General features: G+C 32.7%; 1 long non-coding RNA gene across 1 annotated transcript; it reads left to right on the plus strand.

Moving 5' to 3' along the window:
• The first annotated feature begins 1,246 nt into the window (after window positions 1-1,246).
• Window positions 1,247-33,639, plus strand: LOC116419966. The gene is made up of 3 exons (XR_004230292.1): window positions 1,247-1,836; window positions 27,928-28,006; window positions 31,964-33,639. It is a non-coding gene; the product is annotated as an uncharacterized LOC116419966 (long non-coding RNA).
• Window positions 33,640-72,089: the final 38,450 nt, after the last annotated feature.

A 72,089-nucleotide genomic window follows, 5' to 3' on the forward strand; every position in this document is an offset into this window, starting at 1 on the left:
AAGAGAGTGATATTAATTGACTAGGCTTTTGCCAATACCAAGTAACAGGTTTTCCAATTTACTTCATTTTGGTTTATTGAAGAACATAATCAACTTAGTCAACTGGAAAAAAAAATTCAATATGTCCTTTTGCTTTGATTCCTCTGTGATGTTTTCAGAAAAGTTAACAATTTTCCAATAAAACTGAAATCTCTTCATGACTTTGATCCATATGGCTGGCAAAACTGCTATGCTTATGTCTAAGAGTGCATTCAATTATGCCCATACTTAATGCAACTCTTAGAGGGTTTATTTTATGATTTGAGAGAGCTATGGCTTTGGGATTTCATTCACTGAGGTTTATCATAAAAGAAACTTGACTGTCATTCCATGCAGATGCATTCCAGGATAAACTAGAATCTACTGACAAAATTTCATAGAACATATTAAAAAACAATTTTCCATTAAGTAGTAGAATCATTTTCTAGGCTAAGTGACTATAAAAATCATCATCAAAGTTCTTGAGAATTGCTGGTTTTTTCTGACTTTGAAAGACTTCCAATGAGAAAATGTGTAGTCATTTTGATTTTGACTTTTAATAACATCCTAAAATGAATCTCTCAGAAGCTTTTCTAGACCATAATTGCTTTACCATGACTGCCATTGCTCTTAGAGTTCTGCTTGAACAACTAGAAAAGTGATTATGTTTATATGTACTGAAATATAGATTATGGAGTATAAAATATAGATTGTAGATCAATGTAATGGAATTTAATTTATTTGGATTCACTAATTCAAAATTCATAATCTTTGAGAAATAAGCTGCTTGGCAGAAGCATGTATTTTTGTAAATTATCATAGGATTTATTTAGAGAGTGTAGCTTTAGGTTTAGAGTAGAAAAGCCCTTGTTATTTATTGAAATGGAAGAAGATGAATCAACAGGGCAAAGGTTTTTTTTAAGAGTTTTGCTTCAGAAAACAAAAAGCTGAGGGAATTCAGTTTTATCTGTATGACATACTTTATAAAGTATGACAACTTAAGGAAGTTAAGAAAAAAACAAGTCTAACAATCTCAATCAAAAAGTAGAGCAAGAAGAATATACCCATGTCTTGTGGTTATTTGTATTTTTGCCACAGCTAAGTGGCTCCTATCTATGTTCCAAATATAAATTGGTTTCTTCTCAGGAAGATAAAGTGGAGGGCTTTGAAACATACCTCTGTATATTCAAAGTGATCTAGATAATTAAATATTCCTTAAAAAAAAAACAGAAGCAAAGATGCAATGGGGTTAGTATAGACAAAAGGAACTAAAATAGCAGAGAGGAAAATTGACCATACCACCAGATCTGCTTTCAGACTAGTTGCCACAGTGATCAAACAAGGGGAAAAATTACATGGTTTCTCCCTTCAACAAGCATAGGTAAGTAGAATTCCACCTTTCTCATCATCACAAGTGAAATTTGTTGACTGATTGCCACCAAAGGACAAATAAATAAAGGAGCCCAGGAAATGACAACAGCCTCCAGACCATCTGTCCTGCTTCCAGATCAACCCTCAAAATCATCTGCCAGAGAAACAGCTCTTGTGGAGAAGCAACCAGCATTTCTTGCCAACTGCCAACCAACTGCCACTCACAAGGAAGTCAAGCCAGCCTACTGAAGCAGCTTGGCTCCCCGAGGGGGAGAGAAAGGAGGCAGTATGGGTCACACCATCACCACTACTTCCATCTTGACCACCACGTCTCCTCAAACTCTAATGGAGACTGACAACCTAGGAGCCTGAATCCAAGAGCCCAGTGCCCACAAGCATCTTCCTGGGAAGCAATCCACATGGAAGTACAACCTGGAAACTGCTTCTGTGAGTACTATAGCTACAACTACTTTTACTGAGGATTTGGAAAAGAAAGTTCTCACCATTAAAGCCCTTGAGACTCCAAAACTGTTCAACACCAGAAACCAATATGAATTTATTAATGAAAACAATGTTCAAGAAAGGGCAATGCCGTTTCCTCTGCTGCTGTATTTGAAGCACCATAAGTCCTTTCCATGACTTGTAGCTGAAAATTTTTCATATATGTGTCTCCTCTATGAGATTTTTGCATCTGTATTCCCACGCTTGTGTCTCTTAACCAATATTTTTTAATCCTAACCTTCACCCCAAACTCAAGACTGGGGATGGTTTTACTTGGAGTAGGCAAGAACTGGGATGTTTTGATAGGAATTCTTGAAAAGGTAAAGTCTGTACATATTTCTAAAATTTGAGGACTTGTTATATTCACCTATATGTATATTTGTGCATATACATATACATATATGCATAATTATGTACATATATGCCATAAAAGTATTATGAACAATTTTTTCATAGAATCAGTTGGTGTTGTAGTAAAAGGTAGTGCTGGGGCTGAAGTAAAAAATAATTGGATTCAAATCTGACCTTAGACTTCTGCTGTGTGACACTGGGCAAATCACAAGCCTCAGTTTCCTTGATTATAAAATGGGAATAATAATAGCTCCTACCTTGAAGGATTGTTGCTAGGATTAAATGACCTAATATTTGTAAAATCACAATGTCTAGCACATATCAGGAACTATAGTTTTTTTTATTTCTTTCTTCCATATATGTTTATTTCTTCCATATGAAATAATACTATGTACTGTATAATTCATTTAACAACACATTATGTCAAAATAGATATAAAGACTAGCTATTTTTTAAAATGCCTTGGATACTTGTCTCTCAATACTCTAGAACTCATTCAAAAAGTGGTACAAAGGTATATTCGGGCCTTCATGCAAAATACTAATCAGTACTCCTGAGAGGAAGTTTCTTTTCATGGACCCCCAATCAAAGTCTGGGGAAACAGTAAATCAATCCCTACTTCACCTTTAAAATTAGACATACACCATTGAAGACTAGTAAAAATGTGATGAAAGGCACAGGTTTTAGTAAAAGAATTTAGTGAAAATAGAGGAATTGCCTCTGAGGGCAGGGCTAAAGCAGACAAAAAGGAAAATTTAATATTAAAAAAAGTTGGATGAATCATGCAGCAAAGAGTTATTTGAGAAAAACAAGAGAGAAAAATACAGATCTCAAAGTAGTTGGTCAAAACTAGAGGGTAGATGAATGGGGGTATAGAAAGTTAGGTTGCGGTTAAGACTAACAATGTTCAACATGTCTTGCTGCACAATCTTTTTTGAGTTAAGCCATCTTGGCAGCAATACCCCACATAATATAGCAATGATTTCTGCTTTGGACAGAATCCCTGAGGGCATTTTTCCTTCCAGATTCATTCATTCATTTATTCATTTATCTATTAATTTGAGATTTTTTTTTTACTAGATGAAAGAGAAAATTCTTTGCCTCAATTGATATCTTGCCATTAATCAATGAATGAGTGTGGCTTCAATCAAACTGAGATTTGTTGAAGACCTTACCTTAAGAAGGTCAAGTTTTCTCATTGTATCCTGATCTATATCTGACCCCTGGAGCCAGATGGCTGTGGACGGGAGCCCAGAGCTCCCTCACTTAAATACAATTCACTTGCATGTCATTGCCTCATCTCCCTGATATCATGGGACTCTTCAAGGACACAGGACAAGCAACAAGACCCCACTTATCCAAATCTTAAGGCAGAGAATGAGGGCCAAATGTATTTAAATTTTTTTGTACATCTACTGCCTGATTTAAACTTTTCCCAAATGTTATATTTCAAAAGAGAAACTTTGCCTAAAGTTTATAGAGTGCAAATTCACTAGAAATATACTAGAAAGCACTGAATACTATCTATAACTTAGAATTTTACAGTCAAATTCACATGTGGAGCACTGATTGAAATGTTTACAATTACAAATAAAATGGAAAACTAAAAACCCCTAGCTTAGCCACAACTTTGAAAAGAGAGGATAGATGTGTTTGGCATTTAATTACAAACATTCCCATACCAAATTCAAACCAATTCAACAAACATTTATTAAGTCCTGACTATGTGTCTAGATTCTAACATTAGAAAGACAAATATTAGTAAGTTTATATATATATATATATATATATATATATATATATATATATATATATATACAAACTTGTAAACTCATACTGATTTACTTCAGTTCTATCCCTACTGATGTTAGGCAAAAACATTAGGGATCATAATGAAACGTAATACTTATTAAAAACTACTTTAATTAAAGAATGTACTATATGAATAGGAGAATGATATGGTACAGTGTTTACTGTACTGGGCCTGGAGTCAGGAAGACTCCTCTACTTGAATTCAAATCTGGCCTCAGACACTAACAATATGATCCTGAGCAAGTCACTTAACCCCACTTGCATCAATTTTTTCAACTGTAAAATGAACTAAAGGAAGGAATGGCAAATAACTCCAGTATTGTTGCCAAGAACACTCCAAGTGGGGTCACAAAGAGTCAAACAAGATTGAAATGACTCAACAACAAAAACACTACTACATAACAATATGTTGAAAACAGAAAGCAAAAAAAAGCATTTCTTCAATACATTAATCTCTTTATGTTCATAATAAATCAGAGTCAAACTCTCTACATTCCTTGTTATCATTAGAGCAAAAGAAATACCAAAAATTTTATTAAGTAGTTTAATATCATATAATAGAGCTCAACAAAACCAAGCCTAACAAAATCCCATCTCCTGGATCCAAGTCCAGCACTCTTAACATCCAAGATCTCTTTTAAGTCTGAATCTACAAAGATTTTTCTGGGGTCTTTCCCCTTAAGTCTGCCACTCCTAATTTATTTTCTTGGTTCACAATGACTTGATCAAAATGACGTTAGCATTGTCCCATTTTATTCCATGGAATAGAACGTTCATGTTCAAGCATGAAAACTGAATACATTGAATATTGTTCATAGGCCTGATAATGTGCTTCAAGCTTAGGACAACAGAGATACTAAAAGATCACAAAACAGAAATGTAAAACAAACAACTGTTTCTGTTTACATAAGGGCTTGGTTCTTTAGGCAACACCACAGTTTCAGAAATGACATTCTGAAGCAATCACTTACTAATTGGAAAATTAATTAGCATCTGTCATTTTCAAGAGTATTTTTAAGTTTTGATGTGACTAAATTTAGTTAACTGCCTTAAAAAAAGATTGTTAATCCAAAAAAAATTTTAGCACAAATTTTTCCATAAGATATGTTTCCCTAATCTTGAATTACCATAATGTAATAAATAAAGCCATCAAAACTAATGTCCATCAATGATCTTGAAATTAGTCAATAGTTCTATTCTTTATATTTATCTATCTGTTCCTTATATTTATCTTTTCCTTATATATTTACTTATCAATTCTTTATATTTAGATTCTTGTATACCCCTTTAATTTAGGTGATGACATCTGTCTTCATCAGGAGATGTTAGCAAACTGAAATAAAACTTACAATGTCTGGGCAAAGTGATAAACTGTGCTAGTTTCCTTCTTTCCCCCTAAGGTTAACTTGATTATTTTAACATCTTATGTTAAACAAAAAGTCCATGGAAGACAATTAACTAAACAAAACACTAGATCAGGAATAGAAGTGCTAACATAGCCAAAAGTCTACAAACTCAATAACCATTACAGAAAAGATATACTCTTTTCCATTCTTCAGACTGGAAACAATTTAAGAGGTCATCTAAATCAGTGATGTCAAACTCAAACAGAAATAGGGACCATTAATTCATCCATAAGAATCCCTGAAGGCTCGCATTGATTTAGTCTTTAAAAACCAATATTATTTATGTTCTATAATATTTTAATTTATTTTTCTAATTATTGTTATATCATATTTTGAACCCATTCATTCAGATCACATGCATCTTGTGATTTAGATTATCCCTTCTATCTATTATCACTTCTAATTTAGATTATCCCTCTATCTACAGGTATACTATTAGTATCCTACAATAATTTCCCAATTATTCCCCTAATCTGAGATGAAAAAATAAAAGTAAAATAGATCAGAGTTAAAGATAAACATCTGTCATCAATTTCATTATCTTTTCTGTATTAAGAAAAAAGGCCAGAAATAATGAGATGAAATAGCAGGGGGAAATCCACTGACTTTCAGGAAGAGTTCATATTTTTAAAAGCAGCACATTTTTTATTAAATAGACAAAATTATATTGAATATATAAAGACCTCTTGAACTAAGATAACCTTCTGATTTATTGAACATACTGGATTTAAAACAGAAAGTTTATTTTTCCAGATTTTATGGTATACTCATTTCAAGTGTACAGTTAAAATCATCCTGAATAATGAAATACTAATTTTGTCATGAGGTATTTTTTTTAATCCAACTGTTAGGAAATTATTTTTCATATAATCAAGGAACATATGTCCTTTCTAATTCTTGCCTTTTTCATAATTAAGAACACTGGGGAAAATAAAATAATAGTAAAGGAAAGATTCAAAGTTTGCATAGATGTCTGCCATCATTAGTTATTTCAAAGTTTATAATAGAGCACTGAAATGTTGTCTTGACTCTAGTGATAAAATATTTTATTTTATTTTTACATTGTAGTTCAAGATACTAGCTTTCAAATAAATTTGTGAAAAGAATGGTAATTGATCATGTTAAATAGAATAAATGTTTGATGGTGAAAATATGAAAAACATCCAAATGATATGAACAAATGACAGAGGACTAGATATTTTCCCTTATTCCCACAATATCTCAAACTTTTTTCAAAAAAAAGAAATTGTGCATCAAAGGTAAAGCAATTTATGCTTGTCCACAGTTTAGGAAACCCCAAACCCAAATGAAGGTTTAAAAAAGAGAAAGAAACAAAAAATAAAAAATGAACTGACACTTACTGACCCTGAAATTACTCTCCCTACTTTTCTAACACTACTAGAAATAAAGTTGCAATAGGAGATCCAAGGATATGCCACAAATTTACAATAAAACTTATTCTTCTTTACTGCTATCCCTTTACTCTTTCTCCTGCTATGGAGACCCCAGCTGTAAGCTCTGGAACTTCACTTGGACATATCCTTTCAGTAGCAAAGTCTACCAAGGTGGAACTTTGGAGCACCAGCACTGCACTAAATACCAATGCCAGGCCAGAAAACTAAGGACAGCAGTAGTGAAATAGACCACAGGACAAAACATCATGTTTAACTGTAGCACTCCACCAAGTTGGAACCAGCCAAAAATACCTGGTTAGAGCTGGGCTACAGAACCATGACATGCTAAACTTGGGTAGAGGCTGATATGCGGTGAGATCTACACCCCAAAAGAAACCAAAATCTGAGGAGAAAGAGTTAGAAAGTGAGTGACATGAAAAATAAGTTGGAGGGCAGAAACTAATAAGACTTAAATAATCAAATATTTCAAAAATTATAATTATAATAGCAACACCAATTTTTTTTCAAATAAAATAAAATTAAGGCAGATCTTCCCCATCTTGTAATTAGGTAATTTTTTTTTAATAAAAGCAAAATTCCATATTTAGGTTTATTCTATTTTGTTATGCTACTCTAATTTTTAACCTTAAATCTATTACACTTTATAGTATATATTCCTCTAGCTTTCCTGCATTTGACAAATATGTAAAAGAGAAGCAATTTGGCATAGTGAAAAGGAAGAACTGATTTTACATTTAAGCTCCAATACCTACTTTGTATGCACATAGGCTGTTATAACTTTTCTAAGCCTCAGTTCCTTATCTATAAAATGGGAATAAGAATTCTTGCCCCTTTTATGCATACATGAGGAAAGTGAGCTCTAAATCTTATGTTCCTATATGTAATTATTCATCTAATCATTAGTAAAAATATAGACTATGATTATAGATATGGATATAGAGTATAGATATATGAGTATCTATCTAGATCTATAGATTATAGATATAAGATATATAGATAGATTATAGAGATATAGAGATACATAGCTATAGAAGGATTATATAGATAATCCTTCATATGACACTAGAAACTCTCAAAGCTGACATTGGAGTATAAATCAGATCTCTTGCTATGGTTGCAATAAGTGCTTCTTGACTGGTTGGCTGAACCAAAATGTGATTTTCATTGTTAGAGCCATAGAATTTCTTAATAAAAAGAAACTATGTCCTGAGAACATGAAAAAAAGCTAGCATTTATATACTGCTTATTATGGACCAGACATTGTGTTAAATACTTTATATATATTATCATATTTTATCCTTACAACAACAATGGCAAGTAGGTTATGATTATCTCCATTGTTACAGATGAGGAAATTGTGGTAAACAGAGGTCAAATGATTTGCCCTGGATCATATAGATTGTAAATATCTAAAGATAAATTTGAACTCAGAAAGATATGTCATGCTGTCAACAATTTGCTGTCAAGTCAATAACATGCTGTCCCTGAATGGTTTGAAAGATAAATAGAAATTATGAAAATAAAATTTATGTCCTACCCAGAAAAAATAATGGGCAGAAGAGAGAAATTGGGCTTTTCGATAGCAAGTGTCACCAAAGAGGCAAAAAAGAAAACAACATATTGAGAATGCAAATACACAGAAATAAGGATGAGGAAAAAGACAATAACACTGAAATTAAATATGCTTACTTTGGAAGCAAAACATAGTGATCTTTAAGACTAGGTGTGTAGAGACAATCTAAAGATCACACTTCTTTCAGAGGAATATGAAATGCAAAAAACCCTGAAAAGCTTTGCAACATAATAAACAAAATAATAGAAAAGAACTGCTCAGAAATTTGAGACAGAGAACATGAAGTTCCAATTGAAAGAATTTGCAGATCACTTTCAAAAAATAATGCAAGATCGAAAATTCCAAAACAGCAGTTAAATATAACAGTTCAACAATGACATTTATATAGCATTGACTATGTGCCAGGCAATACCTTAAGTGCTTTTTGTGAATATCTAATTTCTTCATCACAACACTATGAGATAGGTCCTGTTATTAAGAATTCCTATGTGTGAAGAGAAATGGGTGATGAAGAGATGAGGATTTTACACTGGATGAGGCATGAGGGGGATTTGGTAACTGAAAAAGTTTAATTATTAATGCACTGTTGGTAGAGTTGTGAACTGGTCCAACTATTCTAGAGACCAATTTAGAACTGTGCCTAAAGGGCTATCAAAAATAGAACATTCCCTTTGACTAAACAATCTCACTAATGGATCTGTATCTCAAAAAGATGTTTTTTTAAAAAGGAAAAAAAGATTAAAATGTACAAAAATATTTATAGCAGCTCTTTTGTGGGGACAAATATTTGGAATTTGAAGGGATACCCATCAATCAGGGAATTACTAAATAAGTTATGATATATGATTGTGATGGAATCATGTTATAGGAAATAATAAACATACTTTTGCTTTAAGACTAGAAAGAATGTAAAATGAAGAATGTTGAACACAGCAATAATATAGAATAATCAACTGTGAATGATTTAAGTATTCTCAGCAATACAAAGAACTAAGATAATTCCAAAGTACTTATTATGAAAAATGCTATCTATTTCTAGAAAAAGAACTGATGGAGTCTGAAAATAGAGACTGAAGTATGCTATTTTTATTTTTTTATGATTTTTCATTTGCGATTTTTTTCACAACGACTAATATATAATGTATTTTGCATGATTACGTATGCATAACCTATATCAAATTATATGTCTTCTCAATCATAGAGATGGGGAGAATTTTGAACTCAAAAAAATTGTTAAAAATTCTTTTTATATGTAATTTTAAAAAATTAATTATCAATTTTGGGGAAAAAATTAAAAGTAAAATATCTGGTAGAGATGTTGTTGGAACTTCTGATGCCTATCATGGGATGGTGTCTTCTCTGATACATCCAATAATGGTCATAGTTCCAGGATTGTGGAACAATGGGAAAAGGAAATCCATGGGACATGTCCCACAAGGTAGCATCACAAAGCATCGACTGGAGAGAAACTAGAATGGATTCTTTGGAAGCTTTGATTGTATAAAGAATACAGATAAAAGAAAAAAGTTAGATAATTATACAGATCATGAATCAGAGAAGAGGGGATCTAGAACAGAAAGAAATAAAGGACAGATATTGAAGAAAGAATGAGAAATTCTTTTTTGGAAATGAGAACAAAAAAATGAAATAAAAAAATTAATCAGTAGGACCAATTGAAGGAGAGAAGAGGAAGAGGACATCTACTTTAAAAACTGAGAGGAAAAGAAAAAAAAAGAGAAAATTATAAATGTAGATATAAAGAGATAAAAAGCAGGAGAAAGAAAATATAAAGAACAGCTTAGTTATTTGGGAAAAGAAAATGTGTAGAAATAAAATTCTAGGGATGGGATATTGGAAAAGAAGGCTAAACAAACAGATTTTCACAGCTAATCTATGCTCTGAGTAAATCCTGAGTTGCAGGTACGTGAGGTAGCATTCTAAGGTCAGGCAAAGAAAAGCCAGCACTTCCCTATGTATTGGGTTAGAAAAGTTGTCCACTTCCTTGGATATTATGATATTGTCTGGAAATAGTGATGACAGAACAAACAGATGAATGCCTCATGGAAGACCAAGACTTCAAATCCCCTTCAGACATTTGCTACCTGTGAGATCCTGAGCAAATTGGTTAAACTCCCTTGGTCTGTTTCCTCATCTGTAAAAGGAGAAGGTTGGACTCTTAAGTACTTGTGGATGTATGTAAATGAATCTGTGTCAATTCCAAACACCTTTCTTGTCCTCCTGAAGAATGTACCTCTATTCTTCAACTTGGAAAAAGAAAACAAAGTTAGCTCAACCATATTTTATAGTAACTCTAGTTCTGAAATTACAAAAGACTAATAAATTTGTCAGGGATACTGGAAATATTAGGGTCTACATATATGAAAAGAAACTTTGAGATCTTCCCTCATTTTTAGATAATGGGGGGGGGGGGGGAAAGATTAATTGGTTTGATCAGGTTTACAAAGCTATTTAGCCATGATGTATGTACAATCAAGTGAAGAAGAGACTAGAATCCAGGTAACCTGATTCCCAGTCCAATGCAATTTTGATGACACTGTCCTAGGTCCTACTGAATTTGACTGGACAAATATAAAAAGAAAGTGCAGGTTAATCATTGCAACAAATATTACATTGTATGGTTCAGAATAGCATAATATTAAATCAAATGCTTTGAAACAAAATGTTATCTAAAGTTTTAAAATTATTATATTAACCTTCAGGGAACTAAAACAACTGCACAAAATTACATAATTTCAAAGATTTGGGTAGAAGTGGATTGAAACACTTATAAATTAACCCATCTTGCTACTTCTGTTCTTTGACTTCAATTTTCTGTGATGTTTCCTCCCCCAGATCCACTTAATTTCTTCTGTCAAGTTAATTCCCTCTTTTCAAACTAAAATCTATGTAAAAGCTTCTCAGTTTCCCCTATTTGGATGCTTTTTTGGTTTGGTAAAGAGAAATTAGAATGCTAAATAGACTTTAGAGAATCAAAATAGGCTTTTACAAGTGAATGTTCAGCAACAAGGCAAGTGGTAGTTTTATTTGGCAGATGTGGACTTGGAAGCTGTTCTAAGTCTTGAGAACAGTAAGGATGGTGGCAGCATATCAAGAATGAGAAAAGAAATAAAAAGCCCAGTAAAGACAGAGGGGTATGACCGCGCCCCCCCCCCCCCCGACAGTTCCTTCAGCAATTCTGGGCCTTTTTGTGTTATATACTTATACACTTTCCTACTGGTAAATGATTGGATTGTTTTTAGATGTTTACTAAGGCATGATAGAATTCACCTCCAACTCAGAATACCATATCACTGAGAATTCTATAAGAATATACTGTCTTAATGAGATTCAGTTACCACTGGTGCCTAATAATCATGGAGTAGGTTGAGGCCAAGGTACATTATTAGAAAAGCAATTTAGGAAAAGTAGCAATTATTTCTAACACATGTATTTTAAGCAAATACTAAATAACAAGAATGAGAATGAAATCTATGTTTGGTCTACCTAAATAATATAAATACCACACCAATAAATCTTTATCATGGAATTACAAAACTTGAGAACTGCAAGGGACCCATCTGATTCAAATCATACATAAAAGAAATCATTCTTACATACTTGACAAATGTCAATCCAGCCTGTGCTTGATGAATCCAAGTAAGGGGAACTAAAAACCTTTTGTAGTACCCCAATTTTGAATATCTCTGATAATTAGAAAGTTGGTGGAGAGTTTTTTGACATTGAACCTGGATTTGCTTGTTTATTATTCCAGGTTTTTTATGTGACCAAAATAAAAGAAATCTAATCAGTCCTCCACAGGAAGGCCCTTCAACCACCTGTAAACAGCAGGCATTCCCACTTAGTTTTCTCATCACCAGGGTAAATATGCCCAGTTTCTTCAAGGATTCCATATATAGCTTAGAAACCATCTTGTTTACTTTCTTGTAGACACTCTCCAGCTAATCAATATCTTTCTTGCAACATGATGCCCAGCACTGAACAAAATATTCTAGGTGAGTTATTAAAGGTGAAGTACAACAGGACTCTCATTTTTCTCTTCCTAGAAAAATATACTTTTCATATGCAGCACAATATTGTATCTAGTTTATTTGCCCATTGCTAGTTTATATTGAGTTTATAGTTCACTAAATTCCTCAGATCTTTTTTTTTTTACCCCAGACAACTTCTGGCTATCCATACCTCTTCCATCCTATACTTCTGATGTATATTTGTTGCACCCATGTGCATGATTGTCCATGTCAATATTCAGTTTCACATTACTACATTAAGATCAATGTTCTACCCACTTAAGATCCCTTTGTACCTTGTCATGCACTTTTGTCAAAGCAGTCAATACATATGAAACTAACAAATAGAAGATATTTAGAACTTAGGAAGAAAGAAAACATTGTCTAACAACTTTATATTGAACTCATATGTCATAGCCCTTGACAAACCCCTGCTATATGGCTCTTAATGATGTGAATGTGACTCTAAGTTCTCAAAAACTGTATCAGAGGAGTACAGGCTCTGGCATTCCTTATTAAGCTCCAAAGGCTTTAATATAATTCCAGGAACAGACCAACTTATTTTCCTGGGACTAAGCTAGCTAAGAGGAAAAAAAACTCATAGAGATGGATGACTCCTTGGTGATAATTCATTTAACTGTATTGACTTTATACAAAATAGTATTTTTTTAATATTGGGACCATATTGGTTCTTAGATAATGGTAGCAGAATCATGGAAAAGATAATTAAGAAAGCTAAGGGCTCTTTGAATCCCAATATTTTTAAGCTATTTATTTGCTTTGATTTCATGGTTAGCATTGTAAGCATGAAATTCTTGCCCATTGACCAACAAATAAACTTACTACTGGAGAGATTGAATTGTTTCACTTTGACATTCTCATTATAAACAAAACCAGAAGGAAGTTAAAACTAAATGGACAGATGGAACAAAGATTCCCCTTGAAGAGATAAACAAATGACACAGCAGAGCTGTGTTGATTTTTTTTTAATCTGCTCAAAGGCAACAAGAAACATCATTTTATAAGACATTTGGTCATCTTATAGTGCAATATGAGTGATATTTATTATAAGACCACTGCAAAAATTATTAAAGCTTGGGCACCAACATCTGTTAAGTTGGCTAAAGAGAAAAATGAAGGCTACCAAGAACTCAATCATATCCTCCAAATTAAATAATGTACATATTTGTGTGTCTATTCATATGTATATATATACATATGTGAATAAATAGATATGGAATGTATACATTCAATGTATATATAATAGGGAAAATAGAGATCTTCAATACAAATTTGGAAATATATGAGGATAATGAAAAACTATGTTGGAAAATAGGGATTCATAATAAATGAGAGAAATCAAAGATTTATAAACTACCAAAAAAAAAAAAAACCTTAGTCATGTACATCATGAATATTTTCCTTAAGAAAATAATTGGTAAGGGTTATTAGGAAAAGCACTAAAATAATAATGTCACATAAGTGGAAATGATTTTAATAGGAAAAAACGTGTTACTGAGTTGAGACTATTGCTGAATCAGTTGTCTAGGCATATTTCAAAAGAATCCTAAAAACTGTTAAGTGGCTTAGATAGCAAACAACTGACTTAGTTCCTAAATGGAGAGATAGAGCAAGCAAACACTATATTGGTTCAGAAAATAAGCACACTAATATGGGGAAAAGTTAATGAGTAAATGGACAAGTGAATGAATGAGTGGAAAAATCATTTATTAGGCTTTTAATTTAATATTAAGCTTTAATTAATTAAGCTTTTTAATATTAAGCAAACTACCTTGCTAAGCACTGGTAATACAAACAGAAAAGCAATACAATTCTTTCTCTCAGGATCTGACATTTTAATATTAAGTGACAACAGATATAGGTTTCAATTGCAAGTCAAGAGTAGTGGAAGATAATGTGTAAAATCACTAAAAAAAAACAGCAAAGCAATTAAAGGTAGGACTATTTTAAAACAAACTTTGTAAGAAAACCAACTAAGCCAAAGTATTCTAAAAAAAAAAAAAAATAGGATAAAAGAAGAAAAAAGTGAAAAAGATCTGCATACCTAACAACCTAACAAATTCTTTTTTACAATCAAGGACATAAGAGCTACAACACTTGGATTTTAATATCACTGTCCTCTATGTATTTAGTTCTCTCTCCCTTTTCTTTTCCCTACCCTTAATTACTTAATGGGCATTTACTCAGTCAAACTGAGATGGTAAAAGAACTTTAGCATAAAAAAGCCAAGATCTCCCACTATGTCCAAGGCCAGGAATATAAACTTTGCTGAAATCTCACTGACTGGCCAATAATAGGTCCCAGATCAAACCCCAGTTGGTCATGGTTTAATCCCTGATTGGCTCAGAATCAATAAAAATAGTTATTTCTTCTGTTTTGGTCAGAAATCCTGAAGGGTTTCCTCTCCCAAGTTGATTTGTTTTTCTATTTTGACAAGGTAAAAAAAATACCATTCTCTACATTATTTCTTATCTAATCTTAAATCACTAGTTAGCACTGACTCAGTCATACTGAGACTTGATAAAGAACTTTAGTTTTAAAAAGGCCAACTCTTCCACTCTATCCAGGGCTATCTCCAGTTATCTTTATCTATCTCTGATATTTGGACTCATATGGCTTGGGAAGAGAAAGTGAGAATGGTGACATTGCACAGCAGCCCCTCACTTAAGTCCAATTCACTTGCATGTCAAGGCATCACCTCCCATGACGCCATGTCTCATGATGTTTTGAGAACAAAGGATAAACAGCAATGACAATGACCATTTTTATGAAAATTATCAGTTCACATTTCAAGGGCGTCTTTGATAAAAGTGTTATTTGGAAACAGGCAGACTTTCAAAAGTGATATTTCACAGTGGCTGACATCTTTATCATATTATTGACTAAAAATTCTACTATGTTTGTCTACTGACTATATTTTTTAGGGAAATTTGATGCTGTAGAGCAAAATGTGTCCTAAAAATGTCTTTTTTTTGAGTAAGCTGTCATCCATCTAGATATTAAAATTCTTAAAAATTTCCTGAATGATATAGAAAAAGTTATATTTTTTCTACTAACAAATCCAATGTACATAATAATATAAACAGTAATTCTGGGGACAGAGCAAAAATGGCAGAGTAAAGCCAAGAAGTTGCTCAAACTCTCCAAGTTTCTCTCAAAAAAAACCACACAAAATAAAGCCTCCAAACAGAGTCTGCTGGAATGAAACCACTTTCTAAATCAAGATATGTTGGAAGGACTTCAAGAAAGGTCAGTCTCACAGGAGTGAAAAAAAGTATTAATTCCAGTTCAGAAAGAGTCTGGGAAAGCCAGTGACAAGTTCTTAATTGCAGTAGTTCAGCAACTAAGATGTTCAGTCCTGGCTCAGAAGTGGAGCAGACCAGTGACGCAACCTCCAGTCCAGCTCAGAAAGCAAATCGCAAGCCTAGGAAGTCAAACTGTTTATCAGAAAGAGAAGGTAGGGCTACTCCCTTTTGTGAGCAAGACACCAAACAAAAGTGATCCCTGTGCTCAAAGCCAAGATTCAGAACTACACAGGAAGGATGGGATAGTAACCCTTTTACCCAAGGAGCAGAGCTTGTCCATAAAAATCACAAAAGAGGAAACACAAAAGGAAAAGGAAAGAAAACAAGCAAGAAACAGAAAATAACCTTGAACATAGAAAGCTACTATGGTGACAGGGTAGACTAAAACACCAACTCAGATGAGGACAAAATGTCTACAGAGTTAAATTTCAAAGAGTGATATTAATTGGTCTCAAAAAGAGACTTCTTGGAAGTACTCAAAAATTATTAAAGGCAAATAAGAGAAGAAAAAATTACAAAAGAAATGAGAAGAAGAAATGCAAGAGAGAATCAACAGCTTGGAAAAGGAAGGAAAAAATTGATTGAAGAAAACAATTCCTTAAAGAATACAACTGGCCAAATATAAAAAAAAATCAACTGAAGAATTCAGTTACTTAAAAAATGCAATAGTCCAAATGAAAAAAATATCCACTGAAGAAAACACCTCCAAAAGTAGAATTAATCAAATGGAAAAAAGAGATACAAAAACTAACTGAAGAAAATCACACATTGAAAACTAGAATGGAGCAAACGAAAGTTAATGACTTTTAGAGACAGCAAGAATTAGTTAAACTAGAAAGAATGAAAAAATGAACGAAAATGTGAAATATCTCATTGGAAAGACAGCCAAACTAGAAAATAGATCCAGAAGAGACAATTAAAAAATTGTTGTCCTACCTGAAGACCATGACCAAAAAAAGAGCTTGGATAGCATTCCAAAAGAAATCATTAAGGAAAACTGCCCAATATTCTAGAAAGAAAGGAGGAAATACTCACTGAAAGAATTCATCAATCACCTTTGGAAAGCAATCCCCCAAGGAAAACCACAAGGAACATTGTTACAAAACTCCAGAACTACAACCTCAATGAAAAAATACTGTAAGCTGCCAGACAAAAACAATTCAAATATCAAGAAGCAACAATCAGGATTCCCAAGATCGGACAGCTTCTACAATAAAGGATTGGAGGACTTAGAATACCATATCCCAGAAGGCAAAGGACTTTGGGTTACAACCAAGTATAAACTATCCAACTAGACTTAGCATCATCTTACAGAAAAGAACATGGATTTTCAAAGAAGTAAGAGATTGTCATTCATTTCTATTGGAAAAAAAAAGAAGAAAACAGAAAATTTAATTCCCCCAAGGAATCAAGATTTCAAAGCATAAAAAAGTTAACAAAGGAATATGTGTGTATAGGTATATGTATGTATGTTTGTATGTATTCTAGTATATCAGACAAAAATAATGCTATCCAAAAGTCCATTTTTTTTTTTTAGTCAGATCCTTTAGATAGATTAATGATATTTAACTTGTCTCTCTTGAATCTGTTTTCCAGGTAGGATGTTGTTTCCACTTTGACCTTGAAATTATATAATTTCAAAGTTAAACTGTTTACATCCCTAGATGGGAAGATGTTATCTATAACTCTTGAAAACTGTATGTGTTATTGAGGCAGTTAGAGAAGACATACATAGACAGAAGATTTGGATGTGAATGGACTCTGATGTGATGACATCAAAGAAAAAGACATTTAAGGGGTAGGAATAAAGGATTGTACTAGGAGAAAAGAGAAGTATAATGAGATAAATTAGATCACATGAAGTTGGCATACAAGATCTATTACAATAGAGGGAAAGAAGGGATGGGAATGAGCATTGTTTGAAATCTCATCAATTTGGGCTCAAAGAGGGAATAACAATCATTTAGTTGGGTATAGAAATTTATCTTAAACTATGAAGAAGTAGAAAAAGAAAAGGAAAAAAGGCAGGGGCTGGATAGAAGGGGGCAGAAACATTAAGACAAAGGGGTAAGAAAAAAGAAGAGGGATGATAAAAGGGAGGGTAGGAAAGGATGCAGAAGGTTGGAAACAAAACATTACTAAAGAGGGACAGAATAATAAGAGAGAACAAAATTATATATAGAGGAGAAAATAGGATAGATGGAAATACAGAACTGATAATCATAATTGTGAATTTGAATGGGACGAACTCTCCCATGGGAGCAAATACCAGAGTGGATTTAAAAAAAACAATCCTACAATATGTTGTTTACTAGAAACACCTTTGAAACTGAGAAATATATTCAGAGTAAGGATAAAAGGTTGCAACAGAATTTATTGTGGTTCGATTGATAGCAATTCTGATCTCAGATAAAGCAAAAGTAAAAATAGATCTAATTAAAAGAGATAAAGAAGGAAACTACATCTTGTCAAAGAGTACCAAAGACAATGAAATAGTATCTATACTAAATGTATATGCACCAAGTGGTAATGCATCCAAATTCTTAGAGAAGAAGTTAAGTTACAGGAAGAATAGACAACAAAACTATATTATGGGGGACCTCAACATTCCCCTCTCAGAATCAGATAAATATAAAAATAAAATAAACAAGAAAGAAAATAGGTTAATAGAATCTTAGAAAACTTAGATATTATAGATCTCTAGAGAAAATTGAACAGGGGACAGAAAGGAATATACCTTTTTCTCAGCAGCACATGATACCTACATAAAAATTGACCACGTATTAGGGCATTAAAAACCTCACAAATGCAGAAAGGTAAAAATAGTAAATGCTTCCTTTTCAAACCAGAATGCATATAATGATCACAATGAATATAAAAATTATATTCAATAAAGGGCCAGGGAAAGATAAACTAAAAACCAATTGGAAATCAAATAATCCAATTCAAAAGAATGAGTGGGTCAAACAAATCATAGAAACATTCCATAATTTCATCCAAGAAAATACCAATTAGGAGACAGCATACCAAAACCTATGGGATGTAGCCAAAACTATTCTTAGGGGATATTTTATATCTTTAATAGCTATATAAATAAAATAGACAAAGAGGAGATCAATGAATTGGGAATACAACTAAAAAGCTAGAAAAAAGAACAAATTAAAAACTCTCAATTAAATACAAAATTAGAAATTCCAAAATTCAAAGAAGAGATTAGTAAAATTGAAACTAAGAAAACCATTGAACTAATTAACAAAACTAAGAGTTGATTTTATGGGGAAAAAAACCAACAAAATAGAGAAAACTTTAATTTGGTTACAAAAAAAGAAAGAAAATTGCCAGCTTAAAAAATAAAAGGTGAATTTGCCATAAATGAAAAAGAAATTAAAGCAATAATTAGATTTTGCCCAACTGTAGGCCAGCAAATATGACAATCTAATTGAAATGGATAAATATTTGCAAAAATATAAATTGCCCAGATTAACAGAATGGGAAATAAATTACTTAAATAGCCCCCTTTTAGAAAAAAAAAATTGAAAAAGCCATCAGTGAACTAAATCCAGAAGGAAAAATCTCCAGAACCAGATGTATTTACAAATGAATTATACCAAATATTTAAATAAAAATTAATTCCAAATCTATGTAAATTAACAGAAAATTAGATAAAGGAGTCCTGCTAAATTCCTGCTATGACATAAATATGGTACTGATATCTAAACCAGGAAGAGCCAAATGAAAAAAAAAATTACAGACCAATCTCTCTAATGAATATTAGTGCACAAATTTTAAATAAAGTATTAGCAAAGAGATTATAACCATTTATAAACAGAATAATATATTATGACCAAGTGGAATTTATACCAGGAATGCAAGCCTGGTTCAATTCCAGGAAAATTATGGCCATAATCAACAATATCACTAATAAAATCAACAAAAATGATATAATAATTTCAAGAGATGCAGAAAAATCTTTTGACAAAACACAGCACCCATTCCTAATAAAAACACTAGAGAACATAGGAATAAAAAGAATTTTCCTTCAAACAATAAGTATCTTAAACCAATAGCAAACATCATTTACAATGGAGGAAAACTGGATACATTCTCAAAAAGATCAGGGGTGAAATCACTGTTATTCAACATTGAAGGAATGTTGGTTTTGTCAATAAGAAAAGAAAAAGACTTTAAAGGAATTAGAATAGGCAATGAGGAGATATCACTCTTTGAATATGATATAATTATGTACTTAGAAGACCATAGAGGATCATCCAAAATCCTACTTGAAACAATTAACAGCTTTAGCAAAGTGCAGGATATAAAATAAATTCACACAAATCATCAGCATTTCTGTATATTACTAAGAAAACCTAGCAGCAAGAGAGAGAAAGCAAAATTCCACTTTAAATAACTGTAGACAAAATAAAATATTTGGGTGTCTACCTGACAAGGCAAACTCAGGAACTATATGAACACAATTACAAAACAATTCTCATACAATAAAGTTTTATCTACGCAACTGGAAAAATATCAATTGCTCACAGGGTAAACCGAGCTAATATAATAAAAATGGTAATTCTACCTGAATTATTTACTTTTTCAGTGCCATACCAATCAAACTGTTAAAAAATTATTTTATACAGCTAGAAAAATATAACAAAATTCATCTGACAGAACAAAGTCAAGAATATCAAGGGAATTAATGAAAAAAAATATAAAGGATGGTGGCTTAGCAATACCAGACACAAAACTATATTATAAAGCAGCAGTCATCAAACCCATTTGGTATTGGCTAAGAAACAGCGGTAAATCAGTGGAATAGATTACACATGACAAAATAATCAATGACTATAGTAATTTAGTATTTGATAAATGCTCCAAACTTCAGATTCTGGGCTAAGAACTCAGTATTTCACAAAAATTGCTGGAAAAACTGGAAAATAATATGTCAGTAACTGCATAGACCTACATCTCACACCCTCATACCAAAATAAGATCAAAATGGGTACATGATTTGGGTGTAAAGGGTGATAACATAAGCATATTAGGAGAGCAAGGAATAGTTTATCAGATCTTTGGAGAAGGGAGAAATTTATGACAAAAGAAGAACTAGAGAATATTATAAAATGGAAATGGATAACTTTGATCAAGTTAAAAAATTTTTGCACAAATAAAACCAATACAATTGGTTTGACTGAAAGGGAAGTAAAAAGCTGGGGGAGATTTTACAGCTAGTGTTTTTGATGAAGATATTTCTAAAATATATAAAGAACTGTTTCACATTTATAAGAATATAAGTGATAAATAGTCAAAAGATATGAACAGACAATTTTCAGAGGAAGAAATTAAAGCCATCTAAAGTTATATGAAAAGATTCTCTAAATCATCCTTAATTAAAGAAATGCAAATTAAAACAACCCTGAGATACCACCCCACACCTCTCAGATTGGCTAAGATTATAAGAAAAGATAATAATAAATGTCGGCAGGCATGTGGGAAAACTGGGACACTAATGAATTGTTGGTGACTTCCAGACATTTTGGAGAGCAATCTGGAACTATCCCAAAGGCCTATAATACTGTACATACCATTTGAACCAGCAGTGTCATTATTGTGTCTGTATTCCAAGGAAATCATAAAGGAGGGAAAAGGACCTACCTATGCAAAATTGTTTGTAGTGGCTCTTTTTTGTAGTAACAAAGAATTGGAAAATATATAGATGCCCATAAATTGGGGGATGACTGGATAAGTTATGGTATATGAAACTAATAGAATATTATTGTTGTACCAAAAAAATGAACAGGCTGATTTTTAGAAAGCCTTAAAAAGATTTTCATGAACTGATGCAGAGAGAAACAAATAGAATCAGGAATACAGATACACAGTAACAGCAAGATTGGGCAACGATCAACTATGAAAGACTTAGTGTTTCTCAGTGGTTCAGTGATCCAAGGCAATCCCAATAAATTTTGCACAGAAAATACCATCTGCATCCAGAGAGAACTTTGGCGAATGAATATAAATCAACACATATCATGTTTGCTTATTGTTGTTCTTTTTTTCTTCTCTTGTGATTTTTCTTTTTTATTCTGATTCTTCTCTCCCAAAATGATTCATAAATAACCTTGTATTTAAAAATTAATGTCCATATATAATCAGACAAAAAGCCTATATATAATATAGGTTTTTTCAAGAGAGAGAGAGAGAGAGAGAGAGAGAGAGAGAGAGAGAGAGAGAGAGAAAGAGAGAAAGAGATTAGATGATACAAATGGATTAGTTGGGCCCACAATTAAACAAGAAAATATACTGTTTTTATTTTGGAAAAGTGAAAAAAAAATTTTAAGTGATATGTATATATCACTATATATGTATTTTTGTGTGCCATGGAACACTCTAGTTTATTAAAAATTAAAAATCAATTTCAACCAAAAACAACATAGAGGGTAAAATATGTAATAAATACAAGATTTTCAAGGAATCTGGAATAGAGGTTTATGGTGCTAATTTCAAGAAGAGGGAAAAAAGTGATTAGGTTCTCCTGTGTATTTAGCAGCTAATACTGTCTAAATGAACAGTTATATTTTAAGAATTACTCCCATTTCACTAAAAAGTAAAGCTAAACCCACCATAAAACTAACATCTATTCCAGTGAGATTTCTTGAAGGATATGTGGTATTGCAGAGATAATAACTGCCTAGATTTCAGATGGATAGTCAATTCTCAGAGGATGAATGCTTCATTCCCCCACATTCTGCAATTGAAGTACGTTCTCTTCTTATAAGGTATCATTTTTTTCTTATCTTGCACTAGCCTTTTATGTGCCAAAACAGATAGCCTTACCACTGTGAAAGTTGCAGGCTAACCTTAGCAGCAAAGGACTTTGAGGCTGAATCAGTCTTGCTTATTATATGATGAAAATCTGTACTCCTGAGGTCAATCTTTATTAGTGAGGCCCTTAATCATTTCAGGATTCTCAAACATTTATTAATGCTCAAGAGTTCCCCAATATCTACTTTTCTATAGCTGGGTCAAAGATTTTATACTTGTATGGTACAGTAGAAAGCATACTGAATTTGGATTCAGTGGACTGGCTTCATTTTGACTCTACTACCTAATTAGAGCCTGTGTGACCTTGGAAAAAGCATTTAATATTTCTGGGTCTTGCTTCCATTAACTGTATAGGGTCTAGATGACTCCTAAAAATTCTTCCAGTTGTGTCTTCCAGTTCCAAGTCTAGAAAAAAAGAGGTATCATAAAAAACAAAGTTGAGCATACTTTTCAGGATTGCATTAACATTCAATAAATTCATTCCTGGATAAATGCTTACTTTATCCACATGGGTAGACAGTATAAACATGATCAAGTATGTAAAGTGCCTTTGGGAAAGAGAGTGGTCCTGTAAAGAGTAAAACATACACCAGGTGCATCAGGAATGGCAATTGAATCTGTGATTTTATTAGTAAAGATAATACTCAGGAAAAGGTCTAACTAACTTCTCTGCAAAAATATAATCTTAAAGAGTTGCTTTAAGGACTGAGAATTTAAGTACCATTTCCAAGTTTACACAGTCAGTATACTTCCCAGATAAGACCTGCATGAGGCTTTGAAGCTATACTTCCTCCCTCTTTTTTTTTCAGAATTTTCCAACTTACCAATTAGCTGTACTGAGTTTTTCTTTCTCTTCTTCCTTTCCTCCATTCAAAAAAAATTCTATTTGTCATATGGAAAAGCTTTCTGGACAAGGATGGGGGGAATGTAAATGGAATACTTTGGTGATAAAAGTAACAGAACATGTCAATAAAATTTTATTTTACAAAAATAAGCTATGGAAAGAGTTGCCGAGTCTACAAATGTGAATATTATTAGAAAAAGGTCAATCAAGTTGGCTAATTTACCAGGCTTCTTTGCCCAGTTGGAGGAGGTACAACACAGTTAAAGTGACTGATAAATTTTGAGTGCAGCCCCTCATGGCAAAGGAAAAATGCCAACTCCAGGTGGAATCCTTGTATGATCTATTCATGTCTTTACATGGAACAAAGTTAAATGATTGAAAAAACTAGAAGAAAATGAAAGTTATACACACACACACACACACACACACACACACACAAAAACATGAATGTACAACTCAATTCAAGGAGAAACAATTTTAAGTCATCTAACTCCTTAAAAACCATCATCAAAAATTGGAAAGGGAGGGATGCCCATCAATTGAGGAATGGCTGAACAAGCTGTGATATATGTCGCATATGAAGGTAATGGAATATTATTGTTCTAGATCTCCCAGTTTTGTAGGAAGATTCACATTGTTTAGCTATTAAAATGACAAAAGTGTGTGATTCAAAAAATTTGGTTATGAATCTATCTGAAGGGATTATGCCTTATGAGAAATGTTTAAACAAATTAAGGATTGTTCTTGCATGTAACTGGGGAAAGATAAAACATTATTTATTTATTTTTTTAAGAATTGAGGGTGTTTAGCCTGGAGAGGACAAAGTCATGTATTGAAAGTCTCCTCCTTGTCTTTCCTCTTAAGCCCTGATCAGTGTTTATGTGAGCCCTTATATCTTTCCCTTTCTTCTTCCTACCTGAGAATAAATCTTCCATTATTCCGCCATAATTAATTAATGAGGGAACAGGATTTTTGATCCCTAAAATAATCGTTGATTTCTTCCTTCAGTTCTCCTTATCTTTGCATATATTTATATATCTACACTACCAACAGAAACAAATTTAAGTTATGAATAAATATATGAGGTTTTCGGTCCACTAATTTTCATTTAGTTCTCTCAATGTCTCTCAAAGAATGGCTTAGCCATTTTGAAACATAAAGGAAAAAAAATTTGTCCTAGCCACATGAAAATAGACATCCAAACTATTCGTATTCTATTAATATTTGAAAATTGTTTTTAGCATTCTTTGATTGTTTGAACACTGAATATCCTGTTTGCATCTGAGTTCTTTTAAAGGAATAACTTAAATTCTTTTTTGTTGAATGTCTAATCATTCCCTCTGATATTAATGTGCAGAATGTTATTTTGGGATCTTTGCTATTTAGAATATCATATATTTACCTTTTGTTCTTAGAAAGAAGCAATCATCTGCTATTCTGATATCTCTCAGGTAATAGTTTTCTCCCCTACAAAAATGTGTTATTTGATATTATTTATAGAGCTTAACTTATATTTATTCATAACTTAAATTTGTTTCTGTTGGTAGTGTATGGATTCAATAAATCTGATAGAATTTTTTCCTTGTGCAGATCTTCTGCATTATTATGAACTATCTTTTTGATTTTGTCTAATTAATTTCCTTCCTTTACATTTTTGCATCCAGTTTTATGACTTTTATAGAAAATGTAATGTTTTAATAATTATTTTTTAAAAGCATCTCCTCTCTTTCTAGACTTATTTACATCTTCTTTAATAACTCTTTGTTACATTTTTATCCTTATTTCTTTTATTTTTTTACGTCTTTAAAAGTTCATTTGAAACAAGCTGAAGGTTCTTGGAATTATTTCATTGTCAAAATTATATAAAAAGGATTTGTAGCATTTGTATTGTAATACTTTGATTTTCCTTGAAAAATATTAATTCAATATGTTTGGTTGTTAAACACTCACTGAAAATGACTGTCTTCTTTAATTGTTAATATCTTCTACTTTCATATCTCCTTATGGATTTTTCTGTCAATTTCTGTATGGTATTCTTACAGTAAAAGTGTTTCTTCCCATCAAACATTTTCTGTCTCTAAGTTCAACATTAGTGTGCCTCTACACCTACCCCTGCTGCCTATTCTTTGTATTCTCAGTCATTGGAATTGGATAAGATCCATGGCCCTCAAAAAAATGGAATTACTTATTATGGTATTCCTGCAGAGAGCCTTTTAAAGGCCACTACAGTTGAATCTATTTTCTTTCCACCACCTCATTCTCTTGGACTCTGCCCTGCTCTTTTTGACCATCTTTCTTTAAGTGCTTGGACTGATGCCAGGAAGATAGTCGCAGAAGAGTTTAGGGGAGGATTTCCTGAGAACATAGTTTAAGAGAAATCTCAAATAATCTATAATGAGTCATCTTCCCTACCACCTTTCTGTCAATCCTTTTACTAGTTGCATGTTTCTTCAGGAACAGAGCTAAATAACTAACCCACAACTCATTTCTGCATCTCACTCTCTCATTCATAACCTCTCTCAGGCTTTATTGTACCCTTTTTGTGCCCTTTTCCCCCACTGTAAACTTAGATTTTGCTCACTGGCCTCCATCTGCCATAAGATAACGGTTCCTCATAGATCTTTGCCAAAGTGCTTACTCTGAAAGTCAATGTCTAAAACTACAACTGCAATAATGGTTGCCAGATTGCTCCAGGCCAAGGCAGATAACGAGAGTAGGAGGGTAGAAGGGACACAGGGTGCCAGTGATGATAGGATAATGGGTTGGGTTTTAGTTTAGTTTAGTTTTTTTTTTTCTGTAAGAATTAGATTATGGGAGGGTCTCTCAATTTTCTTTTTTGCTGACTTTGTATGTGCCAAATTTTAGGAAGAGTTCCTTTTGCTCTATTGTCTCCCAATTTTTTCTTATCATCTTAATTAAACACATTTTCTAAACCTAGAAATCATAAATAATGTAAATTTCTAGCATGTAATATGTGAAAAAATATTGAGGAAGAGGTCTCTGTTGTAATAGCAAGCTTCAGTAGGTTATTTCTATAAAGCAAGATAACATAACATACTAGGAACCACTCTACAGGAACTTAGACACATGAGCCATTCAAAAAATTAGATAATAAAGCTCCAGAAGACTTTTTCTTAATGGAGCATAGATTTACTTATTCCCTTTTTTTAGGCTGCCTTGAATCTATTGAGTGTGTCAGGAAACGTGCGATATCAGGAGAGAAGAGATTTCAATTTCATGAAAATTTGGACTTTTTTTCTCATCCTCTCACCATAGCAACTTGACAAAAAGCTGCCCTGCTTTCAATCAGGTCTCCTTGCTCAGTGAAAGCGAAGTAAGAGAGCTTTAGCATATCATGTGAAGATAGCTTTTTATCTGCAGGGATTGGGATGAAAGACCATCATAACAGCTCATTTTTATGAGCATACATGGACTTTTGAAGTGAGGACACGTTTTCATTTCTTTGCCTTCTAATTTAGACCATTTCACAGAAATGTGTAAGCCTTCCCTTGTCTAGAAATGACTACCTCTGGTATGAATAGGGCAATATTCTCCTCCTGCCCTGTAACAAATACCCTATCCAATAGGGAAAATCACCACTACATAAAAGCACTGTATCTTTTTTCCCCCTTCTTTTTCTATCTCCACCTCCAAAGAAAATGGGCTTTTAAAAAGCTACAAACCTGATTGCTTGAGTGGAAACTGGAGCTTTGGATCATTTTAGTTTGGGATTCTTTTTTAAATGAAATTATTTTCTTTCTGGAGTGGAATAAAAGGCCCTGAAAGCTCTCGGTTACTGCATTAGAAAAGAAAGTCATATGCTGTTTACTCAGAGGTAAAACTGATATCAAATTACTCCAAGATAAAATCAGAGCTCCCTGACCTATTCAAGGCATAAAATGTATGGGCACTTTTTGATTCTGGTGTTTTCAGTAAGCTTTTAGCTTTAATATAATAACATAGAATTATATACTTTGCCAAATGCTGATTATTAAAAGGTATTTACTAATGGGTAATCAAACAGGCAGATATAACTGTCATGAAATTAACTGCATTAACTGCATAAACATGATAAACAATTATATTTTTAAGATATAAATAAAACACTTAAAACAAACCAAGTAAAATTTCCAAAATAATTATAATAACAAAAACATAAAAGCTGTAAGTACTTGAAATATCTTGCCTAGATTATGTTATTTAATTTTGTGTCAGAATTTCTTTTGTTTATAAGTTCTTAGGGAAAGATTTGATCCTCCATATCCAAAGGTAATACATCTCTTTATTCATAGTTTCACAATACAGGAAAGATCTAGTATTAGCCTCCTATCTTTAAACTATAGAACACTATAGACCGGCATGACCAACACAGCATCCTATCCAAAGGTGGATCTGACCTATCTCCTTTTGAGCTATCTATATTTTTAATGCTGTTTTCTAATGCAATTCCTTTCCAGGGGCTGTGCCTTATATTTTCCTTTCTGGATCCAATTCTCCATCTAAGAAATAGCAGCATGTTCTCTATCAAGAACCAAGGTAATGTCATTTAGAAAAGTAACCCTGAGAAAAGCTCCATACCTACCATGGGATATACAACTTAAGTGGGAGGTTTATGTTAAAATACATTGTGTGTGCATTTATATTTACAAAGATACACGCATGCACACATGCACACACACTATCACAACTGAAATGTCATCAAATCTTAAAACTGGTTTCCAATGGATACTGTCTTCTACTTAAGAGATCAGTTAAGTTAATCAATAAGTATTCATTAAGCACTTATTATATACCTGGCAGCATGCCTAGAACTGGGCATCCAGAGTATGGGGGAAAGTCCCCGCTATCAAAGGGAGTATTCTCATGAAGGAAACAACATGTCAATACAAGATTGATAAGAAAGGAAAAGGAATTAGTGGCTAGAAAGTGGGGGAAGTCAGAAGCCTCCAAAGGTTGATTTGGGCTTCAACAAGTAGGTATATGTCCATGAAGAGCACGCTGGAGAGTAGCACCATTGTTCTACTTGGAAGCCAAGATCAAAATTAAACTAAATTGGTGGAAACTACCAGGATAGTTTTCTGCTCAGTCAGAAGCTTATGAGTTTATTGTTATTTGGTAGGTCTACAAACATGACCACTTGTCAAGAACTGAATGAGAATATTCATGCATCAGTCAGAGGAGGGAGAGTCTGACCAAATGATCTGATATCCCTTCATTTCCATACCAATAATATTTCAGAGCTGCCATATAACTATAAAGTCTGACATTCCCAAACAGGAAAAAAAAACAAAATTATATATTGCAATAGAAAGATATGGGGTGGGCAGTAAGTAGACTATAGCATGATAGTAATGATAACTTGGATGACATAAATAGCATACAAGTATTAGTGCCATAGTCATGAGATTTACAAGGGATTTGCCTTCTCTTGTTGAAAACTGAGAAAACAATATAACATCAAAGAGAGCTCTGACAGGAAAAGAAGGTGAATCAGTCATTTAAAAAGATGAGCCATAAGAGATATTCATCCCAAGTTTTGAGATACTTTCTGGGGAATTGAAAAAGAATTAGAGGAAGTCTTTCAGAGTACAAGGCAGATCCTCTATGGAGAGACATGGATAAGAATCACACAGAATGAGAAAGAATGGATGAGTTGTGATTCTCCTCAATAGGGAGAATGATCATGTAGATGAGATGATTAATTCACCCAGTGGTGAAAAAACAACCAGGGCCTTTTAATTTCCCAAGTGATACCCTTTCTACCTCGCCATAGCCAAAAAAAAGCTTTTACAAATCTATCCTGTTACCATTCATAGGCAATATATTGATTTTTATTCTTTTATATAACATTTCTATGTATAAGAAATGGAAAAAAGAATCTTGAATCTGAAATTCTGTCACATTTGAACATCTTTTTAAAAAAGAAAATGTTTAATAGTAAGGGATAACATTTACAGTTTGCCTATGTCCCTTGAACTCCCTTCTGCTCTTTTCTGTGTATATTTACGTTTTATTGATACTCTATTATTTTTGATAGGTCTACATCCTAACTCTAATATCAGTATTGTGTAACTTGTTTATAGGACCCAGAAATATGAGAGAAATTTTTCAAAAGAATTATCAGTAATCACTACGACCAAAAATTAAAATGGGATCAGTTTCAGTAACTATAAATGTACAGAGACTGCAGGAGATTGTTAAAATGTTACTACAGTGAAGAAAAACCTAAGAAATCTAAGGCTTCTTTGTGATATATGCATATTTGTATGTGTATGTATAAACACATATATGTACTTACATAGACACGTTTAATTTCTAACCTCTAACAATATTTGTTGTCTGTATGACCCTAAGCAAGTCATCTAACTTCTTAAGAGTCCTAGGAAACTCAGAATATAAATCACAAAGAGTTGATAATGGAGCTATAAATTTGTGAATCTCTATTACATATAGCTTTTAAAAATATATGTGTATTACATTATCAATATGCTAGCAAAAATGCTTTTCTAAAAATCTGTATTCCCTGAACTTGGGCAGATAAATTTCTTAGTGCAAATTCTCTATAACTGCAACCTTATCCAAATATATAGACAGATAAATAGAAAAATGCATGTGTATAAGTGTGTGTATGTGTATACATATATGTAAATTTACACACATGCTATATATTAATGTATTTTATATACATATGTGCAAATTGCATGTGTTTGTACAATTCTTCTAAGTACAGGAATTCTGAAAGTCTGAGATTTTTGACTGATACTTCTAGATCTCATTCATATTACTGATGACATTTTGGATTATATATAATGTTAATGCTGGAGGGTAGTGATGTGGCTGATGTTTCCAGATGATATGTTTTAGGGGAAGCATCAAATGATGGGATTCAATCATGTGAAAAATTCACAATAGTCATTCTCACTGACAAAAGGAAGGCTTATTTAGGGGAAGAGGTTACAAACAAGATGGAGAGATGCAATAGACACAAGCAATGACAAATATGAAATAGAGTGGGAAAGTATCAAGAAAGGGGTTATAGCAATTAATAAGGGAAAGAACAAATCCCCTAGTGGAATTCATAATTAACCAGGAGAAAGAAAATACCCCATGAGGTTGGGGCATTCCCTTAACTGGCAGATTAAATCCGAAAAGGGATTTAGTACCCTAAAAGAGTTAACTAACTATAAGAAGGAGAAAACTACCATAAGGCATAGTGGGGTTTGAGAGGAAAGACATGGTAAGGAGATGAGAGGAGAGACAAGGCAGATTGTCGTGGGGGAGTGCCCCAGTAAAGATGGTGTGGGCCATAAGCAGACATATAGGGAAAATGGACACAACTGGGGTTTTTTGACAAGACTCCACAGAGGGTGGGCCTCAGGGGTGTGATATAATTTTGATTTCAGACAGGACAATTTCCACAGAAAATGAGACCAAAGAGCTAAACTGATGTCTCTTAGAGCCTTTTTCCTGCCTGTCCCAGAAAACAATACCATCAGTGTTCTAGTCTCTATCTACCAACTGTACCCAGCTACTGGGAACCTATCAGTAGGAGAGAAAAAATAAACATAAATTATATAAGCTACCCATGTAATATCTAATTTGCATACATACTATTGTTATCTACTATGGATGAAATAATATATATTCATTCACACATGTTTAATATGTGTATTTGACCTGCAAATATTTCATTAAGTTTTTGCTCATTCCCTTTCCTCTCCTTTTCTTTCTATCCTCTTCTAAATGTCAGCCTATAAATCTCTTCTTGTAATCCTCATCTCATTCTGTTGTTCTCTTTATCAGGATCCTAAAATATTTATCAGCATCTGCTTATATTGAACATGCTGAATTCTTCAAGAAAGCTTCCCTTAAAATTAGAAACAATGCAAAATATGTAATAATGTAAAATAGTTTGCTATTTTCAACAGACTTACTAATGAATTTTTATTAGGCCTGATGTCTAATTCTTATAAGCACATTGTACTTTCTCTCAGAACCTAGACTTAGAGTCCCCTTTATTTTCATGGTAAGGCTTATATATATTGGAAAAACTCTAACCTTGATAAATCCAAATGAGGGCTATATGGGTCTAATCATTTTGGAGGTAGCTCATTATATGTACTACATTACTCATTAGGTAAGACTGAATTTGATTAGTAGTAACCATGGAAAGATTTATATCATCACTTACCTCATCCTCTCTTGGGGGGCAAATAGAGAAGGATTCCAAATATGAACCAGAGTGGTACCAACCCAGAGAAACCAAAATTACAATTTAACCTTTATTTGCAAAGAAGTGAAGCAATTTTAAATACTTGCTTAAAGTTTTCTGATATCAGATAGAAGAGTAAATGCTCAATCTGTTTGGAAAATGTGTTAAGTTCAGTAGTTACATATGCTGCATGAATACTAAGAAATGAGAAATGGACCACATTATCTACACAAGGGCCTCAGATTGATTTATTTAACTTAACATTTCTTCTCAATCCTTAGCTTTCAGGAACTGATAGATATGCATTGGAGACTGTCAGCATCTTGAACAAAGCTGCTTTTATCTGCCATCAAGATATTGAAGAAGTTTACCTGCATTATTGAAACCTATGGGAACAATCATTGAGATGTTAATCAAGATGGACAAAGCTTCTTCTCCTAAAGGAATTTTCAGTCTTTTTTTCTACCTTTTATTCAAGATCAAGTTTACTAAATAAGCTGCCTTAAATTCTGCTTAAATTACCTATAGAAAATGTGACTTTCTCATTGATATCTTGTAAAACTTAATAGTTTCTTTGTTACTCATGTCAGTATTCAAAGGCTGGAATTTAGATATCATAACACTTTGCTATAAATTAATAATACATTGGTATTAAGAACTACCTGGCAGATTTAGTTACACTAAGTTAATTCTAATTGACTTTAAGGAATAGCACACGTTTACTATGGTTCTTCAATACTTTTAAAAGTTAAATTATATATTTTCCAATAATGACTCATGATTTGGAATATTTTATACATTTATTTATAGTTTAAATTTATTCCCTTGAAACTGGTCTGCTCATAACTAATTATTGATTATCTAGGGAGGAGTGTTTATGCTTATAAATTTCAATCAAATCCTTCTATATCTTTGAAATGAGACTTTTTTAATCAGAGAAACTTGGCAACAAGATTTTTCCCAGTTAACTATTACCCTTCCATATTACCATATTAGTTCTGTTTATGACAAATTAATATATACATATATACTTATGTGTTTGCACATATATATTAATTTCATTATAATCAAAATTGTCCCTTCCTCTACTATTTGCCTCTATCACTTATTTGGTCAGAAAAGTTGCCACTTGGTAATTCATTCCTTCATGATCAAACTTTATGTGACCTATTACGTCTAGATCATGCTTACTTTACATTTTAGTTTATTTTGCTATATGGTACAAGGTGTTGGTCTAACCCGACTGTTATATGGGTTTCCTAAATTTTTTTAGATCAACTAGTAAGTCTATATCACCATAAAAGACTTGAGGTCTTCAAGTTTATCAAACACTAGATTAACACATTCATCTGCTTCTTAGTTTGGTCTCCTAATCTATTCTACAGATAGAACTCTCTACTTTTTATTTTAATAATACTGTGTATATAAATATATAATAAATTCAAAAAAATTTCCCAATATCCTTCAGAGGCAATGGTTAATGGCAGAATTTTGTCTAAAAGGTACAAATAAGATAGATCTATTACTGTCATCTTAAATTTAATATTTACTTTTAAAAGGAGTTCACAATCCATATAAATACTATCTCTTTACATATGGAAAAGTCTGTGACTGTTATTGTTAAATCCATAATAAAAAGGATTTAAATGATAAATGAATATAAACTTATTGATCAATGCTTATAAAAGAACATGTCAAAAATATGAGCAGTGTCCTCTCAGAGAGGAATGATGGATGGATAAAAATATTTACAAGTTTACTTTGAGAATTGCTTAGGAATTACCATATAAAGGTCTTTTAATGATGTAACTGTATAAAGGACAACAAATAAAAATATAGAAGATTCACAAAAATTCTCATAACAAATTCTTTTTGTCACTTAGGATTAGGGTTAGGATTTTATCAATACTTCAGCATCAATATTCCACATGTGCCTGCTGGTGAAGCAGACATAATTCTGAAGAAAGCAAAGATAAGAAAAACAATAGACCACATATATGCAGAAGATATTGATGATGGTAACCAGTGTTTTGAGACCACTGGGTAACCAGTTCTCAAGTTAACTGAAAGAGTCAGTAGATGGCATGCCAAAGACCTGGAAATCCAAGACCTTATTGTTACCAAAAAATGGGGGCAAGAGATGATCCATCCTTACAAAATCATTGCGATAGTGATCTACATACTTGTTTGAAAGCTTCCCTGATAAAATTGTGAACAACAGGAAATTTTTTACAAATTTATATATTAAAATATATACCAACATCATAGAACTGACTGAGATTTAAGGAATATTAGAATCAAATCTAGAATTATCACCTATATGAATGACATAATTAGACAAAAGAGTTTGGTGTAGTTTTTCATAAATTGATACATATGATTTGCAATTGGATAAAGAATCCATAGAGCTTATTTAAATCAAAATGTATTCTTCCCCTATTTCAACAATAAATCTGAGGTAATTTCAAATATATCTATATTTTCTTAAATTCTATATAAGAAATTCTATTTCTTATTTTTTTTTCTATTTCTCCTCTTGAACTCTGGAACCAGTACATTGTCCATTTAAGCAATGTCTCTCATGCAGATGGACATACATTAACACACATATGTATATTGATAATAGACTGATATTCTCTCTCAATCTTTCTGTTTCTCTGTCTCTCACTTTTTCTTCATATTTACACATACATATCTGTGTATCATATTACACATATATACAGGTGTGTACATACATTTGTATATGAACAAATCTGTGATGTGTGTATACATACAGAGCTGAGTAAGCAAAAAACAATGAAGTATATCACCTTTAGGAAATTATATATAGTATTTCTAATAACAACTATCTCCTTAAAGAAAAAAATAATGAATATTTAAAAAATAACTTTCTAGTGAGTCTCTCTAGCAGAAATTCACAGATCAACACAATCTCTGAAGAATTAGTGTTAAAAGTCATTCAATGTTCAAGCATCTGCCAGAAATCAGTAGGCTACATTATACTGCAAATGAATGCAACTGACTGGATGAAGTATTTCTTAGTATTGAGACTAAGTCACATGATCCCTATTTCCAGGCCTTGAACCCTGGGATACAGGAAATTAGTGAAGTTACAAGAAGTGATGTGATCCATGGGAAGCAGACAACATTGGTGACCATTGGTCAAGGATGGTTACATCCTTTTAGTCTATCCATTGAGAAAGCTTGGTCTTTTCCTATTTAACCAGGTGTCCTAATTCTGGCTGGCTAGGTTCAGGAGTACATGTCAGGAGTTAGGATGTCTCCCAGGTGTGTCTGGGCCTCTTCCTGCAGGCATTAAATAAAAGCTTTCTCTTTGTACCTGAAAATGTTTCTGATTAGTTAATTTGGGAAAGGGGGTCTAGCACCCGTCCCACACACCAACAGCGATTCAAGAAAAGCACCAGGAAGAATATAAAAAAGGCAAATCATCAGAAATAAAGATAGGTTTGTCAAGGAACTAGAGCAAGATATAATCACTAATTGATAGCCAAAGTATGTACCACATTGTTATCCATAAAATGTCAAGACATTGAGTTTAAAGTGTTTTTCCATTAATTTTGTGATACATTTTTATTTGGATTTGGGGTAAATGGATGAGGAGAAAGATTATCAAAGACTAACTTGCTTTGGTTTCTTAAGAGCTTTTCTAATCATAGAAAATTGATCATTATTCCTGTTTTGTTGTTTCTCAGTTAGAACATCTTATAATTTTCTCAGCTCTTGCTGGCTACAACTATAGATATACAGAAGGTATGTAAGTGGTAAAAATCACAAGACAGATTTTTTAATAAGGAATGTATAAAATCATTATAAATTATATAAAATATTATTAGTGTTCAATGTAAACTCAGCAGACATCAACACAATTGATCTGTGGTCTCACCCTCCAACAGTGTAGATTTCCAACAAGCCACATCTTATCATTTTGCATGACTCTTGTTCATATTTTATATTCTCCCATAAATTCATCACAGAGGACCCATGAATGATTCTGGAGGCCTTTTTATAGAGCTCCTGACCATACATAGATACAAATAAACATGTAGAATGTTCAGTTATCTTTGCATTTCCTACATGATTGACTAATCTCTTTTCCAGTCACATACTACTCTGATCATATAATTTATGCTGTTTTCCGTGCAATTATTCATTAATAATAAACTATAGGTTACTCAGGGGCTACCATGTATTTCTCCATTATCCACTTGGTGACCCAAAATTTTCATTCTTCAACCCAAAAACATATTCTATACAGGCATATATATGTATGGGGTATGTGTGAAGAGGAAGATATTTATATTTATATATTATAATAAATAATAAATCTGGAATTTTTGTTGAAATACTCTTATGCCAATACAGATTTATCTATAAATGCAAACTCCAAAACAGGGATATTGGACAAATCAGCTATAACAAACAGAATGTTTTATTCTTAACCTCTACATTTTCTTCTCTTCCTCCTACTCTGAATGAATAAAATTAGTTTAATAGCCCCTATCTTGTCTAAGTTAAAAAGCTTCATTAATTGCTTACAAACCGGATCTTAAAGAAGGGACATCTTAAAGTGATCATTATTAGCATTTTCATTTCTGACTAGGGATATTTATAACATCAAAGGTGATTCAGAGGCCACCAAACAATTCAATGCTGCAAAATTTTCAAGATTAATGTTTTCCTCAAGAGTGATTCTTGTCTGCAGCTGCAATGTGTGTCATACTACAGTTTTAGATACTTAGCATTTGTACTAGCAGTAGTACAAATGGGTGAATATAAAAAGGCCTCATATGTATCTGTGTCATTAGACATTCCCCCAAGAATAGAACTTTCCTGCCTTCTTATCATGATGAACAGCATTTTGTATACACATAAATTTCTTGCAATACTATATTCATTTCACTAAATAAAAGAATCACATTTACTGTGGGAATGTACACATCATTGCCTAAAACACACACACACACACACACACACACACACACACAAATTCTCTGGAAAATAACCATTCTTTGTACTAAAATAGTACCTACTATCATCATACAATTTCTTCTGAAAAATCCCTATAGGAGGGAAAAAGAAGGATAAGAGAAAGGAACAAACATTTATAGAATGATCACTATGTGCCAGACACTATTTGTTATTTGACACTCTATGAGGTCAAAAGGAAAAGTCTGTGACACTGGATGGTGGATTTGGCTAGAGTCCATATAGAGACAATAACCATTTGTAGGCCTTGCCGGCAGTGATAGCAACAGCAACAACTTCAAGAGCTTCTAACCCAAAGATGGTAAGGGAACGGGTCAGAAAGAAATCATAGCGTACTCTTATTGCATTGTTATGCAGTTCCTTTGTTCATACTTCTGAGTCACAATTCCATGGCAAAGAGGAGTTTTTAATCACAAGGAAACCCTGAAGAGTAGAAATGCTTATGACTTCAAGATCAAGGGACCTTCCTGGGTAATGAACAGAGTACAGAACAGGAAAACAGTGACCACACCTCTCCCCAAATCATATGCCCTTGGAAGCACCAAAGACTCTCAAACCATCATCATAAGTTGCTCAGAAAACAGCAAAATCTAAAAGTCAGAAATTTGTGAAAAATCCCCCTTCCTACCCAAGAATGGAGTCTAATTTGAACATACAGTTCAAATTCAAGAAATATGCTGGGGGGGCGGGGAATGAATGAGAAAACAACTACAAAAGAACCAACTGTAAGAAGCTCTTAAGGTAACAGTGAAGATCAAGGCACAATCTCAGAAAAATACCATGATATAAAAATAACATTAGCATCAGCCACATTTAAAAAATGAATAACATGAAGGAGGATTCTGGGAAGAAAATTTCAAGCTTTCCAAATTTCACCCATAAACAGAACAAATTTGTACCTCATGGTGAACACAGACTGGTTAAAAAAAACAACAAAAAAAGACTTGGGGCAAAACTAGAGTCCTCCTGTTAAAACCCTGGAAGATCTGAGGAAAAACCTGAGGATAGCTTTAAACAGTGTGAAGTGTAAATATATCCAGGCTAGCCTTACAGAGAAAGCAAGTGGGGAACCCTGGGCCTAGCTGGGTTTGGCTGAAGCCTCATCCAGAACCACAGGAACTTTCACCTACAGGACAGGTGAGAAGTCAGGGTTTGAGTCGAGGAAGACTGAGGAAACCTCAGCAGATTAGGAATGTCAGTCCCAGTTGTGCTGTAGAGACATGGCCCTGGGCTAGAAGGAACCAGCACACCTGGTGAATGAAGAAGGTGGAACCAGGGGCCCTGCTGGTAGTGAGCATTTAGAAGACAATGCAGCTTAGTTTGGGGTTCCTAGTCAAAGGAGAGAGCTGAAGGAAAGCTAGAGGCACCATCCCTCCAAACCCAGGATTAGAGGAGTATTAGTGTAAACTCCTACTACTACTTTAAACTAATACTTTGCATTTAAAAAAAAATGAACAGGCAAAGAAGAAAGAACCCAACCATAAAAGCTTACAATTGGAATAGGGAAGGCTGGGGTTCATCTTCAGAGGAGGACATTGAATAATTTACCCCAAAGAATAATGTTAAATGGTTATCTGACCAGAAAGAATGCATAGAACTCAAAAAAGACTTTAAAAATCAAGAGATTGAGGAAAAATTAAAAAGAGAAAAATCTTCTAAAAAAAAAGATTATGAAAAAAACAAAACCACTAGAAAAGGGGAAACAGGGTTTTAAAGATGAAAATAATTCTTTGAAAATTAGAAAATTAGAAAAAATTTGTTGCTATATATTTTGAATCCTCCCTAATGTTCTTCTGGGCACATGACAATGTTCTCTTTTGTTTTGCATTTCTTTTCTGTTTTTCTTTTTTTCTTACTGTTTTTTCAAATAAAATATTGTAATGGGCTGAAACTGAGCAGATGCCCTTGGACAGCCAAGCACTTGAGACTAATTACTTATTGGACAATTCTCTATTAGCATATGCTTGGTAAATGGTCCACCCCACTATTCTGTGCTGGCTTGATCTGTTGGCATATACAGAGAATTGTAGGAGGGATTAGAAGGTGGAGTAAGACAAGGGAGAGTGACTTCTGGCTGGGGGGAGGAAGAACAGAAAAAGTGGAGATTCTTGTGTCTATTCCTCTCACTTCGACAAAGAATAAAGATCAAGGACTTTTGCTTATCCTGACTCTGGCTGATTCTAAGGTATTCAGGGTGCTAACTCGGTCTTCACAAAATATTTTTTTTTAAAAAGAAAGAAAATTAGTATTGAGCAAGGGGAAGCTGGTGAAGCTATAAGAGAACAAAGAAATAACAAAACAAAATGTCAATAATAAAAAAAAAGAGAGAGTGTGTGAAACACCTTATAAGAAAAACAACAGATCTGGGAAACAGATCAAGAAGAGAAAATATAAAAATAATTGGACCACCTGAAAGCTGTGACAAAAAAAAAAAAAACCTGACACATGTGTCAAATATTTGAAATAATCAAAGAAAAGTGTTCTGGAATGATACAACACAAGGGAAAAGTAGAAATAGAAAATAATACAGCAATAACCATTTCAAAAGATCCTTTGTAAAATATATATTTATTTATTTATTTATGAGTATTCTTGCCAAATTTTGAAACCTGAGGATCAAAAAGAAAAATTTGCAAGAAACAACAAAAAAGAATAAAATAAACTGGAGCTGCAATTAGAATTGTACAGGATTTATCAGCAGCCATTAAAAAAAAGACCACAAGTCCTAGAATAATATATACCACCAATCAAAAGAATTAGACCTGTAGTCAAAAAATATCATATCCAGCAAAATTATCCATAATACTGAATATAAAACATGGACATTCTTTTTTTCAGGACTGTGTCTCAACCAAACCTGAACTTTGTAGAAAATTTAACATCTAAGAGCCAATATCAAAGATTAATTTCAAGGAACTCAATATAGGCAAATTATTTATGGTTTTTACATGGAAATTTCTACCATGTGTTTAAGATTGACATCAGTTATTAGCTAGCTCAACAGAAAGTTTGGAGCAGAGTTACCTGATTTTTAAAAAGAAAAACTGTCTAGGAAAAGGCAAAAATAGTGATTATGTTATACAACTGAGGTGCTGAGGAAGAACCAACACAGAAGAATTAGACGGGAGAGAAGATGGAAATGGGTTAAATAGGGAACAGAAGGATATTTAGATTAATAGGAGTGGGATTAGGTGTGTAGATCATTGAGAATGGGATGAATAGGGAAGGAAAGGGTTGGGAGAGAAGATAAGGCAAAGATCCAAGGATCCTTGTAGTAGAAGAGTTAACACGGCTAGGAAATACAAACACTATAACAAGGATCAGGAGTAGAATTTATTACAAAAAAAAAAGTATGATAGTAAACATTTATCTTAGACAAAGTCAAACAAAGATTCAATAGAGAGAAATCTACATTATGTCAGCAATATTAATATTATTTTAGATGCATTATTACATATGGATAAATGTGTATGTATGTGTATGAGTACACATGCATATGCCTGAATATTTGTGGATATGTAGGTATATATATATATATATATATATATGTATGTATATAAATATGTGTATGTGTGGGTCTGTAGGTGGGTGTGAATATATGTGTGTGTATGTCTGTGTACATGTAGATGCATATAAATATATTTGTGCTTACCTAGCTGTAACCTACTTAGGAGAGGGGGGAAGAAAGAGGAGATAAAGAATAAAGTCAAAAGTATACAGCAGAGAGCAAAAAAATTACTTACAAGGAAGCAAAGAAAATATGGTCATGAATATAATCTCTTATATAATCTATTATTATACATTATTATATATGTTCTGGACACATGACAATGTTATGCTTTGTTTTTGTTATATTTTTCTTTTTTGTCTCTCTTTTTCTATTTTGTTTTTTCTTATTTCCTGCATTATTGGGTCAAGAGTTTTTGTGTTAGTGTTTTGTTTTGGTTTTTTGGGGTTTTTTTGTTTGTTTGTTTGTTTTTGTGGTCACAGCTTTCAGGTCAAACTATTCATATATTTTAAAATTCCATAACTGTTTTAAAGACTAGCAAACCATATAATGACTACAAATCTTACAGAGGAATTTTGGAGAGTTGTTTTCCCTCATAAGTAAAAGGTGAATTACTGTAAAGCTGAGATTAAGGTAAGGGTGAAGTGAATGAAAAAGATGTAAGAAGATGAAGTCTCAATAAAAAGGTAAGATAGAGTTTTGCATTGTTTAAGGAAACCAAGTTGTAAAAACAATGAACAAATAAGACAGTGTTAAATACTAAATTTTGATTGGGTAATAAAAATCTTTTTCAGAAAAAGTGCTGCCTATGCATTCATAGTTTTCCTGTCCCTTTTTGCATGTGAAGTTGTTTTTTTTACTCAAGTACAAGATTATTTTTATTTACTCCTATTGAATTTCATCTTATTAGCTTCAGCCCAAATAAATGCTCTAGTCCAGTAATTCTCAGAATAAACTCAGTGAGCTCTCAGAGATCTCTCCGAGGCTTTTTAGTATATCCTATGTATCAAACCCATTTTTATAATAATATGAAAATATTATTTACCTATCAAACTGTTCTCCCTTTTTTCTAACTACATATTCCTGTGAAGTCATATTATCTGCATATAATGCAACCAAACGAACAGATTAAACAAAAAGATGGATAGGAAGAGAATTGTGCAACAATGGACTCATCCCATTAAAGTATATCTTTTGGAAAAAATATTTTTCATAAAGATATTATTTAAGATGTAGTGTCTTTGATTATATCAATTAGCAAATGGATTTATAATCCATTTTAATTTCTAATAAAGTAAATATTAATAGGTATGACCCAAATACCCAAAAGCTCTTTGAAGTCATCAATAATTTTTAAGGTCCTGAGACAAAAAAGTATGAGAACCACTGCTCTAGTAATTTTGGATGCTGCCTCTGTCATTGTGTACTAGCTATTTCTGTGGCTTCAATAAACTATAGCATGTGTGATGGTCACACTAAGCAGTTTTGGTAGATAAACTGAGAGGATTTGGGGGGTCTCAAACCTGCCAGTGATTTAGGGAATTTCTACCTTAAGTATGTGGAGATCTCTCCTAGTCAAATGGGTGGAGGGGACCAATTTGTTCCAGTGACCATAAAGATAGCTGAAGTAGGCACTGTGAAGTGGTTAGAGTTTGGTCAGACATCATTTTTCATCTTCTCAATAAGTAGTATGAGATTTGCTAATGATTTGCTAAGAACTAAGTAAATTCCATACAATCTATTTCCTTTATTTACTCATTTATTAATGCTGTCCTAAAAAGTAAATGAGGTAATCTGGCATGACATTTTCTTAGTGTATTTATTCTTTCTTTGTAATCATCACTTGTCTTTCTAGATGTTCCTCAATTATTTATTTAATGATCCACTCTAGAATTTTCATGAAGATTAAAATCCTGGGAAATTCTGTTCTCTTTCCTTTTTTGAAAATCAAAACAACATTTGCCATTCTCCAATTTTGTGGTCTTTAATATTATCCATGATTGTACAAACGTCATTAACAATGATTAGTCATATCTACCAATACTTTCAATATTTGAGATCTAGATCTCAATCTGGGCAAGGTAATCTAATTGATCAAGGGCAGATGGATCTCCCCCACCCAAAAAAAAAAAATAAAGAAAAACAAGAAAAACTACATTTGAGAAAGTATATCTTCTCTAATATTTTCAGGAATCATTTTCTATGCATCCCAAATAAATATCTTATCCCCTCTTTATTCCTCCTTTTTTTGACAATATATTTAAAATACATATTTCTTCATGTCATTGCTTAGTTTAACTGCTACAACTAATTCTGAACTTTAGCACTCCAATTTGTTCACATAAGATCAGGCTATGATATAATATTCATCCATTATTGCCTGGCTTTTCTTCTATATTTTGCATATTTAAAGAAATATTTATTAGTCAGTTCCTTATTCAAATCATTATCTTTACTTATATCCCACATTTTTCTCATCACTGGAATGTATTTCTTCAAAATTTCATTCTTTAGAATCCTACATCCATATTCTACACATATTAATTCATCATCAAGCATCCTAACTTCTAATACCTCAACTTACTTCCCATAGTCTGCTACTCCACTCAGCTATATACAAAGATAATCATAACATAAATTATGCCATCAGTCACAAGAGTTAAACTTCCTTATTGATGAATTCTAAAGTTTTTTTTCTGATTTTGATATTTTCTAATTCCAGCTTTCTCTCTGCCTTCAAACCCATTTGTACCATTCTTTATCCTCATATTATCTTCTAATGCTTTTGTTTCTGTTTTTTTTAGACCCCACTCCTGCACAAGTTACAGTCTCTTTCTCTTCCCATGCACCCTTCCTGTCCTCTTTTTGAATCTTTGGTGAACCACTTCAAATCTACACTGTCCTCTTCTTTCAAATTCCTTAACTCTTTATCACGTTGGCTAGAGCTTTGATGATGGTCCCAATGGTGCCCTTAGTCTTCTGGGTTTTGAGCAATTCTCTATATAGAAGTCATTTATTGTAGCTTCTCTTGGATTTGGGGGGTATTTTTAGGCTAGTGATTTTAATGATTTAGGTTCATTGGAATAGATTGATTTGTCTATATTCATTTAGGCAGCTTCCCTGGTTGTAAATCCCAAATGCTTAAAAAAAAAACAATCAACAAACCACAGGCAAAATGGAATTTTATATTCTCTACACTTTTCAGTTAATTGTGTGATGATGAGAGATATCATATTTTATGGAATGCCACTTGTCAAATCTAATTTTCCCCCTACTAATATCCTCAAGCATCCCCTCAAAGCATATGTAGATTACATTCAAAATTTCATATAGATGGGAAAGAATCAGAGTGTCCTTAGTTGTTGATGTTCTCTTAAATGTTTTCCCCCCCATGATTTATAAGGATTTTTTTCATACCTTTGATATTTTGCTCTCTTGAAAATCAGTGATTTAGTGCCCTCATAACTGTGTCACATTCAGCATACACTTAATTTAATCTAGCTACTTTTTTAATCTAACTATATTCTCTTTATCTCTCCACAAAATCCTAATGAGGCAACTATATAGTATAGTGCATAGACTGCTGGGCCTGGAATCAGGGAGACTCATCTTCATGAGTTCGTGTAATTCTAGTTAAGTCATTAACTCTGTTTTCCTCAGTTTTCTCATTTATAAAAATGAGTAGAGTTAAATGGCAAAGCACTTCAATGTATTTGCCAAGAAAACACAAAGAGCTGGACTCAGTTTTTAACAACTGAAAAATTATTAAACAAATCCCTAATGACGCCTCATTGAGTATAGAGATTTCCACAGGTTCTAGAATAGAACTGAGTATAAGTCATGGAATGCTGGAAAGGTTTATGTTTAACCCTGGAACTAGCCCAACTAAGTACAGAGAGACTCTTTGTTGCCACTAATCTGGCCCCATAGTTAAAAATTATTTGGCCATGGAGAGCCATGAAGTTATAACAAAACTGATAGAACCATGTCAAAAATACAGGATCACAACTCTACTTATTGTTTTTGATTGTGAAAAAGCATTTGCTTCAACGAAACAAAGTGGTTGTCTTAAAAACTCTTTCTAACAAAACATCTGCCATTATTATAATATAATCATTGAATATTCCTTGAAAAGCATAACAATAGAAATAAATGTGTTCAATGACTTTCTAAATATAAACACCAGAAGAGACACAAAAAAGGGACTTGTGAGCTAAGCAAAAATGTTCATTATTATAATGGGAAAAAATCCCAGTTGAAGAAAGATTCTCTGTAAATAATTAATTTCCCCTGGATGCCCTTGTTTTCAGATAATAGTATACTAGTTGCATCAATCTTGGACCATTAGATAAGCTCCTGGACCACATTTAAAATTCTCAAAAGAACTTATTCTAACTATTCATATAGATAAAATACAGAAATTTGGATAGACAGCTTGTAGAACTCGTAAACTAATTCATATTATCTGGGAGAGGAATTGCAGATGGACAATGAGTTGGGTCCAAATTGAACAAGAGAGAGGATTGGAATGTGTTTGGGAAAATTTAAATTTCAGGATAAGAAGGTAGAGATTGATGGAAATTTGCACTTAGGGGTTTACAAAGAGAGTGACCTAGGTATAACAGGATGCACTAGGAAAACAATCCCTTTGAACCTTGCCTTGAAATAAAGGGAAGGACCAGTAAAATATTTTATCAGCTATAAATTCCTCCCAATCCCAGATCTATGAATTCCCATGATTATAAGGATAAAATAATAGATACAAAATTGAGGTATTGAAGTTTAGAGTTAGCAACAGTTGAAATTTAAAGCACAGCAATGGTAAAATGTAATAACAATATTGTATATATTTTATAATCATTATATCTCATTATACAAAATTGTCCATACATCTGCCATGTGAAGCAGTTTTACCACTTACCCATCTTTTGTATATATTTTTAATGTTATAAAAGTCAAATTAATCTATAACAGATCCAATTTTGTGTTTCACAGTATTTATTATGGTACTAGTACCATTAAATAATTTAAAACATAGTTTGTAATATAGTCTACTAAACACAAGTGAAATATATTATGGCAGAAAAATTGGCATCTAAAATTTATTTTTATGATTCAATACTAAAAAAAATTCATATATGGATCAAATTATCTATAAAATAAAAAATCATTTAGTCACTTTTAAAATTTGTGCATGCATAGTAATATTCGAGAAATTAATCCTTTGGAAATGAAACTCTTTTAAAAAATGTAGTTTAGAATGTTAAGTAGTAAAACCACTATGCTAAAGAACTCATGGACTTGGAATAAAGGAGGTTGGGTGGTTACTAAGACAAATCTTCTGAAATCTATTCAGTTTTAGGACTATGATGGCTCTAGAAAAGCCCCCCTAACCAGGGGACTGTTTATAGTATCAGAATATTGAAAAAAGCTTAAATACTAAAAGTAGAATAGGCTGATATAACCTGGTCCATTGGTAGTGTAAACTGAGATTGAGATCAGATATAGCTTTCTCTCCAACCTGCTTTCTCACCCGATCCCCTTTGTTACATAAATTATTATCCTAAGAGAAATTAAGATTCTTCCTACATGAGCTCTGCAACCAAAGATGTTTTGGGGGGAAAGTTGTATTTCATTATTAATTTATCCCCTCCATCTAATCCATCTAAAAATCTTTATTTTGAAAAATGATAACTGTTGGAATGATTGTATATAAGTAGCAGCAAAGTGCTATTCGTAAGGCTATGAAATTGGTCATTCTTTCTATCAAAAAAATGGAACCATATCCCATCATTAAACTGTACAAACCTTTAGTCCCAGAAATTGCACCACTAATTCTCCTACAAAGATGGATGTTAAAGTCTCCTAGCATGACAACAGGAGTTGAGGAAAGAAAGATTGTAAATCAGTTACTGAACTTTTTTATGAAAGAAATGAGGTGTCCTTTTGATTGGCAGAAAACAGCCAGCAGAATTTTAATTGGATGGTAAATATGCTTTGAGAAACTGAAAAGTGCAGCAGTTTCTGAGTGATGATGGTAGAGAGCAAATGTGGAAGTAGGAAAAGAAAAGGGAGCATTCTTAACTCCCCAACTCAATTAATGATTAAATAGAAATGAGTAAAAGTATAACTAATGTTGGAGAGGGTAGCCAGGGAGACAAGAATTATCATGATGAAACCAGGTCTCAATGAGAATAAAAAGATGGAGAAAGCAAGATCAAGAAGAGGATACAAGGAAAATGAAGATGTTTCAAGTATTGGAGACAGTAAATGAAATGCCATAGAATAAGAAGATGGAGTTCATGGGAAAAGAAAATAAGTGTCCCTGGATTGTGAGATACGTGAAGAGTAATAAGGTATAAGAAATCCACAAAGGAAGGAGCCATCATAGCTATGGGCCTGGAGTGAAGACATTGTTGACCAAAGATATATAAGAAAAGGGGAGAAAGGAACAAAAGACATAGACCAAAAAAGACATTTAAGAAGCAGTATTCTAAACAATGATTGAGACAAAGAATGAATCTTGAAAATAATTAATCTATTAAAGAGAATACAAGTGTCACAAAATTATGAGATTCAGTTGAAACAACATTTAATAGCATAATTAACCAAAGGGATGTTTTAAGAACTGAATAAGTATTTTAAAATAGAAAAATCAACAAATTAGCAATTCCAAAATTAAGGGACTAATAATAGTCAAAGAAGATATAAATGAATTTGAAAAAATTATTGAATTGATAGAAGAGGATATTTGAAAAATTATCAATAAACAAAAGGTTAGTTTGATTACAAAGAACAAAAAACTAAATTTAAAAATTTTAGAGTTTTATTAATATATTTTGCTCATGCAGTATCTAAATTTTCTCATACATCACTACTTCTCTCCAATAGAGCCATCCCTTATTTTTTTCCCAAAGGAAGAAAAATATAAATAAATTCAACAAAACCAATTGATGCATCAAAAAAATTTTCTTAAACATTTTCTTAGACTACCTTTACTAGCTCCACAAGAAGATTTGAGAAGTGTTTTCTCATATCTTTTCTATATGATAAAGCTTTTTTTGCATTTTTTGGGTAATTTTTCATCACTTATGTTTTATTTTTTGTTTGTTCTTTACATGTACATTGTTATAACCATTATGTATCTTATTTGGGCAGCTCTGTTTACTTCAATTTGTATGAATTCATGTAAGTTTTTTCATGCTTCTCTGTAATTATGTTTCTTTGAACACAGTAATATAATATTATATTCATACAGCACAATTTGTCCAGCCATTTACCAATTCAAGGGTATCTATTTTGTTTCTCTACTTCACACACACACACACAAACACACACACACACACACACACACACACACCACTGGGTTCTATATTTTGTTGCATATTTAATCCTTATTTTTGGCAAATACATTTTTAGGATAAAAGATTAAGTGAGACTGAGAGACTAGATATTTTAATCACTTTATTTTCATATTTTAACAAAAGTGTTTTCCAGAATGATTGTACTAATTCATAGCTCCCCCCCAACAGCCAGAATGCTGTAGTCATAGTATATCTATGATAAGGACTCCACCAGAATGATAGCTATGGGAATGGAGAGAAGAGATTGTTTACCAAAATATTTCTTTCTTTCTTTTTTTTTTTTTAAATAGCCTTTTATTTACAGGTTACATGTATGGATAACTTTACAGCATTAACAATTGCCAAACCTCTTGTTCCAATTTTTCCCCTCTTTCTCCCCACTCCCTCCCCCAGATGGCAGGATGACCAGTGGATGTTAAATATATTAAAATATAAATTAGATACACAATAAGTATACATGACCAAAACGTTATTTTGCTGTACAAAAAGAATCAGACTCTGAAATATTGTACAATTAGCTTGTGAAGGAAATCAAAAATGCAGGTGTGCATAAATATAGGGATTGGGAATTCAATGTAATGGTTTTTAGTCATCACCCAGAGTTCTTTCGCTGGGCGTAGCTGGTTCAGTTCATTACACTATTGGAAATGATTTGGTTGATCTCGTTGCTGAGGATGGCCGGGTCCATCAGAATTGGTCATCATATAATATTGTTGTTGAAGTATATAATGATCTCTTGGCCCAAAATATTTCTTGTACCTCTTTGATAGGGAGGGAATATATTGGAGAGATGTTGAAGAGATAGAAATAACAGGAAATGACAAATATCTAAGGAGAAGCTGGTGACATATAACTAGAACCAAAGAGAGAGTCTGGAATTGAAGACATTCAGAGAGGAATCATATGTATAGAGGTAATAATGAAACCTATGAGAACTGATTAACTCATCTGGTGAGATAATTTAGCAAAAGATACTGGGGAGTTGTCAGAGAACTGAACTGTCATAAAAACCTAGAGGTGTGGTCAAGGGTCAAATGCTACAGAGAGGTCAAGAAGAATAAAATTGAAGAAAGTCACTGAGTGATGAGGTCAGAAGCCAGATTACAAAAAATTGAGAAAGGAATGAAAGGAAAGGATTTACAGGCAATGGGTGTAGACAGATTTTATCTATGAATGTGGTGAAATAAAAGAAAGAGAAATATAGGAGAATTGCTTGAGGGAATGAGATTTCTAGTTAGAGGTTTTCCTACAGATTAAAAGATCTGGGGGATGTTTTTAGGAAATAAGGAAGCAAATAGCAGATAGGAAAAGATTAGAGAAATAGGAGGGAAGAATAGGAGACAATTAGGAAAATAATTAGTATAATTAATCACATTAATAGTAAAGCTCATATCAATGGATATAAAAAAGTACTCACTTATGTTAAAATGTTATTAAAACATAGGAATTGGATAACTTTTCTTTGACATGATTAAACGCATTTATCTAAAGCAAAGAGCTAGCTTTATTTGTAATGGAGAAATTCATAAAGTTTTCCTAATAAGATCAAGGTAAAACAATAATGCATCTCTATTTTTCTCTCTGTCTCTCTTTCTCTTTATGTGTCTCTGTCTCTGACTCTCTGTGTGTGTGTGTGTGTGTGTGTGTGTGTGTGTGTGTGTGTGTCTTTCTCTAAGGATCTCTATGCCCTTCCAATCTTCCATCTTGAAACTAAAACCACTTATAAATTTTTTTCTCTTGTTATAATGTGAGCACTCTGAAAAAATAAATTGATTTGCTATTAGTTGTACCCTCAATGATTTGCACATAAGTGCTTAATAAATTATTTTTCATTAATTCATTTATTCAATTATGGTTTGACCTATAGTAATCTAGCTATAACAATGTGGTTGGAAAACTTAAAGTATTAAGAACTGACAAAGAGGACTAAAAATTATCTCTATTTGCAAATGATATAGTGGTTTACATAACAAATCCTAAAGAATCAACAACAAAAAAATCTAATCAAGAAAATTAATAGCTTTAGTAAAGTAGCAGGATAAAAAAATAAATCTCCTCAAATCATCTTGAGCATTTCTATTATTAACAAACTATAGGATCAAAGTAGAGAATGAAAAAGTTCTATTTAAAGATAACTACAAAATTTATAAAGTATTATGGAGCTAACCTAGCAAGACACAAAGGACTTACACAAATAAAACTACAAAACATTTTTCATAGAAAATAGAATTACCTAAATAATAGAAGGGAAATTCACTGGTTATGCATCAGTCAAAGCAAAATAAATAAATAAATAAAATAAAACTAGTTAAACTAATCTGTAAATAAGGACTATGGCAATCAAATCACTAAAGGAATGCTAATTTATGTGAAGCTTCAAAAGGGAAAAGAATAAGATTTCTACAGTGTATATTATGTACTAGGTACTGTAGAAAGTGCTTTGCAAATATTATCTCATTTGATTCTCACAACTGTGGGAGGCATTTGCTGGAATAATCTCCATTTTATTGTTGAAGAGACTTAGGCAAGAAAATATTAAGTAATTTGCCCTTGATCAAACTGAATCAAACTGAAACCACTTATAAATTTTTTCTCTTATTATAATATGAGCCCTCTGAAAAAATAAAATGATTGGGTTGTATTTGAATTCAGATCTTTATTCTATATCAAGTGCTGTATCCATTTGCCACCTAGTTACCTCTTTAAAAAAATAGATATGAATATCCTGAAAAAGAAAAAAAGATGGAAATAAAATTCAGTAATGTATTTTCTTGGAGATTTGTGTTTTCTTTTTTTCATCTAATGATAAAAGCATGTTTTGTGCCAGAGTATCATCATGAAAGTAACTGGCAAATTTGGGAACAGATAGAAAACACCAGTAATGGAGGTGATATGGAATACAGATACAATGTTTCTCTACTTGAAATTCATACATCAAATCAATTTTTTTCTGAAAAAATAGTTTTCAATTATTCAGGAAAAATTTTTAATTTTCAATACCATCAAATTTAAGATTCCCAGTACTTACTTTATTCCATACCTTCAGGAAACCAAAAGATTAGTCCCATGATACCAAACAATTAATAGTAACATTATTTATAATACTAAAAATTTGGTACCTAAAGGTAGGCTAGGAACAAATTTGGTACCTAAAGATTGGGAAATGACTGAATTAATTGTTGTATAAGATAGTATATAATAAGTGCTTAGTAGATGCTTGATGGTTCCATGGGAAGATTTAAATGAATTGTGGTAAAGTGAAGAAAGCATAAATGAAAGAATATTATTAATAATGACTTCAATATTATAAATGAAGACAACATTTAAAGATAACATACCTCAGGTCAACTACAAACCATTGCATTTAAAAATACATCATTCTTTAACCAAATGATAAACTATAAAATGGGAGAGTTACAAGTACTGTCCATTTTGATAATTTTTTCTAAACGATTTTGTTTTTATTATAGGAAGTTACTATGGAATTTTTTTATTAATAAGTCACTAATGTCTCCTAATGAAATATCTCAAAAAATTGTTGGTGGTTAGTGCAAGACATATTTGTGAAAATTAGGAAATAAGCCTACTTGAATTCCTGAAACTCAAAATAGCATCAACAAAAAAGTTAAGTTAATAATGTTGCAGGCAATAAAAGAAAAACGATCATTACAAGTGAGTAATAAAAGCATAACAAATAGTTTTTCCAGCTGGCAGAGTTGTTGCATCATAATATTATAAAATATATTCAAGGAAAACACCTAGGTTTTTCCATTCTGAAGAACATAGCTAGTATGGAGTAAACTTGTATCTGGAAGACTTTTTTATCGAAAAGAAGCGAAAATTTGTGTTTATGAAGTATTTCCAGCTTTCTCATAAACTGACTGCCTAAAGAGAAGACAGTCTATACTATGTATACCTAATAAAATACTAGTTTTTATTCTTTTGAATACTGATCAAGAAATCCAATGAAAAATAAGTGATGCTTTTTACCCCAGAAGTATACAAAAAGTTATTCAGAATTCTGTCCATGTTAAAAAGATGACCTTCAAGAAAAGTATGAACAGACATGATATATGTAGTTTTTAAAGCTCTGTTTGTAAGTAGCAAGGATGGAAAGCTCTAAAGAAAGACCTCACAATGTTCATAAAACTTCAAGGTGAGGTCCTGGAAGTCCATGGTACAAAAGTACATAGACCCGATCAAATATCCATTTGAACAAAGCTTTGGTCTCTTTTACAAAACCATAGTTGAAGTTGCTATTTGCTATGCTACCCATCATCCCTTCTACAGTCCTGCACAATAAATTTCTTCCTGATGTCAATGTCAAAAATAAGTATATCTCTTCAGAGTAATTTATATGCTTTCAATCATGACACAAAAACCATAAAAGGAAGTATTAGATTTAAAGTGAAAATGGTAAAAGGTTCAAAGCCTATAAAGTTCCTTGGGAAAAAGCATGATGCAAGCCCAAGGAATTATTTGAAAGAAAATCTGCAGCATACCGAGGAGCTCTGTCTTGAAAATTTTACAGAAGGATTGAAACGAGTCACACACGTTGAGAGATGAGAAGACATAGAGAGGTTCTGATCTGAACTATCAGAGTGGTTATCTATATCAATAAAAATAACATATTTCAACTTTAAAATTTTAAGAGTGCTTTAAGATTTTCAGAGTGATTTTAAATCATTTTCTTGATCATTCAACTAAAAGTGACCCTGCCCTATTTTAAGTCTGTCATAGTATCATTTGATTTCCTCTATGCACTTAATCTTCATAAATTGTACTATGATTATTCATGCATAAATTTCATAACCCACACATATATATGTGTGTGTGTATATATATATATATATATATATATATATATACTTCAAGACTGTAAAATTCTTAAGAGTAGAGACTGTATCTTTTAAAATTTATATACTTCTGGCCCTCCATTAAAATCCTACTTTCTTGTGCTTTGGACAATCCTAGATTTTCTAAGGTTTTGCCAACAGAGCACAAGCTGTAACAATTCTTGCCAAGTTAGAAGGACTTTCATCATAGACCTTGCAACAGACTGTCCATCTGTTACCCAAGTACCAGATTAAGTTCATGGAGCTTCATCCTTGGAATGATGTCCATGAGGTGATGAACAAGGTTCACTAAAGCAACTTGTCAAACTCTCTATTAAGCTAAGGAAACGTTAAGATCTATATCTGCACAAATGATGAAGTCACAAATATTTTGAATGTACCTAAAATACTGAAATAGAATACTCTCTCTCTTTCTCTGTATGTATATATGCATACATAAATATCAACTATAAACACATGTATGTATATATAACATACGCACACACAAAAAAATTTTGTTCTTTTTTCTTTACCAAAAATCTTTTTAAAAAGTACTAAGGTGACCAATTACGGTAATTAATAACCCAAATGCCAAGTAATGTCTTATTTCTCTATTTTTAAATTTCTTTCTATTTCATATTTATTGCATTTGTCCACCTTTATACTATATTTCATTTTAGAAACCACTTCACCTACATCCAAACTATTAAGGCAGTGTGGTTCAGTGGAACAAACAAATAATTTGACATCTCAAGTGTGTGAATTATCAATATGCCACTTGCTAACACTAAGAAAGTTAGCTTTCTCCTTTATGAAGAACATCGGGAATAGGCTTTAATTAGGATGAAGGGATGATTATCAAAATTGCCTTTGAATGGCATGGTGGTTAGGGTTAGGGTTTAGATGTTCTATTTTGTGATATAGTGGATAGAACAATGGATAGGAAGATGGGAAACCTAAGTTCAAGTATTCCTTCAGACACTATCTGAATGACACTGGGCAGTCAAGTCACTTAAATTTTCTCAGCCTCAGTTTCCTCATTTGCACAAAGATAATAATATCTTGTATATTATTGTATAGTTATATAATATTATGTAGGCACAGGGTCATTGTGAGGATCAAATGAGTTAATATGTAAAGATACTACAAATTTTAAAGCACTATGTAAATGCTAGCTATATTCATTTTTAATATTAATAGGTTGAGAAAACATAAGTAATTGTTATTCATATACATAAGGTTGCAATAGCAAGAAGAATTTGCTCATCAAGAACTCCCCGCTCAGATGAAATCACAAATTCAGGTTAAAAACCAGAGGGGGGAAAATGTTAAACAAATATGAAAGTCTTAAAAGACAGTGTTTCCAAAGTACATTAGAAAGAAGTTAGAGGAAAGGAGAGTCTGTATAGTGAGACCCTCAGGAGAAATCAAATGGCAAAACTGAAATTGGTATGTCTCACATTTTTATGCATCTTCTGGGATTTGACCTTGTTGCCCTCAATCGTCTCTGCCCTATCTTTCAATTTGAGTTAAAGAGGATCAGTATGAATTTACCATCAGGAGCTGTTGCCCAAAGCCCTGGTGTAATTAGTTGATGTATTAATTTGCCAACTAGATGTGCACTGAACATTATGATGGTAGATTATCTTGCCAAACCCTCACAGTGAAAGCCCTAAAGGGATGGAAGGAAAAAGAACATTTTCAATCTCAAACTACTTGCTGAAAATTTAGCATGGTCAACAACAGATCCCATTCTGGAGTGAGTCAAGCCTCCTTACTCAGCAGGAGAATAACTGGCATTCACTTGTATTATCTGAAGTATGGAAGACTGGTATTACTATTATGATTACAAAAACCAGCACAATTTCATTAATATAACTGTCTCACCACAATTTAACTCAAACATGGAATATGGTACCAACTGATATATTATTAAAATTCCATTTAGCTAAATGCTAAGTTTACAAAGGGAGGGTCTATGAACTACAGCATTTGATTAATGTCTTCTGTTAACATTTTTGTCTTCATATAATGAAAGTGTTATTTTATGCAGATCAGAAAAAATAAATACATCCATTAATATTAATAACCTTGTACAATTTAGTTAGATGAATTCAAGTCATCAATAACTTATGTAAATAAAAACCTGGATTTTCCTACCACAGGCATGAGTTTGGAAATATCTTTAGGAGTCAACTCCATGGGAAACTCTTTTGTGTGTGCTTCAGCTCGCTATATCCCTTCCTCTTTTAATTTTATTCCTATCATTTCCATTTTGAGATGGAATGAAGATATTGTCATGACAATGATTCCAGCAGCTTTTAGAAGCAGCTCGAAAGAAATTGTATAATTACATCATAAACACACAGGTGTAATGCTATATAAACTTTAATTGAAGTCATTGCCAGGGAGAGGAGCTCTCCTGTTTTAAGTAATATACTCAGTGCTCCAATTCAGCACATCAGATGGAGGTGGGGGGGAAAGCTCCAGTACCAAACTGACAAGACATAAAAATATCCCTCCCCTTATAGAAAACTGCAAGGGAATTAGAAGACACACTAAAAAATACCTGGAATGCAAGGTAAATTAACAGAGCATGTTTTTTTTTTTTTTAATGTCTAAGAGAAGACTATTGCAATTTATGCCAAAGTAATTTTTTAAAAGTTAAACTGAATGACTAAACCACTTATAAGGGTTTATTTATTAAACTTATTAAGGGTTAATTTGTTTTTTCTTTTTGATCTGTTTATTTTAGATATTTTAAAAATTGTAAGCTTATCTATTTTTTTTTTAGTAACACTTTTTTCAATATTCCAAGCAGCTGTGGGTTCATTAGTGTTGAAAGCACTGTGGAAAAATATGCCTTCCACCAATGTAAATGGGCACCTCATAGACTATCTTCATGAATTGATGTGGATAAAAAATTCATTATCAAACTTCTGGCATAAGCTTCTCTGAATCAGCAGTAGGCTTGCTCTCATATGGTAGCATATCATGAAGGAGTTCATTAAGAGCAGAACTTGTGTTCTCTTAAAATTTTCTTTAATAACTCAAGGTCAACTCCACCTCTTGATGAGTCATGGAATTCAGTACAAGGTTTGTTTAAATCCTGTATGACATTGTTTAGGTGCTGTGAGATCACATCCATCAGAACTAAAAGACATAGCAGAGAGTCCTAGCAGATAGAAGGCAGTGAGCAACAACTGAAAATATGCTAGATTTATAGTGAGAGGACCTGATTTTAAATCTTAGCTGTGTGATCAATGACTTTGGAGTAAGGCTAATAAACTTTCTGGACCTCACTTACTCATTTATAAAATAATGGAGTTAGCTTAGATAGCCCCTAAATCTGTAAGGCAGAATGAGTCATAGAAGAGCCTTATATTAGAAACACAATGTGGAGTGTCTTGGGATCTAGAAATCTCACTGTAAGTTTACAGTGATTATAATGACAGTTCAAATTTATATAAATTTAAAGTGATTTTTTTAGAATATCCTGTAAAGCAGTGGTGGTAAATTCTAGTAGAAACAGGGGTCACAAAAGTCTGCATAAGAATCCTTGGCAGGCTACATATTGATTTAAAAAACAACTTATTAATATTATCTCTATTCTATTCTATTTTTAACTTATTTTGCTAAACAATTTCCAATTAGATTTTAATCTGGATCAGATTGAACTGAGGAAATTACAATAGAAAGTCTAGTATTATTATTATTACAGCACCACTACCTAGCACTTTTAGTTAATAATTTACATGTTATTAATATGTTACATATAATTTTGTAATATGACTTACAAGTAATCATATATATATATATATGTACACCAGACTCTTCACATGGTAAGGAGCCCCCAAAAGTCTAGCAAAAGGGAAAAAATATGCAATTAATTCAATGTCTATTAAAGTTATAACCAATTCTTAGGAAGTCATAGGGCACAGTCTTAGAGCTAAAAAGGTACATAGAAATCATCTATTTCAATCCTCCATTTTACAGATTAGTAAACTAAGGCATAGTGATGTTAATAACTAATTAGGACCACATTAATTAATTGGATGTGAGAACCAAAACCTGAGGTTTCAGGTCCTATAACTCCAAGGCCAATATTTTTTCTTCTACATTATATTGTGTCCCAGAAAGAACACAGTATTTCTCCCCACCCCATCCCAACCACCACCCCTTTTATTTAGGCATCTAAATTGTGTAGGAAGGCAAGAAGAGCTCAAACCCAGTACCAGATATTTACTAGGTGTGTAACTGTGGGTAAATCACTTTTAACTCAGACTACCTCAGTTTCCTCAGCTGTAAAAGGAAAATAATATCACTTATTTTTCAGGTTTGTTGTGACGATCAAAGGAGATAATATTTATGAAACACACAGATAATTTCCTGATACAGTAACTGTTTCATTGATGTTTATTTCTTTCCATAATTGCATCTTCCCTTCCTTTCCCCTTTACATGAATACCACTACTTTTGCCCCATAACCCAATCAAAGAGAAATCTTTATTCCCAATAACCCAATTAAAGAGAAATCTTTATCCTACACCTCTACTATATTTTTCTTACAAAATCTCCTGGAGTCCAGCTTCTTTAACTGTGGTCACAATCTCATATAGGAATCTCATAATTAAATGTAGGGTCATAAACTTATGATTTATTATCAGTAAATGTTTGATTTGTTATACCTATTTTATTTACCTATATACCTGGTATCACATAAAAATTACTCAAGTGAAAGAAGGTCACGGTGGGGAAAAGTCTATTTGTAGAAGGAAATAAGAGAAGATCTTACTGTTACATATATTTCCCACCAATGGTATTACTACCTCTGGCAAGCACTTTGCTCAAAGAAATGGGATTGTAAGCAGAATAAATTGGTAAACTCTCCTGTCTACTACTCCAGATGACATAGCAAACCCCTTCCATTGAAACACTAGGTTCTGACAGGTTGTAGTACAGAAAAGGTAATTATGATGACCTTTCTCCTACCCTCATATGAATTTAAGAATAAAAGGAAGTCATTCTCCGGAGGAAACAAGGACAGTGGGGGTAGGGGGAGGTGGGGGGGGTCGGAACGAGAGTAGGGGGAGCTGTGACATGGGCCTTTGCTTCCTTCCCTCTTTAAGGGGAGACCTTCCACCTTGGATGCTGGCGCTGGCTTTGCCCTCAGGGACCATTTTGTCAAGCTCGGTTCCTGGCATGACAACGAGTGTGGTGACACCAGCCGCATAGTGGCCCTCATGGTCTACATGGCCTCCGAGGAGTAAAGTGGGAAGCCAGGATCTTCATCCCCAGCCAAAAAAAGTTGTTCCACCGCTGGGGATCTCATACCCCATTCACATCACTGTTCCAAAGCCACCCTATAGTAGGGGGGAGAAGCCTAGAATGTCCTATATTGTGTACCCTCAATAAAGTCACTGTATTCAGGTAAAAAAAAAAAAGAATAAAAGGAAGCAGAATGGGTGGGAGAAGGAAAAGCAGAAGGGAAAATGTGGACATTATATAAACATTGAGTTATGGGGACATAGAGAAGATTAAAAATAGGGAAACCCAAAGCAGTTTGATAGAACCCCACATATCACTAATCTATAGCTTTTAGAATTGTTTTGTTATTTATAAAAGCGTTTTCATTTTGAATTTGCAAAGTCTGTGAATTTTTGTTTTTCTTTTCATGACCCAAACCACACCTGAGCAATTCCTTACATATCTAAAAGGGTTCTCCTGGTGTTTCTCTTAAATTGAATCATAACATTTCCAATTCACATTATGTTGTAACTCACAATAAGAACTCATAAAAACTCTGACTGGAAAAGTAAAATTCTATAAAGAGGTGTTTTTTTTTTAAATCCCATAACCTTTGTTACTAAAACATGGTAAATAAATACTAAGTTTGAAAGCTGACTTGTCTAATAATCTTTAATGAATATTTCAGTACTTGATACTTGGAAAGCTTAGCTTGGAATTAAAGTAATGAACACTTGAAGGTACTGTTGTGCCAAAAAAAGGGAAGCTTTTTTTTAAGTTCAGTGAAAAAAATATAATGCTACTATTGTTATAATTGTTGCTACCCTAATGAGCATTATTGGATTTTCTACTAATAGTAAGAGAAAATATCGAACAAATGGCAAACATATGGTGTACACATGGAAATGCCTCACAGAGTTTAAACTTGGAATGATTCTTGAAATGAGTGATTGGCATATACATATAAAAACTACTCAATATGTCCTGTGTATATTGTAATAAAGGCAAAGGTTATACCTGTAGATCACAATACAACACCAAATTTTCTCAGTATGAATTTCCTAGAACAATCAATTAATAACAAGGCAATTTGACTCTGAATATAATAATAAAATAGTGCACTTTTTATAATGCTAAGTTGAACAAATGTCTTTATAGTTTCCCTGTTGTTGCGTCTTTATTGTCTTTATTTTGTCAATACAATTAATTCTTACTTCTGGCCTAAACTCTTCTCCTCAGAAAATTGTTATTGACTCTCTTTCCTAAGAAAATCTATTGTGTACTGGTACCATGGTGGTAAAATGTTTAGCCTTAGAGCCCTTGAGATGGAACTCATGAATGAACTCTCTGTGGGGAACATATTCTAGAATTTTAACTCTAAGAAGAGTCAAGAAATTACTATTTAGTAAATGAAAAATATTTTCAAAGTGTAAAATATATACCAAGGCAACTTTTATTTCATGTCTCCTTTAGATTTTTAGTCACAATTTTTATCACTCTAATTTTACATTGCTTTCATTTCCAAATATATGCATTTCCCCTCTCTTACTCAGAGAGTCATCTCGTATCACTAGACCACTAGGGGGGAAAGCACAGTAAGCAGCTTGTTCAATCATTGCCATCTGCCTGCTATCCCCACCTTACTACTGATTCATTACCTACAGGAGTTTCCAAGTGTAAATGCTTCCTCTCTGCTCTAGGAAGCTAGCCCCAAACCCCGACTTAGAAAAAAAAAAAACATTCTAGGAAAAAACTTCAGTATTAGATCTATCTTTTCTCTAGAAATATTCCCTGCTAAATATTCCTTCCAAATTCATTTCTAAAAAAGTATACTCACTAACGAGGATAATATTACTTACAATGACCAAGTAAACCCTAAAAACAGTGAAAGATAAACATTCTAAACTATGACCAGAAGTAAAGGCTTCAGGCCTCTTAAAGGGGAGAAAGAAGACATAGATAATGCCTTCAGATTCTGTAATGATGATATAGAGGATGGTTTCAGCGACACAGCATCTATCATAGATCTCACTGTACCTGATTGATCAGCCCAAAAAGCCTGTTGCAAAGTTCTAGCCCAGGGGTACCCTCAAACTTTTTAAATAGGGGGCCAGTTCACTGTCCCTCAGACTGTTGGAGGGCCGGACTACAGTAAAAAGAAAAACTTTGTTTTGTGGGCCTTTGAATAAAGAAACTTCATAGCCCTGGGTGAGGGGGTTAAACGTCCTCAGCTGCTGCATCTGGCCGTAGGCAGTTTGAGGACCCCTGAAATCTAGCCCCTCTCTTTAGGGCACCTGTTTTTGGTCATGTTTTCACTCTTCCAGATTCACTCAGTTCACAAACATCCCTTCTCATACCCATGTTTCTTCTATTAGTCTCATCAGGACCCAGGTTTCCTATTGCATTTAACTTTTGTGTGGACTGACTTTTAAAAGTCAACAGAATGTGGTCTAACATTGTCTTATCCTGTTGTTTCCCTTTTTAACCCACTTGAAGAACTTTTTAGCATTTCATAAAGAGATCACTGGTCAATGGCATTTTTATTGTTAGCACCTCTTATCAGTACTTTTTCAGAGATTAATTCATGAATTGTTTTGTTAAAGTACATTGAGAATTTGTATAAGAGTTTAAGACACAAGACCTGAAATTCTGAATGGCCAGATGTTCAGATATGATTAATTTAGACAGTCTATGGATTTTTTTTTTCATGTTTAGAAGACATTGTCACAAATTTAAGATACAATTTATCCAAAAATGTAATAGCAGGAGAGGAAAAAGAAAATGAAAGAGTAGGAAGGAAGAGAAAGATAAAGGGAAAAGAAAAGGAGCCAGAAAAACAGAATGAGAATAATAATATCTATATTATTGAACATGTATTAGAGAGAAAAGCTTGTGAAGTTCCAATATGGGATATAAGTATTTAACATTGGATATTCAGTTGGATATTTCTATTCCAGGAATGTTCCAAGAGATCCTAGGAAAGAAAAAAATGATAAAAAGAAAAATGGAGCTTACTCAAGTATCACCACATTTTAGAAAGTAGCAACTATCAAATGAGTTCCTCTCTAGGAATTAACTATCCATTAAAATATATTTAAGGACACCAAAGTAGGTTAGCTCTTCTGTATCATTCATCTAATTAGGTGTACCTTTTCACACTTAGAATAAAATGAAAATAGTGCATCCCATGTAAATTATGAATTCTCCCTTCTCATGACTGTTCTTTTTGGATCATAAAAGCTACATTTCTTCAAGAAGCCCTGAGGAGGGATATTTAATCATGGAAAACAGCTAAAAAATGATATTTTCAAACTTCGTTGTTGTCAAAATTTGTTGTTTAAAAAACAACATTGCACAATACTTAAAGGACTGGCTTTGAAGTCAGAAAGGCCTGGATTCAGGTGTGTGGTGTAGAGGGAGTTTGTACATGTTAAAGCTGATGAAATCGCCAATTCAAATCACCAAATCACCAAAGTTCTTCATATACCTATGAAACTAGAGTAAAATTAATACTTAGGAGGCTTTCACATGAGCAAAAGAAATTAGATCTCCCACATTTGAATGTATTTGTATTGTTGCCTTCGACCCATCCAATTTTCTATAACATCTAGATCTGACTACTACATGTAAATGCTATAAAATACATAAATAATAAATTATTTTAAAAACTAAAATCAAGACCACAGAAACAGAGGTATAAATAATATTCAAAGGGACTTTAAAGGTTATCAGGTCTAACCCCCTAATTTTATGTAGGAATAAACAGAGACCCAGTGGAGTGAAATGACTTGCCTAAGGTTACACAGAGTTTACTGAAAATCCTGAGACTTCAAATCATGAGCTCTTTTCTTTATATTTTCCTTGAGGAAAAAAATCATTAAATAGGAAAGCATATGAATTATTTTTTGATCAGTTATTTGTGATTAAATTCCTTAACAGTCACTTCATTAGAATTAGAATCTAATACTATTTCATTAAGAAATAGGAGTAAGGAAAAAGAATGTATAAATATGTCTTATCAGTGTAAAGTTTTGTACCAATGCTGTAAATGAATGAATATTAATATATCAGCAATTTAGTTGAAGAAACTGGAAAGATCACATTTTGAAGTAAAGTAAATATAAAATGATAGAATTTATAGGATCACAAAATTAGAGTTCACAAAGATGAGGAATGAGGAAGCCAAGAAAGACCACCTAATACCAGCTAGTAGAAGAATCACCTTTTGAACTGAAGTCATCTCATTGCCAGCCTAGTCATATTTTTATTTACCACAACTGCCTCAATATTATAAAACTGCAATATACTTAGATCCTTTTGACATCTTCTCTGGCTAATGACTTTGATAAAAAACTATGTTTATACATTCTTCTCTGAAGATCACCACCACTAAGATGTCCAGCCAAAACTATTCTTTCAAAGATAGACGAGCACAAGGATCAGAAATGACAAAAAAATCCATAATAACAGCACTTGAAGGGGTTTTGAGATATTAATGGGTTATTTCTTGCTTTCAGACAAATGAATGTTTGAACCTAAGAAAAATCTATTCTTTTTAAAAAAAATCTAGTAATGGAAACTATAAAGTCTCTCCAAAATATAATTTCCACCTTTATTTATAAATTTATTTCATGCTAATCCTTTCCATATATTCTACAACCTAACCAAACTGGGTTTATCATTTGACTATTCCCTCTGCTTTCCCACTTCCAAGCTTTTGCCAATATTGCATATGGAAGAGTCTCCTACCAAACCTCCCCTCTGAAAAGACGACCCATCCTTCAAAGTAGTTTTCATATGCCTTCTCTTTCTTGAATTTTTTTCCTGTTCTTTCAAAACATAAACATTCAACTACAAAAGATTTAAAGGAAAGTCATGCTCTCTGCGTGTTAAGTGTATCAAGTGAATAGGATTTTTTGGAGGGATATCAACATGAATTGTAAGAGATGAAAAAGCATGGGTAACTCATGTTTACCCTTAGAGGGACTGACAACTAACCACAAACTAATCCTTCATTAATTTTTCCTATGGTATTCTTTCTGTATCTTTCTTCCGGAAATTCACTATACCCTATTTATATACTTTGATAATTTATTTACTGCTTCACCATCCAAATTGTAAACTCCTCTAAGGCAAAGAACAGTGGCTAATTTACCTTTTTTTAAGATTCCACAGCACCTAGCACATTGTATAACACAAAGAAGGTACTCAAAAAACTCTGCTGCATTTTTTCTTATTCAGTTCTTTTTGACAAGTAGGAATAAGTATACATATAAAAACTGCTATTTTAATTCAAGACAGAAACTGTCATGCAGTAGCCTTTTGTTTTTGCTCCCAATCTATATGTGTGCTTAGCCAGCCTCATAGAACAACTTTCAATAGAAGAGTTCTTGTCTGACTGAAAAATTACTATTCCCTAGTTTCTCTCTTTAAAAAAAAAAAAGTATTATAGGAAACTTTATGCTGGTGAGTCTCAGAGAATCAACTATTAAAAACTCTCAATAGGAAAACCTTAAAAGTGAAAGTTTTTTCTAAACATGTAGATAGAACCTTAACACATGAAAATGTAATACATGAAAAGTTATTTAGGACAAATAATCAGAAGATCCTGCATGACACTGAATAGTTATATCAACCAAAGCAAGATTATCTTCCCTGTTTGTGCTTCAGTTTTTTCATCTGAAAAAATGGGAATAATAATAATCACATGTTTATATTTGGCCTATTATTTCTATTATTTTATTATTTTTATAATATTATTATCTCTTATTTCTAGCAGAAAATGTTATTAAAAAGCATTAGTATTTCAACTAATATTACCATTTTTCATATCAAGTGTTTTGCTGGGTTTTTTACTAAATTTTATTGTAAGTAAAACATTAACTTCCTAGACTTAGGTCTTTACATAGGTAAAATGAAGGCATCATCACTGATATTCCTTTCAGCTCCATATTTTTTTCTTAAAATTGAACAACACAATCATAGCCTTTTAGCACTGAAAGCAACTTGAGATGCCACATTGTCCAACTGCCATCTTAATGCGTGCCCTCCACAATGCCTTCTAAACAGATTTCTGCATGAATACTTAGTAAAAAAAACCTTTTATGTCCTCAGAAAACCTATTCCATTTGGGCAATGGCCAATTTTTAGGAAGCTTTTCCTTAACTCAGGATGAAATCTGCCTATCTTTACCTTCCATCCATTTTACTGTAGTTCTTCAGGAAAACAGAGAAAATGTAATAGCTCTTCCATGGAACAGCTCTGCAGTTACTTAGAGACAGCTAACATGACCCTCTAAGTCTTTTCTTCTTCATGCTAAACATCCTCAGTTTCTTCAGTATAATAAGCTTCTTCAGTATATAAAAGGTAATAATCTCAAAGCTTTTCATAATCTTATTCATTCTGCGTCTGCATCTATCATATCAATATCCTTCCTAAAACACGTCTTTCAGAACAGAACATAGAAGAAAGTGCACAGAAGGATTGCTATCTCCCTAGTTTTATTTACTACACCTATATTAATGCAGCCTAAGAATGGTGTGGTGTATAAAGAGCTAGACTGAGAGCTAGTCTAGTATCTTAATCAACATGGAACCTGAGAAAAGTCACCTATGCTTTCATTATCCCAGGCTTTTTTGATCAGTTTTGGATAGTATTTCCTAAAATACATAAATAAAATAAAATAAATATTAGCTTTCCTAGCTGCTATCATCACATTCTTCCTTATGTTGAGATTTCTGTCTTGTAAAAATCTCAGATCTTTTTCAGATGTCTTTAGGATCATAAAGTTTTCTCATCTTGAATCTGAGATGTTTTAAAGCTAATTATAAGTCTTCACTTTTATCCCTATTGAATTCCATCTTCATAGACTGAGCCTAACATTCTAGTTTGATCTTCACATTAGTTGATTCTAAATAAAATCAAAATTATATATGGGCACAATTACTGATATATCATATTCATCAAAACATACTTTTCTTCAGAGGGTTTATTATTATTTTGACTTGACTTTGGTGAATTTCAAAAGAACATTATTTCTGCTTAGTGTATTATTGATTCAGGTCAAAAATGAATAGTGGAAATTTATATATATTAATATTTACTCCCTGGTTTCAACATAACATAGAATATTTGGTGAATTTCTTCTAGGCATGAATGACTAAGGTTCTCGCATGGTCAAGTGCACAGTGTCCTAAGTAGTTGAAAAGCTGAAAAAATTAATGGTGTAGAAGAGGCTGAGTCAGAATTGAATATGCATCAAAAAGTACAGATAGTCTCTTCATCTCTTCCCTGGGAGTGATGGTAAGGACATTGGAACTGGCAGAAACACAGCAGAATGATCAATTTTTACCTAAGCTAGCACTGGATTGATCTGTCAGCTAAGATCACACATCTGGAAGGGGGCTAATCAGATAAGCAAAGGAATGATTAATTTATCATGATACTGTGCCCCAAAATAAACTTGGTATGATCTCTGCAAAGAAAAAAAAAAAGAACTCCCACGATTAATACTCGTGAGCTACCTCTGAGTCTTGTGTGATTTCTGCACCTGCTCCTGATTGCCTAGGAACTTTAAACTTGAGTTCACTCTGTCCAAGGAGTTTACAGGAAGTAGGAAGAATGTCTCTGATTTGGGGAAGTTGTTTTAATAATTTCTATTTTTGATATACCTTTGTAAAGTTCATTGGCTTCAAATTTAATTGATATTGTGAAGAGTACAGCAGATGTTAGTTCCTAAACCATAATAGGTTTCCCTCAGTGTTTCCCTAGAATCCCTAGAGGGGAAGTATAGTCAACCACCTTTTGGGAAATAACCTGTCACTGTAAGTGAGGATTGAGAAAGTGAGCCCTCTGAGATCATTATATGTCATTTGTATAAAAGATTTTTCATAAAAATAACTAGAAATCATATCATTTTGGGAGAATTAATTTCTTTTAACCCCCTTCAGAAGGTCATATTGTATTGTGATTATATAATTCTAGCAAATATGACTCTAAACTACATGGCAAGTCTTATCATGTAGGTTTTATTTGTGCAAAACTCTTTTTAAAAATTTAAAAAATAAGTTTTTTGGCCTGCATTGACAATTTTGTCTCTGAAGAAAATATAATGATAAATATCAGCCTCAGAAGAGCATTAAGTGCCACCTAGTGATAAAAAAAAAGATTCAAAAGCAGAAAGAACTAGAATTTCATTAGCTTACTGACTAAATTATCATAGAATTTTCTAAGTCTGTCAATTGGCCTGCTTTACAAATATAAGGGTAGAGAAAATATTCAATTTGAGTGGTTCTGAAACTGTACTAGATGTCATTCTGCCTCTTTGTTAAAATCTCTTTGTTAATTTAATCATCTTCCTGTTTCTCATGCAAGCTTTTACTTTTAAAAAATAGATATAAGATGAACTAGATTCACATTTGTTGAAATTGCCTTAATTGACATGGCTTAGATGCCTGAACATATTGATTTTGAGGTTTTCAAGCCTTTTTGCATATTCATCTTAAAGAACATCAGCAAGTGCTATGATTTGAAATCTATGGCAGGGTAGGAAGAAAGGGAACATAATGTGAAATGTAAATACAAAATACTGAATTAACATGACCACAAAGTGAGCACTATGAGATCTCATCCATCATTTAACCACTGCCTAGCTGAGCTACCCAGTGTGATACAGACATACATAATATTAATTATACTAAGATACTAATTTATATATACAAGTATATTATATATTATACATATAATCATATGGAAAGTAATATGAAGGAAACCTGCTGTTATGTATATTGTCATAAATATGCATACAGAAAGATAATAGATAGATCTACTCAGTATCTATCTTGCATATATCTAGATATCAGTATGTTCTTTTTTTTCTTTTTCTTTTTTTTTTTTTGTCCCTCTTTAAGGAGAGGGACAGTCTCTTTGTCTACTTTGTAAGCCCAGTGCTTACTTAATGTTTAGTTAAGTAAATGTTTAATAAGTACTTCTGACTTATTGGTTGTGGTTTACCAAATGAAAAATTAACCCATGCTGTCCTTAAAATTCTATTTTAATACTTGTGATATGGTCAAGTCAATAGTCAACAAATATTTATTAAGCTTTTACTATGTGCCAAAGAGTATGTTAAGTTTGAGGGATATAAATGCAAAAAGGAAGGAAGGAAGGAAGGAAGGAAGGAAGGAAGGAAGGAAGGAAGGAAGGAAGGAAGAGAGGGAGGGAGGGAGGGAGGGAGGAAGGAAGGAAGGAAAGAAATCTGTCCTCAAGGAGTTTAGGGAGTCAAGACAAATCAACAAATATTGATTAACTATCTATGAAATTGTTCCTATTTCCGGGAGATCGCATAGTACACTGGAAAGAGGACTGACTTTAGAGTCAAAAGCAAGGGCACAAGGTAGCACCATAGAGCATGATACTTGGAGTCAAGAAGACAGAAATTTGAAACCATATTGAATCACTTAATAATTGTATGACTCTAGACATCATTTAATTTTGTTTGCCTCAGTTTCTCAGTCTGTAAAATTGGGTAATAATAATTCCTGACTTCCAAAGTTGTATTAAATGAGATATTTGTAACATTATTTGCAAATTTGAAAGCATTATGTAAAAGAGAATTATTTATTGTTGTTGTTGTTAAATCTCATGATACTAACTGGGAAAATTTGGACAGTTCACTTAACCATTTTGGACCTCACTTTACTTTTATATGAGGGAGATGGATTAAGAAGTCTGTTCCAACTCTAAAGTGTGGTCTGATGATTTTTTTCAGTAACAACAACTTTTGAAGACCATCTTTCAAACTTTGGGTTATATTGATGCTGTGTTAACATTACATACCTTTACGGATTACTCTTGCTTTGTGAAAAATCTCTTTAAAAAAAATTAAACAGTTAAGCAAAACTAATAACATAATGGCCTCAGCTTATATGAAGTTCATGCAACATTTTAAAAAATGTTGCATCCCCAATACATATCAATTTTTAGAAATTAACAGAAATTTTTATTTTCTTTCTCATTTTTTCCTCTTTGATTTTTGATTTTTCTTTTGCAGCAAGATAATTGTATAAATATGTATACATATATTGGATTTAACATGTATTTCTACAATGTTTAACATATATTGGATTACTGGATTACTTGACATCTAAGAGAGAGGATAGGGGAATGGGGAAAATTGGAATACAAGGTTTTCCCAGGGTTAATCTTGAAAAATTATCCATGCCTATATTTTGAAAACAAAAAGCTTTAATTAAAAAATAAAATAAGCAGAAATATATTTATATTCCCCCCCAATCTCTACTCCATCAAAAAGGGAAAAAAATAAATTATTGTAACAAATATTCAAATAAACAAATTTTCCATTGGCTGTGCCCAAAACAATATAGATATATAGTTAGATATTTCCATTGAATGGAGTTAGATTTGAATTGGTAAAAAGAATACATTTACTAGTGAAATCACAGTATTGGAGTACCTCTCAATCTAAATACAAATCTTAATTTCATTTCTCTTCTCCCAAGTAAAAAGAATATTAACCATGCAATTATTTGAAGCTGTGTGCCAGCCTCTTTGTGTTAGTTTGAGAGTTCCATTAAATCAATACCTATGTTATTTCTTCTTAATTTCTCCCTCTATCCCAAGTGCCTTGTACAAATATAGAAAACGGTTGTTAAAGTTTGCAATTTTGATATCTAAACAATCTCTTGAAAAACAAAAAATCAAAGTCAGTTGGCCTGTATATTTAACCACCTAAGTAAAAAAAAAAAAAAAAGTGTATATGTGTGTGTATGCAAGTTTGCATGCATGTAAATACCTAAAAAATGTAAAATGAATAACCAGAGACTGGTTGTTGGCTAATAATTTTGAGGAATTCCTAAAGACATGCTTTAGGTTTTTTCATTGTTGAGGTAATATAATATTGTGGACAGGATGTTGAACCAGGAGACTGAGGTTTGAGCTGTACTTCAGACATGTGTCAAGGTGATCGCAGAAAAGTTATCTGCTTCTCAGAACCAGAGCTTCAAAATGTCTTTAATATTTGCATGACCTACCTCCCGGCAAAGGTTCAAAAGGACTTTGCAAATTTAAAAGAATTAATATAAATATGAGGGATTATTGTCACTTTTCAAAACATATCTTGTGGACATTTAATTTGAGAATAATAGTTAACAAAAGTCCTTCGCCCATGTCCAGTAATGCATGATAAAAAACAAATACTGTTTCAGTGGCTTTCACTGTTACTGGCTTTTTGGAAGTTTCTTTAATGACATATTACATGTAGAAGGGAAATGAATGATTCCAAAGAATTTAAGAGAGCTTAGATTATTTTTTACATATGAAAAGGATAAGAATTGATATTTTAACTCTACTTTCAATAATAATTATTATGAAGTATTAGAGAGAATTTGTGTAATATTTCAGCACATAGTAATCAACTCTCAACTGGGATGACATCTTTTTCAAGAGAACCTTGAAGTAGAATAAGATATATATATATATATATATATATATATATATATATATAATAAGGTATACATATAAATATATAAAATATAAGACTCTTATGAAACTGTGAGCAATGACTTTCTGTTCAATACTACATGTTGAAAAGAACATACCTGAAGAAGAGGATATCTGTATGGAGTTGAGCATTTGGAGTTCCAATGACTGTGAGTAGAGTCTTAGGAAATACCATCTATGAGAACTGACAATGAAGGAAATAGAGGGTATGTGGTACTCCAGCTTTACCAATTTCAGAAACAACTTAGAAGTGAATATGAGTATTAATTGATTCTTTACAAGTGATGTCTATCCAACCAGGGACATGAGTAGCACTGCCATTATGGCACACAAGTCAAATGTGTCTCAAAAGCTATACCCAAAGTAAGGAATCCCTACCTAAGAAATGCAATTGTGCCCATTACTATTAAATCTCCTTTTACTAGCTACCATTGATTCATATTTGCAATCTTCTCATCAATCTATGGAATATCTTTTTTTCCCCTTAGTCTAATACTACCCAATCATTCATAATTACCAATTAGATATTGTCTATAGTGTTGCTTTGCACTATATATCATACACATAGTCCACATTACTATACAGTAAATAGATGTCTGCAGAGATTGTTGTTACAAGGAAGTTGGACATTTTCTTCAATAACACCAAAAAGTTTTTTTGTTTCCTTCCAAAAATATCTAAAATAAAGATTCCCCAAAATAAAAAAGAACAGAGTACTTTGAGTGTGGGCAAATTTTTTGTTATCAATATTATTTGAATCTAGCTTTATGTGTCTAGAAATTGTCTAATGCAAAGCTTACCATAGAGGTAAGCTGACCTCAAAGATACTCCAGGGAAACTAGAAATCGCTGCAAGGAATTGGCTAGATCCTACCTAGGTCTTGTTTTCAGATTCAAAACCTACGTTTTGGGTTCCCAAGTAGTTTGCGTTTTAACTTCAACCCAACTTTATTGAACATTTATATTTACTTGCTTATATACATTTCAGGCAAGTACTTTTATTTAAACTTTATATAATGTGATACTTAACAAAGATTCAGGAGAGAACCACATCTTTTTTCTGGCTCTCTCCTTTGCAGAACCAACAAAAAAAGTCTTCCTAAAACATTTCTGCTTTGAGGGCTTGTTCTTGGTGGATAGGAGTTAGTAGTCATTTGAGTTTGAATCTCATTTCTGACACTTAATGGTTGCATAATGCTGAGTGAATCACTCTATCTCTTTAACATTGCTTTTCTCAGCTACAAAATAAGCAGAGTATTTACAATACTTTCCTCATAGAGTTATTTTTTTTTAATTTAATAGCCTTTTATTTACAGGATATATGCATGGGTAACTTTACAGCATTAACAATTGCCAAACGTCTTGTTCCATTTTTTCCCTCTTACCCCCCACCCTCTCCCCCAGATGGCAGGATGACCAGTAGATGTTAAGTACATTAAAATATAAATTAGATACACAATAAGTATACATGACCAAAACGTTATTTTGCTGTACAAAAAAGAATCAGACTCTGAAATATTGTACAATTAGCTTGTGAAGGAAATAAAAAATGCATGTGGGCATAAATATAGGGATTGGGAATTCAATGTAATGGTTTTAGTCATCTCCCAGAGTTCTTTTTCTGGGCATAGCTGGTTCAGTTCATTACTGCTCCACTGGAAATGATTTGGTTGATCTCGTTGCTGAGGATGGCCTGGTCCATCAGAACTGCTCATCATATAGTATTGTTGTTGAAGTATATAATGATCTCCTGGTCCTGCTCATTTCACTCAGCATCAGTTCGTGTAAGTCCCTCCAGGCCTTTCTGAAATCATCCTGTTGGTCATTTCTTACAGAACAGTAATATTCCATAATATTCATATACCACAATTTATTCAGCCATTCTCCAACTGATGGACATCCATTCAGTTTCAGTTTTAACCACTACAAAAGGGCTGCCACAAACATTCGTGCACATACAGGTCCCTTTCCTTCTTTATAATCTCTTTGGGATATAAGCCCAGTAGTAACACTGCTGGATCAAAGGGTATGCACAGTTTGATAACTTTTGAGCATAGTTCAAACTACTCTCCAAAATGGTTGGATTCGTTCACAACTCCACCAACAATGCATCAATGTCCCAATTTTCCCGCATCCCCTCCAACAATCATCATTATTTTTTCCTGTCATCTTAGCCAATCTGACAGGTGTGTAGTGGTATCTTAGAGTTGTCTTAATTTGCATTTCTCTGATTAATAATGACTTGGAGCATCTTTTCATATGACTAGAAATAGTTTCAATTTCTTCATCTGAGAATTGTCTGTTCATATCCTTTGACCATTTTTCAATTGGAGAATGGCTTGATTTTTATAAATTAGAGTTAATTCTCTATATATTTTGGAAATGAGGCCTTTATCAGAACCTTTGACTGTAAAAATATTTTCCCAGTTTATTGCTTCCCTTCTAATCTTGTCTGCATTAGTTTTGTTTGTACAAAAACTTTTCAGTTTGGTATAATCGAAATTTTCTATTTTGTGATCAGTAATGATCTCTAGTTCTGCTTTGGTCATAAGACCTTCCCTTCCACAGGTCTGAGAGGTAAACTATCCTGTGTTCCTCTAATTTATTAATAATTTCATTCTTTATGCCTAGGTCATGAACCCATTTTGACCTTATCTTGGTGTACGGTGTTAAGTATGGATCAATGCCTAGTTTCTGCCATATTAGTTTCCAATTTTTCCAGCAATTTTTTTCAAACAGTAAGCTCTTATCCCAAAAGCTGGGGTCTTTGGGTTTGTCAAAGACTAGGTTGCTATATTTGTTGACTGTTTTATCCCTTGAACCTAATCTATTCTACTGATCAACTAATCTATTCCTTAGCCAATACCAAATAGTTTTGGTAACTGCTGCTCTATAATATAATTTTAGATCTGGTACAGCTAAGCCAC

The sequence above is a fragment of the Sarcophilus harrisii genome, chromosome 6 (assembly GCF_902635505.1).
Source record: "Sarcophilus harrisii chromosome 6, mSarHar1.11, whole genome shotgun sequence".
NCBI lineage: Eukaryota > Metazoa > Chordata > Mammalia > Dasyuromorphia > Dasyuridae > Sarcophilus > Sarcophilus harrisii.